This window comes from Dromaius novaehollandiae, chromosome 12, assembly GCF_036370855.1.
Source record: "Dromaius novaehollandiae isolate bDroNov1 chromosome 12, bDroNov1.hap1, whole genome shotgun sequence".
NCBI lineage: Eukaryota > Metazoa > Chordata > Aves > Casuariiformes > Dromaiidae > Dromaius > Dromaius novaehollandiae.
This window is the reverse complement of record NC_088109.1, coordinates 20,998,541-21,070,629: the sequence shown is the minus strand read 5'-3', so window position 1 is coordinate 21,070,629 and position 72,089 is coordinate 20,998,541. Positions and strand designations below refer to the sequence as shown.

Here is a 72,089-nt window from a genome sequence, read left to right as displayed (position 1 = left end):
GCTGACCCCTCGCATGGGGTAGGGTAGGTCTTGTAAATAAAAGGGAGGTTTGGGGTCACCGGCTGCCAGTAGCGCTCTGGTCCATCATCCATCAACATGGTGCTGAGCTGCTGGAGGGATGTGCGGGGACACATTCCTGCAAGAGAAAAAGAATATTAAAAATACAGAATGAAAAGCACTCTCTCGGGCTCTCTCGCTTGCTCTTTTAGCAAACACGCCAAATCCTTCAGTGAACTTTCTTGTTTTCCTCCTTTCTGCCTTCAGGAGGAATCTCATCCAGGTCCCGCGGACAGTCGGTGCTGCTGATTTCGGTGGGCTCTGGATCAGCCCCTCATAGACCAGCGCTGTGTAAACAGCAGGAGCTGGCACTTGCGTGTGTTTTAATGGAATGGGCTAGGTATGTTCATGGAGTTAAAAATAAAGCTTTGGGGCTTTTTTCCTTCTCCTAGTTGCAGGTGGGGCTATAAAACCCTGCTAGCATGAGTCAGAGAACCAGACTTGGCAAAGCTTAGCTTGCCACTTTAAAAACAGAGCACTAATTAAATCAAGTAACAACAAGGAAAAAAAATATCTCTTTTTTTCCAATAACTAATCCAGCCTGAAATGAATTAAAAATATTTTACCTGGACTCTATTCATGCACAGAATAAAGGAAAAAAACATGCCTGAGGAAAAAAAAAATCGTTTGGCAGAAACCTAACGTCAATTGCTCTAGCATGAAAGTACAGACTCTATTTTTTAAATGATTTAGATAGATTTTATCGCGAAGCTGAAAGCCTCCTTCTCTGAGGAGAGGCCAGAAGAAGAGCCTTCGCCCTCGCCCGGGCGCTCTTTGCGGGGTGGCTGGGCTGGCCCGACGTCCCCGCGCAGCCGCGGGTCTCCGCAGGGCTGAGCGAAATGCAAAATGGAACAGGACCTGCCACTGGCCCTGCTGGGCGAAGGACCGATCCAGCCCGGCGTCGTCCCTCGTGCGGTGGTGCTGAGCTGGTCCTTGGGGCAAATCGTACTGCCACGACTGGCCTGAAGGGCTTTAATAGCAGTTACGGCACTTTCATTCCCCCGCGCTCCTGTTTTAGTGCAAACATTTCAGGAAAATGAGATCCATTTTGAACTCGCATCAATGCGGAAAAATGCTTGTATTTCCAGCGCTCCACATTTCCTTGGCACTACGCTTACAGATCATCTTCCAGAATTTTTTTTTTAATCGTATGTTGTTTATAAAAAAAAAAAACTTAAGAAATGTTAGTATCAGTGAGACACTTTCAGCAAATTAGTGCGAAAACCACTCAGTAAAAATACCACTAATGTGACAGGAAGTAATCTATTTTTAAAAAGCAGCTAATTCCTCGTGAACGCTCCCCACACTCGCAGAATTAGCAGCAGTCAAGCTTCATGCAGGAGCCATGGGACAAAGTTATACGGCTCGCGTTGCGCAGGACATCAGCTGGGCTTGCCGCAGTACTCACTTGCCTGTAAAATTACTTTGGGCAAAACGATGCACGAATCCGGCTCACCGTACGCGACGGTCATCCCGTTAGCTTCGACAGAAAGCTGAGCATGTGGCCGAAACAAGAAAGCCTTGCTTGGGAGTGTCTCCCAGCGCAGTGAGCAGTAGCAGATACAAAGCACACAGCCTGCAGTTATTCATTCTCAAGATTTATTTTTATTGAGAGCTGTTTTCAGAAGTATCTGCAGCTGCACATTTGCAAAGAGCTCCCCGGCCAGCCTGAAACGCGGCGTTTCCCCAAGCGTGGACCCAAAGGCAGGAGGAGGCAGACGCATTTGGCTGGAAAATAAATGCAATGGCTGTCCAGTCTGCAGAGTGGGTGGGGTGCAGGCCACGTGCCGTGGCTGGGTCTGGAGGACCCTTGAAGCCTCCACGTAAATCCCATTAATGGTCATTACAGCTCCAGGTGGGTGCTGTAAGGAAAAGCGACGTCGATTGGGACGTGCTGGAGTTCAGGGCCAGGGAGGACGCGCTGAGCAATTACCCAGCTCCTGTCCGTGAAATATCTAGCTCTCTTCTGCAGCAGGTCTCCCCACTCCAGGGCCACTTGCCAGCCCCAGGGCCAAGCTTGAGGAGCACCGCAGCCACCCCCTGCCAGCTCGGCCCCCGGGTTGCCTCTCGCACCTTCACCCCGTCCTGCCATCTCACCCGCGCCCCATGGCACTTCTGCAAGCAACAGATGCACAGAAAACTCAAGGGCTGTGTCCAAAATTACATGGGAAAAGCAGTATCGCCTGAGACTTCCCAAGTCCCATCCCTTGCATCTTTTTACCGAAGGCATCTTTTTTTTTTTTTTTTTTCCAGAGTGCTCATTTAAATTACATTTAATAAGATAGGCATGTCAGATTTTGTTTACAGAAGTTTACTGTTCAAGTCAGTAGGGAAAATAAAAATCTATCGACTGTGGCTTTTAAACAATAAGAATGCAGATTTTTTTTATTAGCTTTTTATTTCAGTGCAGACAGAAACATCACTGACTATCACTGTTGTTTACTGTTAAAGGCACAGCTCCTACTGCCTTTCCACATGAAGAATATTCCCATGGCAATCAATGGAAGTTTAGCATAAAGAGCAAAATATACTCCATCATGTTGTCTCTCTATATAGTAAATGCTAATTTCTTGCCAACTATAAACTTGAAAATTTCTTGCTGTACATTGCAACACAAACCTATTCTCAGTGAGTAATTTAAATTTGCAAGATGTGTACATTCCCAGCAGAGAATGATTTGTGCGTGTGCGTGTGTGTGTGTGGAAGAAATGAAATGTTAACAACCTCTCCATCTATGTTTCTATACTTGTTAGCTTTTCTCGCTAGTTTGCTTCTGCCCTTCAGAGTGCTAATTGTGCCTGTAAAAGTCCAGGAAATTTGTGTCATAAATAGTTTCTGCCTATTATAGCCAATGAAATCCATATTGAGACAAATATATGGGACTGAATCTGAAGTTATTTCTCTGCAGTCAATGGGGTTGCTCTGCATTTTGATCCTGATTTGGCAAAGCATGTGGTCTAAAGTTGGTCTTGGAGACGGGAATAAAATTAAGTACATGCCTACGTGCTTGTCTGGGGCTTTTCTTTTTTTTTTAATTGGTTCCATACAAGGAGTAGAATTTAACTGAACACGTTTAATACAGGTTCATTCTGATTTTCATCACTAGAGATAATAGCTTATAGTAGGAAAAGTGTGCCATAATATCACAGATTTGCCTGAGTACAGACAGGTAGGAAATACTGATGCTGTGTTTGAATCAGCATATATAGCTAGTGGTGCTGATTTCGATGGCCCCTTTATTGCCATCTGGCCATTAATTTTGCTGATAGGCTGAAATATAATATGCTTTTCTACATTAACTAATGAATTCTGTATCCAAGAACAAGAAAAATCCTTTGGTTTCTCAGGTGCTCAGAGGTACTCCCCTTTGCCATTGCCCATCCCCCTGTATTTTGGGTGCATTACTCGTTTTGATGGGTGAATTTGACTCTCAAAACTAGGTTGTTCATTTTCTTTCAAATAGTGAGGAACTCTGTGTGTGTGTGTGTGTGTGTGTGTGTGTGTGCGTGCGTGCATGCGTGTGTGGGGGTGTGTGTGTGTGTTTTTAAACAAGGGCACCTGCATAAAAAAAAATGTCTATCCTCATTAGATCCATTTTCTCAATTAAATTCAAGTTTCTATGTCCAAAAGGCATAAATCTGGGTATCGATTTAGTCATAAAATAATGAAACTCCCAGCAGTCTTCTAAACCCATTTTACTTGGATGAGTGTATAAGCTTTTAAAATATCAAGTTATTCCAGTATTTAATACACATAACTGCTTCCAGAGGTCTTAAGGCAATAAGGCATCTCTCCCCACTCCATTTGAATTGCTACAGTTAGAGCTAGCCAGTACCTTACTACTGTTTTTAAAGCTTTTGGCTATTTTATTCAGTGTGAGTTTGATGCTTTCTGAACAGGGGCTATATACCCCAAAGCCAAAATCAATAATCTATCAAATCAAAGCTCTATAAAGTACCAATGGGCTCTTGCTGTTTTCCTCCCATAAATACAGTTCGGTCTAACTCTAAATTTACTGGCCTGTTCCAATAAGCTAACTGGATAGTCAATGTGTGCTCCCAAAAAACTCTTTTTAGGCAACAAATAATGATCTATTCCTTCTAAAGCAAAGAATCAAAGCCAACTCCACTTGCTTGTTTTCAGGGGACAACTCTGAGCAGTGCAAAGACTAACCTACTTTGCTAACTCAAAACATATACCGTATACACTTCTTTTCTACAGCCTGCAGAGTTTAACAAACAAAGCTGCCCTGCATAATACAACAAACAGGCGTCCCATAACTAGGAGCAACATTGTAAATTCAGGGTTGCAATGCATTTGATCTGCTGGTGCAGGCTTTGGTCCTTGTTCTTTCCTCACTTGCCTTTAGCACCAGAAAGTTCAATTTGCTACCACATTATTCCAAGATTTACACTGCTGCACCACTGGAGCGATGGATCCTTTAGTGCTGGCTCTTTTCAAATGATTTCAAAGGATCTGAGCTATCAGGTTTCACTGCAATTACACACTCCTGAAACTGAAGCAACGTAGTGATGAATCATGCTCCAAATACTTGTATTTTGATTATTAATGAATCTACAGCTAAATCACTCCTGCTAGTTTCTCATACACAGTCTTGACTCCTGTTCAGAGCCTCGTTTCTGAAAATAGTCTTAGGGTCAGCAGGTAAAAAATGTCAAGTGCGGCCCCATTCCAGATTCTGTTGTATATCATAAATCCAAATTAACACCAAAAGCTTTCACTCAAATTAGCGTGCTTTAGTTCTGCCACATCTCTCTGCTGTCCAATTAACTCTCCTCCCATAAATATAGTGAGGCAGTTGAAAGTTGTTTTCAGTGGATGGCATTCAGTTAGCCGCTACGGCAAACATCCCAGGAACTTATTTATATACTGATCTCCAAGAAAACAATTCTCTCAAATTACATTTCTTAAGCAGGGTCCTTACATTCTTGACTCTGTCCTGCAAAATCAGCAAGCTTGATTTCTTTAATTAACTCTTAGAGTGATTCTCCAAAGCCAGTAATATCATCTGTAAAATGTTGCTTCCACCATTAAATTCATCTCTGCAGGTGCCAAACACAATGTCCAGTTTCAAAGGGCTGAACAGCTGCCGAGCAGCAACACAACCTTCGTTTCGCGAAGCCTCCTATTTTCATCCCTGCTTTCTGGTCACCCGAGGGATGGTCGGCGGAGTGCGCAGGGAGGTCCATTTTTAGCACAGTGGACTGGAGCGCCGCATGACAAACGGTGATGTCTGAGCTTCGTGTTATACCATCTGGCCTGCCGTTTCCAGAGCCGCACGTCGGAGTCCTGATGATGTATGTTGAAGCTTGGCACTATCATTTATCTAGTATCTTATGGTTAAACAGATGCAAGCTGAATATAACAGAAAAGGAGACCTTGATGCAGGAGTCGCTGCAGAAAGCGATGCTCTTGAGCTGTCTACAGACTCCAAGATTAAGCGTGAAATCTGACAGGGAGGATATGTATTAAAAAATATGTGTTGACAGAATGATTTAACTAATATTTTAAAGGCAAAACATCAACTGCATTTCCACATCATTTATAATGTTAGTGAACAAGGTACTACAAAGCAGGCTATCCCTCCTGTCACCATCATCTTAGTCGCAACTTCATTTTACACATCAGGAACGTTTCTAATAAAAGGAAGCTCTAGGGCCTGATTTTCTGCTGCTGTAAATCAGCCTCGCTGCACGGATACCACTGGGGTATCCACGTTAATGAAGCGATGTCGATTTACGTCAGCGCAGGATCTGGTTCCTAATTCTGATGCAAGTCCTTCACATGGAGATAACTTAACGCATCGTCAGGAAAACAGGAACAGGTAAAACAAGCCCTCCAAGACGTGTTCATGCTACACGGCTGGAGCCGTGGCACGTTCATCAGCCGAGGAAGAGGAGATGGAAGGAGAAGGGTCTCTCATGCACCAAGAGGCTCTGCAGCGGTGCTGGAGGTGGGATCCCCTCTGTCCTGATCATGCTCAGCTCTCGATCTCTTTTCTTACCTCCTGCATTGCAGCACATGGCTGCTCCTGGGCCTAGCTCACATAAATCAGCAAATCCAATGGAGTATTAACATTTCACACGGGCTTTGGATTCAGCCCCTGACACCTGGATTAAGTTCACCTAACTGTAGAAATTTAACCAATTGCAATGCCTAAATTAGAGGTCCAGGTTCGCACTCCTAATCCATGGATAGAAGTAGGCACAACCAGAGTGGGATACAGCCCTTTTAAGATTTGGAACATCCTCTATGGTCTGCAAACCTCTCTTTGGTGACAGCAAAGGGAGCGTTGAGCAACTGTGTCCTAGCTTAGATACCTGGGACCCGACAGCTGAAAGACAAAATATCTCCAGGGGAACAAGCTAGTTGCAAACAATGCAGCAAATGGGAACTTCTGGGGGGAGTGACTGGAAGTGCAGGAGGGAAGAAGACATCATGGACTGAACTGAATAAATGGATAGTAGAGATGTAAACAGTCCGGGAAGCCTGAACTGAACAGATGTGTCTTTTCTTGCTCTAAGTTCTGCAGTTCAGAACTAGGTACATCTAGCTCTTAGTCTGTCAGCACTGCTGTAAGTGGCAATGGCACTTCAAGTGGTGATGACCATGGGTCATCCTGGTGCCAAAACCGGACCAGGAGCAGCCAGAAGTGTCCAAGGCAGCACCCGCTGCGTGCCATATACCCCACAGCAGCTCCCGAGCTGAAAACTTTCAAACCATATTGAGTCATTAGCACTTTATTTTGTGAATGGAATGATACTTTTATTGCATGCACAATTAGCCTTTCGTATTAACAACTTCCTAGCAACTCTGTTGCTTAAAATAGGGACTTACAGTGCAAGCTTTTATCTTATATAATCCTTTAAAAAAAGATAGCTCAGACACCTTTTGGGGGTTTAAACATCAAACCTTCAGCTTGAGACCTGTCTTTATCAAAGGAACTAGGAGCTCTATCTAGGGTTTATGTTCTTTAGAGGAATTCCAAATTGCCTGTTTTTTATAGACTACCTATATAACAACCTCCTACAGTATTTAAATTTTTGTAATTTTCTACTCCTAATGTGATCTTCACATTTAAATGCACACAGAGTATTTTACATTTATCTATTTAATATCATAGTTATGTCTTCCTTTAAATGCCTGTTATTCAACAACTTATTAATGGTGAACTGTTTTTTGGTACAGAAACTATTTAAATTTTGTTAGTTTATGGTGATTTCCTATATCTTTTCAGCCAGGAAAAAGTCTTAATAGCCTAGAAGACCATAATTAGAAAACCTGTTTGTCTATTTAACCTCAGATGTATCATTGTTATGAGAGAACTCAAGCAGTTTCTTGACTTTTCTTTTCACAGATGTTTCATTTTTAAGCATTCATAAATATGACTTCTGTGTAACAAACTTGCTGTGTATTACCAATGCTTAAAACACGTTGGCATTAAAAAAAAATCTCCCCCATGGATCATTTAAAGTCTTTCCAGGATACCTCCCCAGAGACAAAGTCAATGCGCACACCAGAGGCGTGCTTACCTTTGCTGTCACAGCTGCTCTGGGGTCCCAACACGATGATCACCTCAACCATCTGATCACCTCCACCAGTCCTGACACCATCCACAGGCATCGCGGAGCACCCCAATGCCAGGGTTATGCATGGGCTGAATATGGCTCAAAGGAACATCTTGTTAGCAGAGATTTTCTATCATCTAATAAGCAGGGAAAGATACGGGAGTACAAGCTAGTTTTGGTGTGATTTAGCATCACGCTCAACCCTGCAACGTCAGTCTGCAGGTAATCAGGAGCAAAGCGTTTGCACATGCTTTACTTTAAGAACAGAAATGTTCCCTGCGTTTCAAGGGTGTCCTAGGACACTGCCCAGAGCAGAGCCTCTGGAGGCATGGAGCAGCGAGGAGCGGGCTTTCCCAACGGGCTCTGTCAAGCACAGGGAAAAAGAGGTGCAGGCTGGGGTGGAAATGCCACCAGTCGACGTGCTGCTTCTTACAGCTGCGCAGAACCAGGAAGGGTGGTTCCAAGTTTCTAGTTTCATCTCAGTGTCGTCTCCCACTTTGCCAACTCCGGGCTCCCTGTGGCAGGAGGGATGTGGCCTCCTCAATTCTGATGGGCAGCTGAGCATCATGCCTGTGAAACTGGCTGAGCAGAGGGGGAGAAATGGTAGGGTTTCCCAAGGAAGGGTCAACTCGACTCCCTGCATTTCCTCTCACATCCCGAGACGCACCCCTATTCTGGGCAGCCCTGGGCACTCATGCCTCGAGTCCCCTTCCCAACCACAGCCAGCCGTCTGCTGCATGCGGGGAGGCCGCCAAGGGCTGGCTGCTCTTCCTTGAGCAGTCTGTGCCGAGGCCATGGAAGGCCTACTGAATATTCAGACTATTCCTTCAGCAGCTGGCTCATTCAGTATTTGCTTCTTTTGTAAAGCCCTTCTGCCGAGCACATTTCAGCTTCCACATCCTACCATGGAGGCCACACCTGGATCACAAAATCTTCCTGCCTCACATGCTCTCTGACTTCTCCTTCCCCAAGCGTGCTGTGCAATGCAACACGAATGCGCGTGGCCCTCTCCCTTGCTAGTGTTACCTAACCAAAAAACTGCAGGGAGTCCTTTTCCTCCTTTTTATTTATCCACTAGGCATGCTTTGCAGAGGCTAATTTATATTTGAGCAGCAGTGTGTATGGAGGTCTATGCAAGACAGCTCAGCCTCCAGAAAAGTTGGTATGTGCTTTGCATTTGCTGTCTCTAATTACAGGAGGAAGGAATGCCATGCAGCTATGCCTGCCTGCCTCTGCACGAGCCAGTTTGACTATTGCAAAGCTAATTAAATATGTCTCCTGTATATAAAATATATCATCTCCAGATAACAGCATACTGTTAAATTCTTCATCTTATTAAAAGCTTGCATTAATGCTTTTCCAACATAAATTTTAGCTGTGGACAGGTACTATTTGTGGAGCCTGACAATAGGACTGACCTAGATTAGGCTGACAGTGCCAAAAGATATATCACCTCTAGCTGTCTGAGAGAAAAGAAGGATGAGGAATACATTCTCCATTATTCCCTAATGCTGATGTGCCGGCATTATCTCCAGAAACCCAGTGTTGCTTCGCCTGCTGCTCTCTTGGTACAGTAGGTGACTATCCCATGCCGAGGAGTCATATTCTGTGCTTGCCATCTCTTATTTCCCATCTTATAAGTCAAGCGCATGGGGATTTAATGAGGCATTGGATAACGTTTTTAAAACCATTGATAAGTTCTCCTATAGTTTACGAAATTACAGGAAAGTCAGATAATTCCAGGTGGCTAGGTTTATGCAATGGGTTCTCACTAGCATTTAAGTCGGGGCTGACATCTCTGCAGGAGCAGAATAAAGTCTGGCTATGCCGACCCTCAGCCCTTGTAAATTAAAGCATCTCTAAGGCCTCTTGGACTCTTCTCCTGCTAGGCACTAGCAAGCAAGGAACAGTGGTGGTAGGTTTAGAAACCCCCAGGAAGTTTCACCACATAGGAAACAACTTATTCTTTTAGTTTATCTGCACAGAGCTGATCAGAGACCTTTGCAAGGCATCCTTGATCACAAAAGCACCAGCAAGCAGGTTCATAAAAAACCCTTTACTGTCACACGACTTCTAATGCAGAAAACAAGAAGATTGCTGAAGAGCAGCGATTTTTCTTACATGCATTACTGACTATTCAAAGAATATGAAAATAGCTTTAAGAGTCTAATAAAATAGAAATTCCAAATATTAATAGGAACTCTGCCATTGATTTTAGCACAGAGCTTGCACTGACATTGCGAGATTGCTCAGTCTTAGACACTTGATTGACATGGTGATGGCTCATTCAAAGTGTATGCAAAGTCAGTGCAACTGTATTAGGCTTTTCTCTTGACTTTAGATTTTTTAACTTTTCCCATTAACATCCCAAGGGCCATTGTATTGACGGAATAATACTCTGTTACAATGCTGGTGGATGAAAGACTTTCCTTTTTGGGAAAGAGGGACTCTTCCATTGCTAACCTCCTGGATGAAGAACTCAAGATACAGTGAATGAATCACTGCAGAGGTGCAGCATTGTAAGAGAAATATATTCAGGAACTCAGCCATAGTTGCAGAGTCTCTAGGCTATAAAATTCTCTTTGGTCTAATTTTCTGAGCTGTTGTGCACTCAAAAATTCAGTGAAAGCTAGTGGGAGCTCTGGCTACAAAGCAGCATCTCTGAAAATTAGACTTTATACGTATCCTGCCTTTGGCAGGATAAGGCCAAGGATCTACTCTGAAGCCACGGTTCTCTTTTGAAGAGTTGACGGTGGTATCTCCCAGAGCCTTCTCAGCAGGACAGGAGACAAGGAGCAATGCCACCCGCGAAAAGAAGACAAAAATACTTTCCAGGACATGGTGGTGGTTGGCACATTTCTTCCCTGAACACCCCTGAGTGGTCTCACCTTATCCCGGGCTGGGACCGTTCGAAGATCCCTTCCCGCCGTAGCCCAGACCCTTCCCCTCTCTGGGCAGCGAGTCACCAGACCCCAGCTACTGCCAGAGGATCATCAGCTAAGATACAGATGCAGGCAAAAGTAGTTTGTTCCACCAGTAGTCCGGAGGGGAAAAATTCTCCATTGCCACCTCCTTTTGCCATACAATTGGGTGGAAGACAGAGAAAAGGAAGCAAAACAGACAGAGCAAAGGCCTGCCTAGAGGAGAAGTTATCCCTAAAGCACTAGAAAGAGCAAGTAAAACCTAATGTATCTAGGGATTCTGTCTAATAAGAAGAAAATTCAGCGTCAATTTAAAACTGAGGATTGAAAACCCACTGAGCAGCAGCTGGGAGGGTCTCAGAATCACATCCTCGGCAGGTGTAAACGACTATAACTGCATTGGATTCAATATCAGAGAAGAAAATGTCAGGAATCTGTCAAAAATATCGTACAAATATAGATGTATTCACCTACGCAGAGGAATGGACAAGAGTCTCAGCTGCCCCAAATCCCTTTCACGCTTTTCTAAATTTATACCTATCATATGCCCTTTAACGTATGAGAATGATGTAAGACAGACTTCATGTACATAGAAATCTTATCCTGAATTTTTACAGGGAAAAGCATAATTTATCGCTAAACTTTTATCCAGTAGTTCCACTGGCTGAGGGAATTCACCCTCTCATTTTGGAAGTTATGCACAGAAATGTGTCTAACCCAAGGAAGAAAAATGAAAACTGACAATAAGCCATCATAATCTGCTTGATCAGCTGGAGCACAGAAATAAAAAATGCTACGTCTTAAAAGAGCAGTCTGAATTATCTTGATTTGTACATAGAAATAAGTGACAACAACTTCTAGATAACACCACTTCTTATCCGCATATTTAAACTCAAAGTCAAAGTTGAGTGAGAAAATATTACTGCCTTGAAAGATAAATATATTACTTATATTAGCTATAACAGGAATATGTGCTACTGCATAAATATTTAAATACAGATTGGGAAACTATATATTTTGAAGAAACCAAGGCCAATAAATATTGGATTACAAATCCATATTTACAATTTCTTTTTAAGAAAAACTTACGATTTCTGTTTTACTGAACTGAGGTGGTAATAATTTGTCTATGTTGTACAAATGCTCAATTTGCACTCTATTTTCCAAGCTAACCTTTCTCCATTTTCTTTTAACCATCAGAAAAGTGAAAACATTGCCCTAAAATATTTTCATTCAAATTCTGTAGATTAAATCATATGCTTTTAAACCTCACTCAAGGACCAAGATGGCTTTCCCACAGCACTCCAACCCAGCTAGTCTAGAGGGATGAAAAGCAATAGAGTTGCAGTAATAGAGCAGTACTAGTTTGGAACAGATAAAAAAAGAAATGGTACACTACAGTCAGCCATCAGACCTCACTGCTAAAAGATCTCACTGAAACAACAATCTTCAGAAGTTAAAAAAAAAACTAAAAAAGAAGGAAAAAATAAAAAGAAGGAAAAAATAAAAAGAAGGAAAAAATAAAAAGAAGGGGAAAAAAAGAGAACATTGCACATAATTAGAGCAGATAGGGCTGGAAATGTCTTATATTTTGAGACATGCTCCAGCCTGTAACGAATGCGAGCTAGGAGGAGGCATTTCATCTGTCCTGCCCTTTCATTTTGGCCCACAGTAAAAGTTACTACATTTAGCTCTTACTGGTCATATCTACCTACAAAACTAGGCCTCCATAGCCTGGAGTGTCATATGAGCTGATGATTCCTGTATATTGTATTAATCAATGAAGACCAGGCTCTTCCCTTTTTGCTCCAGTAAACTGCCATGGCGGGGGCGGGGGGGGGGGGGGGGGATGGGGCTATACATCAGGGGATGTATAGCTATGCCTCAGCAAGAGCCTGGAAATGATAAGCCAGGACAGTAAGTAGCAAAGTAAAGATTGAAAATAAGCTTGGCAAGTGCCACAGTACCAACCAGTTAAGGCATGCCAAGGACGTTTTGATTAAGTTCAGGAAGAAAGTGGAACTAAATGCTCAAGTGGAGCTAATAATAAAACAGCCAAGGAAGAAAAGAGTCTAGTCACTCTATCATGCAAACTTACATCCACAATTGTTCATTTGGGGTAAGATACAAGAGGTGATGGAAAACGGCATCAAAAGCTTGTAGACTCGGGTCCCTTTGTGCTGTTTAGCTCATGGAAGGACTCCAGCCCCCCAGGGAGGAAGAGGAGGACGCCTGCCCCTGCAGGAGAAGGGGGCTCCACCACCCCGTAGAGTTGCTCCGTGGCTGGAGCACTCAGCCCGAGTGGACGAACCCAGGCTGGACTGGGGAGATCCCCTCAGCAGCAGCAGGAACGCGAAACTCCATCCTAGCGCAGCTGACGGTACGAATTGCCCGTTGCTCTGAACTTCAGAAAATGATTGCAGGTTTTGGTTGATCTTTTTGGGAGGCTGCCCGAGAGGATTGATTGCCAGAGAGCAAAGGCTTGGGCTCACTGTGAATCAGGAGATAATAAAATGTCCTAAGGGACAAGTGAAGGCATGCCTTTTTTTTTTTTTTTTTTTTTTTTTTAGTGTAGGCTTTTAAGCATGACATGACTAAGAAAAAAAAAAAAAAAAAACAAGTGTTGTTCATAACCAGCACAATAAAAAGATCAGATTTCAGGGGAAAAAGGAAAAGATGGATTTTCTTCCCCATTTCCAATAGATTATCTCATTTTTGACTGTCTATAATGCTGTTTCAAAAATATCAGACTTCATTTTTCCCCCTGAGAAAAACTGGTTACCTTTTACATTCCTCTCCTTTTCATTTTATAATCAGCTGTAGGGAAAACGTAGTGTAACTCTCACACATTACTAGTCCATCAATGATTATACAAAAAAACATACCATGTATAGTAAGTGCCTTGATCCAAAGGGAAACATAAATGACAACAAAGTTTTAAGAGGCCTAAGGATAAATTCAGTTTTCACTCACCTAAGCTACTTAACCACTCACTTGCTCTTTCCAGCAAGCTTACCTCAGCACTGACAGCTTGTTGTGTCCAGATGAAGTGTTGATATCATGTCTGCAGCTGTAAAACCAACTTTGGCAACACGTCTCCCTTTCCAGGACTCAGCAGGCTAACCACAAGGTTGCCAAATTCTCCCTTTCTCAGGGAGTTTTTATACTTGTTCATTAACATTTAGCTTAAAGGGCAATTTGCTGCCCACCACTGTGTGGACAGCATTTTTAATAAATAATGCATATTGTGTAATGAGGACAATAAAGGCCAAGGTAAAAAATGTAAAACATTTTAATGTGATGTCTTGATGAAAGCTTCCCATCACCTTCTCTAAATACTTTACTAATGATCTTCTAGCTTGGAGGGATTTTTTTTTTCTTAGAAACAAGTTCATAATGCACTACTAATATGTTGCTAATTGTCGAAGTAGCAAAGTTCAGATGTGTTATTCCAGTTTTTCTCACTGAGCAAATGAGCTGAGGTCCCACACTAAATGCTTCAGTAGTGTGTAAGTGATACATATATAGGGTCTTCTTCAGGTCTGCCCTGTCTAGGAGAACTTCAGCCTCTCAGTGTAAGGGTGGATTCCAATTTTCAAGGGTGGAATATGAAATAATGAAGTGAAATAATAGCATTAAACAATACCTAATTAACACACAATCTATTTAATTTCTAGCTCCACCATTAGGTTACTATTAAAGTATATTTAGTCAGCCTGTGTAAAACCATGCATTATGGCACCTTTTCAGAGTCAGGCTATTCACAGGCCATTTGCCATTTTCATCTCTCTTCGCTCTTTAATGTCACAGACCTAACGCCATGAAGGTCTAGAGCAGGTTAGTGCAGAAAATTGATGATTACAGCCTAATAGGTTTCTTTCCTTGACCCTGCATGGAGACAGCTGAGGAGTCAGAGCAGCGAAGCTCAGCACTGTGTCATCTGCTGGCCTCCAGGGTAAGTGGGAGCAGCGCTTCAGGTAAGAGGAACTGGGATAGCAGGCAGAGCTACGTGGTTCCCCATGGCACCAAAATATTTAGGCTATTGGGATGTTCAGGCAGGTAAACAGGACCAGTGGACCTAACAGCCATCTGCATGCAAGCTCCCACTGAAGCACAGGGACAGGCACAGGTCATTGCCACAGTCACATCCCTGGAGTGGAGAGCAGCTGGTGATGAAGCAGTGCAAGCAGGTCCAACGCTGCAGTGAACCCGGAGGGGACCAGTCTACAGCCAGCCCTGGATTTCAGATTGGATGGGTGCTGGAGCCAGGGTTCAAGCCAAGCACATTGTGGGTCAACCCATCAGCATGTATTTCCTCTCCTTAAGGTATGGCCACTTGCATTCACAGTTAAACTCTTTCACTCCTACCAAGCCTGACGGCTTGGTTACAAAAATTACAGTCAGCATCTGAGACCTTGGGAAGTCACTGTCCCCTCTGCTTCCCTGCTAAGAGACCCAGCAGCAATGGTCCATATACTCAGCTACCAAGTTTAGTAAATTGCCCAAAGCACTGCCTAGCCCATAATATAAAGGAAAGATGTGATTTAATAAGGCGCTCAGGCTGGGCAGAACAGAGCTGCCTGTGTTACCTCAAGCTAGAAAAGGATGAGATTTCAACAGACCTCCTCAGGATATTTTAATTTGTGTAAGTGCATTCAAAGCATGAAAGCAGACAGACAATATGTGAATTATGAACTAATTGGGGGAAGATGGAAATGAGAAGGTAAATTTCATTTACATTATCTCCCTTTTTACGCTTGCTAAGGTCTAAGGTAAAGGCTTGGTCTCTTTCTGGTCCATAAAATATGGATTGCTATTTTCAAACTACATCAACACTGCTAATAGCCATTCCCATTAGTCAGCCGTATAATAGCATTATGATGCTATGAAATATTGACATGATAAAACAATGTAAGCCAGAGGTTACTGACAGTGCACACTCTGGTATTGACAAATAAATGCAGAATTTTTAATGCACTCCTTTTGCCACCTTTCTACCTGACTGACAGTATATAAAAAACATTTTTTCCAGATTCCTCACTCACTATTGCTCATGCCGGCGAATGGACAGAGGCCCGCTGAACTTAATGGCAGTATTCAAGCTGATGCTTTCCACTGTGGAAAAAGAATTCAAAAATCTAGCTAAAATGGAGCCAGCACTGAAGATTTTACATACTAGCCAGTGCAGCTGAAGGAGGTGAGGCAGAGGCAGAGGTTGCAGAAAGCAAACTTTCTGGAAACATGAGCGCACAGACACTGTCAGAGCAGGAACACATGGACTGAGCGATAGACCTGATTGCTCCAGCATTTCTTTCCTGCACCCACACACCTCCAGTGGAAGGGAGCTGCAAGGGCAACCCTGTGCCAGCTCTTCTTCAACAGCTAGCTGCAAAGTAATCTTTGCACAAAGCGTAAAGTATACATAAACATCTATCCACCTACCCCTACTCTGTTAGACAATTTTAAATGTTAAAATAATTGTTCATAACACCCATGTGATGCTGAACTTTGCATCCCAAATCATGCTCGTTGTACAGTTTATTTTGGTTTAGAAAAATTTCCTATGATACTCAATGATACAGTATAGAACAGAGGAAGAGGCCTATCTTTTTCCAGAAATAATGATTACTGATCACTTAGTAGAATATATTCCAGGAACATTAAGCTAGAAATTATCCCTATAATGGAAACCGTATCCTCTATTCCAGAAGCTTTCATTTATTTACACTATCTTTACCCCTTGTCTTGATTTATAGTCATCTTTACTGCATTACTCTTCCTCTCTAACCAAAATACGTCCCCACAAACTCTCAGACCTGGCCACCTCCATTCCTCCAATGGCACCTCCACATTTACAGCTCTACGTGCCATCATAAACTGGGCGAAAAACACTTGCCATGTGATGGCGGCTTAGTTCACTGGTGTTTGTAGAGCAATTGGACATTTTCAGGTGCTAAGATTAGAGGGCCTGAACTGCATGTGGGTCATGTTTCCTTTTAGCCCAGGAGGACCCCAGCACAGCGTTTCTCCTGGCAAACACATCTGCTGAGCTCAAACTGCAGGTTCCAAGGATCTGCCTTGGGACTGAGCTCCCCTTCCCCTTCCTCCTAGCCAATCTGTTTTAATTATGACTAATTTCCACTGCCCATAAATCACCATTGCATCCTCATCCTCCTGAATGCCACATATCTCCTTATCTGTTTATGTAACCTGTCTCTTCCTTTGATGGTTGCTCCTAGGATTGCTAAACACATTCTCCAAGCTGTATAAAGCCTATCCCATGGATTGCGGTATTTTCGCCACTGGGGTATCCAGCCTGCTCCTGAGATGACAGGACCCTAAGAAGGGTCCATAACAAGCATAGGCTTTGATGTTACCTTCCCACATTGTCTGTCGCCTCGTCTCTGAGGCTGTACATACCGCAGGAGCCTGCAAGGGCGGCCTGAGGAGAGTTGGTCTCGTGAAGGATCATTCCAGGAAGGCGAGTGTTTCTGGTCTACATTATCTGCAGGAGTCAGACAGAGGACGTGTCAGCGGGATCTGATGCGTAGTGCTGAGCTAAGGAGAACACACTCGTGTCTGAACAAATACAACTCCTGTGTGCCTTTAACAACTTAAACTTCACCGACAAGGTCTGGATTGCACGGGAAATTTCATTGCCAGATGCTTTCAACCCTACCTGCAGACATAGATCAAACACGGGAAGGGAACAGCACTGGTGTGAAGAAAGCAAGGAAGGAAGGTGTCACTTTTCACCTCCCTACAGCCTGGCCTTGCTGAGGAGAGCGAGATCTTCCCTTGCTTCCCACCAATCTGTGACAAGTCCTCTTGCTTCAGACATGAATCATAGCTTTTGGCTACAGAGGCACGTGGATGCGCCGAACTGCTGTGCAATTAAAACAAAGAGAAACAGGAGCAATGAAGGGAACGATAAAAAGAGAAAGGAAAATCTGCTGGCGTCCTGGACTAAGGCAGGCAGAGGCTGCGCCTATTCCCCCACTGTGACAAAGCCAAGAAGCAGGTCCCTTGGTCGTGCCCGTGTCACTGCCTGCCAGACCGGGCTCTGCCTCCGAGCTCCGGAGGTGGTGACTCGGTGGTGGGGGAGCTCCAAGCAGTGCTTCCAGTGGAAGAAAGGTGGTGGAGGATGACCCACCACCCAGGCGTGGGCACTTGCTGGAAACAGCAACTGGCCTCCGATGATGCCTACGGATCACAGCCCTGTATCCAAACAGGCTTTCCAGGCTGGTTCAGGCTACCAGAGGGCACAGGTGGCAGTCTGCAAATCCCAGAGTATGTTCCCATCTTTGCTAATCACAACCAATTTTCCTTGACTTTATTCAGGAGATGGCTCTCCAGGAGCGGCACTCGAACATAGGCCTGCCTGTGAGATCTAACCACCGGATTTCAGCACAGGTTTAAATCCTGGCTTGAACTTGGATATGGCATGTGGAATATGCTTTCAGCATCTTGCTGATTTGGCTACTTACCTGAGCAATCCTTTATAGCCGTGAAGTAACAGGAAGCCTTCCAAGCTGTGCGCTACGTTGCTGAGCTGGTGGGCAAAACACAGGCAATTAAAAACACAGTCAGAAGTAAGTTTTCAGTTGTAATAGATGAATGAAGTGATATGCAAAGCAGTTGCTTGTCCTTACTATTTACCTTGGTTTAGAAGCTGATGGCAACCCCCCAAGGAAATGAGTTTAAACTGAACACTGAACTCAATTTAATTAGTTTTAAGGTATTGACACCGCAGTAAGAACCATCAGACAAAACTTCAGCGCTTGATCAAACATATGGCTTTATCTGTGTCCAATGTGAGGCTTTTGCTGCCTAAAACCGAAAACTTCTTATCGCTTAATGGCTTGGCTCGAAAGAAAGCTAATTTGGGATGGTAAGTGGATTGACTGACCAATTTGTGTTTTAAGACTAATCCACATGTGCTGTACTTCACAGTGCTCCTTGGTGAACTCCTCACCTTGTTCTGAAGCTTTCTGTATAAGCTATCTTCTGTGACAAGTGCAGGCAGATGCAGTGAAGAGTTAAAAGTGAATCTCCTGCCTCTTTGAACTGTTTTCTCAGTACTGCGTGTACACAGATACACTTTTGATGTGTTAACTAGAAAATCTGACTGAAAAAGAACAAAGCAGCTGTCACTGAAAGGAAGACACTGACGAAGAACCACACAGCCTTTTATTGAAGAACTGTCAAGATTGATCCTACAGCACTCAGTTTGTCTGTAGTATTTATCAAAGACCTAGATCAGATGAAGGAAATTAAAAAAAATAAAATTCTATCCACTGGACACTTATTAATGGTATCTGAAAATGCATTACATTTAAAACACCTATAAGAATGTTTTTTGAACAGTTCAGGGACTGGAATATAAGCACACTGGCATTTCTCATAAGTCTTGAAAAATAATAATTTGTCATTGCTGAGCAAACCCACTGAATTGCTTGCAAAGTTTTAAGTAGCTAACTTGATTAAAAATTGTTCTGTGCAGATATGTAAATGAATTCATAGAAAGTTCAAAATCCCTTGCCTTTAAAAGCAAAGCATGCAATGTTTCCTTGTAAGTCCTGACATTCACATTACAAATGCACCATGAGAGCTCAACTTGAGATCAGGGCACCAGCGTGCCAGGACCACCCCACACATCTGTGTGGGATACAGATGACCATGTGAGCAGAGAGATTAAGTCATTTGCCCAAGGTCAGACAAAGAGGCCTTTGAATAGTCAAACCTGCAGCCTTAAGAGGTTCAATCCACCACCGCAAGGCCAGCCAGCAATCGAACGTCCTGGCCCCTTAGTGATGGAGCACACGATATGATGATGGGAGCTGGGGTGATGCATATCTCACAGGACTGGCAATGATTGCCATTAAAAGGAGATCATTGGCCAAAAGCTTCTCTAGATTAATATCACAGGTCGCGGTCCTGCTTTGAGCTCCATGGGGGAACTAACGCTCCCTGATGAGCAGCACAGCACAACCTGTGGTTACTGTGTGGTATCTCTTGGCAAACACCGACAGTTTAACGATGAAGACTCTGGAGATATGTCTGACAGAGAGCCAACAAAACAAATCTTTCCCAGCAACGTCTATTTACAAGTAACAAAAATACTGTCCTTTCTTCCAAAGAGGGAATTACTGTGCAAAGTGCTCTGAAGTACTATGCAAATGTTGATTAACATTCAAATCCTCCCACACACATTCCCCCCCCACACAGACACACATACTCACTTTGGGAAGGGAGGGCAGATTAGACTCCCTGTTAGTGAAGGAAATGGACGTTGCAGAAAGGAGATGTGGAAGCCCATGTATAAAACCACTTTGTGCCATTTCCCTTTGTGGAAAAGTACCAGTAAATACTAGAAATGCTGCTGTGCTGTTCTGTAACCCAGACCATTTCAGGTGCTACTTGCATTTTCACTTACGATGGTTAATACTTCTTCTCTACCAAGGCTGCCAACATTTCCACTGCCTTTGCTGGACTCAGACAACCTTGTCTAGAGCCACCTGAGTGTCTCTTTGCATTTGACAGCAGCCTCCTCCCCAGAGCTGCCTTCTAGAGCTCACCTTGCCTGGAGCCAGACTAAACCAGCTCTTTGCCATGCCTGATACCACTGGGCAACATGGAAAGCCCTTCACTGCAGACCCGGACTATCCTGTCAAAAGCAGTTCTTTTTCCAGCACAGTGAAACCACATCCCTGAACAGGCTAGGGCATATGGCCAAGAAAGGCATCTATACAGTACATCAAAGGTCTGTCCATAGGGGGTTCACGTGCACTCTCTTTGCACTGGTAAATAAGATGCTTGCTAACAAGTTAGTAAGGTCTTCATAAGTAATTCATACGCCTACAGCCAAATGCAGCCCTGGCCTGCCACTCGCTTGAGAAACAGCCCTGGAAGACGTGGCAGTCGGCAAGGCAAAGCAGGGGTTAAGGAGTTGGAGCGCGAATAGACGTGTGTCTTAGTTTGACAGTCACATGCTAACTGGGGATGGCTGAACAGATGCTCTCTGAATACTAATGTCAGTCATGGTGTTCTGCTTTGGGCAGGCGTTCTCCACGAGTGAAAGCCATCTGAGAAACAACTGAACTCTGGAGGAAGCTCGTGGCTGCTCTCCTGGGGAACTGGGACTCGGCCCAGCCGAGGCTTACCCCAGCGCACAGGGCCAAGCTCAAACCCTTTGCTGAGAGCTGGTGTAAATGCCGTATGGCAGCGCTGCTTTGTACCACCCCTTGGCGAGGGGTGAATTTCTATAAATCACCTGGGTTTGGGGCCTTAGCTGTTCAGATAGCCTTGGAGGAATCAGGAAAGTGTTTAGGGCTTGGTGTGTATACTGTTAGAGGACATTTATCAAGTCCTTAGCTAGTGTAACTTCATCGATTGAGGCCCCAGTTCTGTACTCAGACCAGCTCCTACTCGCCGTTGTACTTCTGAAGCACCTTTTGAAGCAGAAGGGTTTGTGTTATCAAAACCGGTGCATGGTCAAGACCTCCAGTCACAGGCTTCTTAGATGGAGGATGTATGTGGTGCCAGATGGACCTGTGACACTGTATAGCAGTCTTTAACAAGACTTCCTTAAATTGCACTTGGAGAAAATACATATTTATATAAAATTTGAGCAGAAGACCCTGGCAACTTAGAATCGCATTGGAGCTGTCCATTTTAAACCAAATATCAGCATTTCTATTTAGCTCTTACCCATGTAAACGTTCCCTGAAGTCAGTCAGTAATTGGGCTGGATGAGTACTGAGATATGGGACCCTAGATGTACAGGCAGCAGCTTGCTCGTGTAGGATGCTCTCCATGGAGTAATACTGGTTTACGCCACAGAGAATCTGTCCCAGAGATTTTACTTTTTCTGAAAAACACCTCCCGCTGTGGCAGACATAACGCCATATCAAAGGCATGTGCTGTAATACACAATAAAGATATAGCTTTCATAATTTTCAATTACACTTCCTCTGCAATGATGTTAGTGAATCTCACCCAAAAGTAAATTATTCAGTGCAGATGATATAGAAATCTTTTGATGAGTGTCACTTTTCCATTTAAAGTTTTACCAAGATCTTCTTGGATAAGGGGCACTTTTTTCAAATGACATATTTTATATTTTGTTTCTGTCCCTCGCCTTCATTCAGTATGCTGTTTCTACTTTTTAATATACTTCTCTAACAAAACATTGAGTGGCCATTCAAATAGGACTATTCAGAGGAAGTGCTCATTCATTCAACCAGAAATACTGATATATATATTTTATTTAGTTTTAAGAATACTTTTTTTAAAAAAAATTTTCAGAACATTGAGAGCTGGAGCCAAATATGAAATGGCAACCTTCTTTCAAGGCAGGCTTGGAGGGAGAAGTACCGTGGGCTGCACTGGGAATCCTTTTCTTTCATGTAAATAAATAGTTCATTTACAAAAGCTTTTTAAATGGAAAAACATATCCAATACACCAATACATTAAAACTCAATCATATGGTAAAATACAGCAAACTGAAAAGCTGAATTCCAGAATGTTTTTATCTTTCTTTTCATAAAGTTACAGATACATTGGAATCTAATTCAAAAGAAATTAAATTAAATATCCCTCCAACTTCACAGCTATGTTCTATTTGCTGTATTTCAGATACATACAATAATTTATTGTTTTATTTTTTCCATCTACTCTTTGTTTTCTACTGAGTTACTCAGAACCCTGCCTGTGTGACACAGTCATTAAATGACCATGTCTAGGTCTATTTTTATACTGTGCAAGCCTCTACTTTTGTGTCTGGCTCTTTGATACATTCCTTATTACTTCATACAAACTGGCCAAGAATCACCAGTTAGCAGTGCTGTAAGTGTTGCATTAATTATTCTTGTTTGGAATAAAATTAGGTACCATGTAACTCTAACCATAACCACTTTTGTAAGCATGGAAGCAAAAGAAGGATCTGGAGGAAGAGAATTAGCCTTGCAGGTTGTTATGGAGAGATGCACCCAAACATGGAGAAACCTCTATTCCAATCTAGTAAGTTGGCAAAAATAGTCGTCATTATCAATTGGAGACAGGACAATGAATTTCCAGTAGTGAACATACAGATTGAGCTAGACCAAGAAGAGCCTTGAATAGGAAAATCAGCAGCTTGTGTCTGAGGCAACAGAGAAAGGGAGGCCAGGGAAGGGTGCAGAGTGAGAGAAGGTTGAAAGGATGGCTTAAGAAAATTATTTCTGTTACAGCATCCTGATAGGATACAGGCACAGAAAGTTCAAGTCGGTCAAGGCCAGGCAAAAGGATGTAGCAGAAATGGAGATAAAAGATTATGAAAGTCTGAGAGAGAGAGATTTAGAATGTGCTGATGTACAGGAAAGGCCACATCTTAGCCATAATATGAGGAAAGACAATATTCTTCATTTTTTTCCTTCTTTGGCCTTAGAAAAAATACTGTACATGCCCATATTTCCCTAATTCTTTAAAAGTGGACTGAATCTATCTGCAACTCATGGCATGTGATAGATACCCACGCAAAAGCCCAGGCTCCAGCATCTACCACCGAACGTCTCAAAAATGTAGCAAAGTATCCCTGTTTGTGCTGGCATTTATCCAATATTTTCCTTCTTGTTTTTGGCACAGCTTAGGCAGTGCAATGGCTTATTGTAAATAACCCAAAATCACAGGTCAAAGGCAACCTTTGTCCTGTGCATCTTTTATACTAAAGACATTTTTCTTGACACTCTAGAAGACCTTCTCGCAGATTTTTTTTCTCAGCCTGAGTAAGACTTCCCACTATTGCACAGACACGCATAAATTCTCGTCCTCTGCTAGCAATAATCTAACGACAGAAATATGTGACACTATCTGAACAAATGCCATCAGGAGCTTTCCAGTGGGAAAATACACAGCTGCATTACACTGCTGGGGTCCCATAAGCCTGACTGAAGTTCTACATCTGCAATTGATGCTCAGTCTTTAGGATGAGAAGCCACAAAACTTAGTGAATTATAAATCCAACGTATGGACTGGAACTGCTGGGTTCCAGGGTAACAAACCAGTATGAAAATTAAATAAAATGTCTGATGTAACACAGCCCTTTAGAGGTAGTTCATAGAAGAGTGATAGGATAATCAAAGCTGTGGAAAAACCTTTATGTGAAGAGACAGGGATGGTTTACCTCAAATAGAAGAGCATATGAAAGAAGCAGATAATAGAATCGACTGGACCTTCTGGTCTCCTTGACTCAAAACACAGGGGGAACATTAAAAGATGGGAAATCAAGAACTCATACTTGTTTGTATTTTCCTTATTTGTTTAAATGCAGCAGAAAGTCCTTGAAGCCTACAACCTTGCAAGGTTCCAAAAGCGGCTGGTCGTTTATACAAATATGAATAACCAGAGATGTTATAACTCTGCTCAACAGCCATCTGTTAAACACAGTACGTCATGATCTTAGCCAGTCTTTGATCTTGAGATAGGAGACCAGTGTGGAAAGCAAAAAGCTTATATCTGCTTTTTGTTGTGTTTTGCATTATAAATTTTGGTGTTCCCAATCTTTTTTGGCTTGTGGGCCACCATCAAGCTGCAGACTTTCCTATTGATTTCCACCCTAGCAATGGAGAACTGATACACTCATTACTGTTACCAAAAATCGTGGCTCCAGAGATCAGCTGCAGACCATTTACCCTTGCCATATGCCCAGATTCATGGTGCATACTGGGAAAACTGGTATGAACTTTGATTACTGGCCATGTGCTCCCTGTACAGACTGCAAGTGTGCACAGTATTTGAAGGAACACCACCACAGTTCAAAAGACAACAGGACACCCCTCTTCGCAAGCCAGTCTCTCTCCGTAAGCCAGCGATCAATCAGAAACGCTATTCCTCACTACCAGAACCACTCAACTCTGAAAGAAAATTTGTGATTCTCGTTCTTGATTTCCTTTCAACCTGTTTCTCTAAAACAATCTTCCCCTCAGGCAACGTGAGTCTCCAGCCTTTGTTTGGCTGAAGATGTAAATATTTGGGCACTCACAGATTTGATATATATATACATATTTGTTGGAACATTTACCACCTGCTATTCAAAGTTAAATCCATAGATTACAGAAAACAAGTTCTTTATCACTTTTTGTCTAATGTAAAATTAAAGACAGCTGAAAGCCTACAAGCTTTTTCTTGCTTGTGAGTCAATTCTAGCATAATTACCCCCCTTCAGGCTTGAATAGCAGCAAAATACCAGACCTCTGCAAAGGCCCGTTGTCCCAGCTGGAACTCTGGAAGCTTCTGTGCTCTTCAAGACATGCAAACAGAGGCAGCAGACTAATGAAAGCTCCTCAATTGCTTTCTCTCATCCACTGGTGATGAAGGCCCATGTGGTTCCTGGAAGCGAGGAGACCCAGGCTACCCAGAGAGCACTGTATGGCTCCTCCTGAGACAAGTGCAGATAAGGCTGTAGCAGTGCATGTCACAGGGTCTTCCTAGCCCCTCTCCCAGAGATAAAATGGGTCTTTGCAGGTTTGTAAGATCTTTACACAGCCAAATGCTTAATATGAATAAGCTCAGGTCTACCAAACCTACCTTGCATTCCCAGCATGGCTTTTCCTCCATTAGGCATGGAAGCTCTACCTGGAACAAGGTCTGCCTTGGCTATGGGAAAGATCTCCCCTCTCGAGAGGCAACTTAGGTCACTCAAACTCCTTCAGAGTAATCTAATATCAAACTGGGCTTGATTCTCAGTATTACATACAGACTTCTTTTGGTTATTTCACTTCTGTGAGCTTCTAAAATATACTTGATTAAAAAAATGTCCTCCTTAAAAGACACTGGATTTACTTCAGACATTTCAGAGTTTTCCACCCCCCTCGTGACCACTTTCAGCAAAGGAGTATCAGCACGGTCTCAAAGCCAGCATCCACTGCTGGCATTTGTGCTGCAAGCAGCAAACCAAATTGTTTAGTGACAGCTCTTTGCACTTGTATACATGTACATTTCTGTGTATATCCAGGTATATATATGGTACCTAAATGATGTACACATAATGGATTACACAACAAGATAATCAACATCCTCCAACCAAGAAGGTCTGGAAATCTGAGAAGCAGAAGCACTGCTAGCTGGTCGTTAAACTGACTGTTTTGTTCTGACTGTTATAGGAAAGGAAAGGTATGTCTCCACTCCCTAATGAAAAGGATAGACAGATATTGAAGAAGAGTAAGTTGGACTTCAATTACTGTTTTTGATGTCTGATCTATAACTCCCTAAAAGTTTTGTACAGGAGTAATATGGAAGCATCATAAAATTCCACTGGGATATAGATGAGGTCCAGTTTGCAAAAATATCCTCTTCATAAAGAAGCTCAGTGGCCTCCTTTGCTTGGCAAGTCATCGTGAATTTATGATGCATTGCATTTGGAAGGCATCACGGTGCACAGCTGAGGCAAGTTACTGAAATGCAGGGAGAGTAAAAGCAAAATGTTCTGAGAGTGAGGGTGCATATGGGGATGTATTTGAAAAAAATTATATATATATAAATATACACACACATTTGCTAGAGAAAATGTATATGTATTTATAAAAAAAATTCTAAACTTCTCACCAGTCAAAAGTTAGAAATGATGCAAAACGCATCTGCTTTGATAAGCCTGTTATAAATCTCACAGCCTGAAGCTTTTAACTGACCCTCTCCAGTTCATGAATATTTTAAGCGAACCCAGTTTAATTTAAAACAACCCTGGATCAATATATGCATTTATTTTGGCACCATCCAAATTTCAGTTCTTTGCATTGTCAAAAGTTGTATCATGCATCTCCTATTTGCCTTCAAATCTAGGGTTCATTCAAAGCCGGAGCCCAAATTAGAGATAAACCTAGATGAAGTGAAACCCAAAAAAGATCTGTGTGGAACCTGGCCAAGCAAGACAATTCAGTAAACTATATTTAGAGCAACCACATGACACAAAATATTTGCTACTGCCCCAATCTGATGCTCAGAGAAGCACACACACACACACACCTGGGGAATAGGTAATTTCCACTTTGTAAGGGTGTTCAGCGTGGGGTATCAGCAAAGAGAGGCTTTGGCATGCCAGGGAAGTCCAAACTACCTAGCTTCAAAAAACACCCCCACTTGTTCCCCCGAGCACCAATGGTGAGAAGGGGTGGCCACCCCCTGGACACCCAGCACCCCTGACCTACCTGCCTGCCCCTTCCCCAGGGAAACGGAGTTTAACTGACCCCAGACCGCTACGGTCCTGAACATCCTCTGGGGTAAGTCCTCTTGTCTGTATGACACTTTCCTTCCTCCAGGTATGCAAAGAGAACCAGAGGCTGAGAACTGCAAGCCTGGCAAATTATTCTTTGGAGACTTTTAAGCTTTTGGACCACTCTCATGACTTTGCAAGACTTCCATAGGTCTTGGGGGAAAAAAGAAAAAAAAAAAAGCTGTTTATTAAAATAACTCCAAACATATTATCCAGTTTAAAACTTAATGGAATTAACAACTGTCCACTGTCCCACAAATCAGCATTCTTAACCTCTCATCCTCATGCCAATGATACGTATTTCTTAATAACTGCAGTGAAAATTAAATCCTGCCTCTCCTTAACGTTGAAATTAAATCCTGCCTCCCCTTAAAGTTGATGAGTCATGATAAAGTTTTGCTCTGAGTCCTAATTTGTTAAGTACTTACGTTTTTTCTTCCTAGCGCTGTTCATTTTTTTCAAAAGTTTTCTTGAAAGACAGTAACATATACTCTATTGTACTAAATATGTTCTTCTTTTTTAAAAAAATCTCTCTTTCAATAGCTCTCCATCTACTGCAAAATTCATTTGGTACCACTAACATAATGCAGATCCTGTATTAATCCAAGCAGCATATTTCTGAATGCCATTAACATTCAGAGCAGTGAAGGTGGGCTGAAGTTGTCATCTTGCCTGGTGTTCCCTGGCAGCAGCTGGCTCCCTGGCGTGCTGGGAGACCCTTGTGAGCGCAGCATGTCTCAGAGCCGCCCCACGAGCACTGACACGGATTTACAGGTGTCCACCGCGAGGGCTGCGGAGGGTCCCACTTCCCGGGAGTAATTTTTGTGCCCAAGGAACATCCGTTCCGTTAGCAAGGTCAACTTATGTCAGATTCCAGGTGCTTTGATAAAGAGAAAAACTGCTAGTCATTTTAAGTGCAATGAATAACAGATACTAAGAGAAGCCTGCATCGCAACACCAACTTTTGTTGGTGTTGCAATGCATAAAAAGACAAAAACACCAACAAGTTTTACACTGGAGATATATTTGGAGGGCTTATTCAAAGTATAGATTGCCTGTATAGCCAACCTCTAAGGAAATACCCACATAAACATCCAGCCTGTGACTTCATTAAGATGCTCTCTGACTCTATGGGAAGTCCATAACAATCTCTATAGAAAGAATGCAATCAATATGTTATCGAGAAGATAAGTCAGTGTCAACTGTAACCTTTAAATATTCATCTACTTGTACCAACATCTTGTCTGTTACTGAAACAACAGAAATATTCAAAGATTAACTCTACATAAAAGACTCAGTAATTTTTTTCTCCAATTCCTTGTTTTTCTCTCGTCAGTTCCACGAACAGTTGTTAAGTAGAACAGGTTGGCATTTTTTCATCAAAACGTTACTTATTTGAAAAATGGGTCTTGGAACAAACCAAGTCTTTTGCAGAAAATTTTCATTTTGGGGAAATTTTTCAGCTTGTTGTCAAGAAAAGTGAAAACTGAAAAGAACTCATTTTCCAGGATACACAATAGTTCTGAATATATAATCAAAAGAGCTAAAAGAACCAGACGGTATTTGTTTTAATCCAAAGAATTTGAAGGGAGAGAATATAAAAGGACTCATATTAACTGCAAGCACATTTATGAGGAGCTTCAGAAGAGAGAAGATTTGCCTCTTGATTCAGGACCACAAGACTAACTCCAGAAAGTACCAGAAGAGAGAAGGAGAAAGGACAACTTCCTGCCATTTGTGACCCACTGAAGCCATTTGTATCAGTCAGAAGAAACTTCCCAACATTTCTGCAGTGAAGAGATTTGGTTAAAATTAGAAACAAAGGAAAACTTGATGTAAAAGACTAAGGAGCACGTGAAATTCTTGGACAGAAAGATGTTGAAGGTCTCTGAAGCGTGTGTTCTGCATGGTGCTCCTTGGAGGCTCCAAGTGTAAAGAACATTTTTGCCACAAGAGACAAAAGTAAAATTGATGAAACCACTATAAAAGGGGAGAAAACTGATCTCCCATACCAGCGCATCCCCCTGGGAAATCCTGCTGAAGAGCACTGATGTAGTTTCTTGCAAGTTGGTGAGCAATTTTACGCAAGATTTGGAAAAAAAAAAACTTATGCTAGTGAACTTAGTCCCAGAACTAGTCCATTTATTACAACATAGGCATTATGCAGCATATCAAAAGTAATTCAACACTTCAAACACCTTATTTTGCAGGTAACCATTGAAGTAAAGCTGGCAACCATTTCTGAGGTGGCATCTGAACATCAGAATTGGATGAGTGATATGACAGTAAGAGAAGCAACACAGACAAACCATGCTGTCATCAGGAGAGGTTTGTAATGAAATAGCATTGTATTTGCCATTTTGCTATTTACCAAAAGCCTTGTTTTAATCAGGGCTGTAATTAAAGCCCTTAATCATTCTGAACAGTTTCAAATGAACGGTTTCTCTCATGCATTAACATATTATTTATGCAAGAACTGTATATGCGTGGAAGTGTCCACAGTCTGTCTGGACATAGGAAGCAGCCTATTGAAATACAAATCTATTTGCTGGGTATTTTAACACAAATCTGAAAGTACCACTTTACACATTTAAGAAGCTGTTACAAACTGTCAAGCAAAAAAATATGCGTCTTGTGAATTAATGAGGCTTCCTGAAGACACAAACTGTGTCTTCACACAGCACACTATGCTTGTGAATGGGGAGCAAATAGAGCACGGCAAAAAGCATTTGCAGCTGTATCATGGGACGTTGTCCTGAAGGGCATCCTCCAGTGGAGGGTATGTTGTCCCCATGCTAAAGCCAGCGTGGGCTGAATCAGTCTTCACCAAGTACAGGGAAGAGCTGGAGCAGAGGTGGGACCAGGGGCCGTACCCTTCCCTTTTTCCTGGATACATTTCCAGGCCATCCCTAGATTTAAGGATGGAGCATATTTTCAGGCAAAAAAGGGACTGAGGCAGAAAGTATTCGTACTCACTTATGAGCCAGAGTCTTCCCGTGTTTGCTACCACCACGTTGCCCCAGTAAATTCATGACACCACAAACTTCGTGGGCTGCAACTGAGCACGCGACTGGGAGCCCCGCGTGGTCCTCAATTGAAAGTCACTGGGGTGACAAGTAAACGAAGGCTAAATTTGGGTCTCAGGATTGAGAGAGATTTCTGTCTAGTCCGCGTGCCCCCTCCCTAAGCTCGGCGGGATCCCTCTCCGCTCCTCTCCGTTTGTCTTCATGCCATGGGGCCATAGCAGGAGGCAGCAGCATGGAGTAGGTCAGCTGGGGCAGAAAGGGAAAGGAAGGGCTCTGGAGTAAGAGAAAAGAGATGTTGAGTGGAGAAAAGAGACAAGATGAGTAAAGATCTACTGGTAAATGCTCACTATGTTTCGAGAGTTTTGAAGAATTTCCACCCATTCTGGTGAAAATGTGTATGCTCTCAGACTCTGCATTGTGGTTCTCTAAGGAACAACTGCTTTAAGGAGTTAAAACAGTGTGTGAATTAATACATAATCAGATTTATACTCACAGTGTAAAACGCATATGGTATTAGGCAAGGCTGAGAAAGGTATCTCATTTTTAGTCCTCAGTTCCTTGCATTTTCCCTCCCTACAACTGTTTAACTTGCTTTCTTGAAGATCGAAAACTTCTTGTTCCCAGGTGCTAACTCTCCCTTCTGTTTCTCCATTTGCTGGCTGGAAAGGCAGCAAGACCCTTCTAGATCTTCTCACTCGCTATAAGAATGGGAAAGGTGGTCCCTTTCCACCTCGCTAGCCAAAGGTGAGCTGGAATTTGTCACAAAACCTTTTCCCCCAGTGAAATTGCTGATTTCTCTAAGAAAATGTTCAGAAAGGGGGTTGGTGAACTTCCAGCAAAACATTGGCATGTTTCCTGTGAAGAACTGGCAGACTCGTAGCACCAAACGGGCAGTGTGCTGGAGAGGGGAGCGAAGGGGTCTGCACAGGGAAGCCCTGGCAGACGGGCAGACATCCTTAGCTGGGGGTCTGGGCCTCCCAGAAAGTGGGAATCCATGAGGATGTGTCCCTCACGGGATCTGGAAGGTCCGGTTTCCTCGATGTGCAGCAGAGCGCCCCAAGAGCCACCTCTCACGATGCACAGTTCTCTCTCCCGCTCTGCACTGGGAATTTGAATGATCCCCGCTGCATTCGCCCCAGTTATATGTTGAAACAGATTAGCGAAACACACCTGTATGAAACGCTTTACCGACCTGCTACTGCTCAGCTTTGCACGTACCCACGTGCTCGAGGCACCCGTCACCCAGATGTCCTCGGCATAAAACATGCGTGTGCACTGCAGGGCCAGGGCGCAGGCTGCATCGGACATGTACGCGAGGTCACCGGCCGTGGGTCACCAGATGTCACCTGCGGCACCTGCGCCTTCGGAGGTGTCGGCTCAACACGCTTCATTCAGGGTGACCAACGATGGACGAAGGAGCTAAAGGTATAAAGTCCCCCTTTGTCATCGGCTCCTACAATAAAGTTCAGTCCTACTTCCATGTCAAGCTTAAGTCTGCATTTTAACACATACATCGAGGAGACTGTGTTAAAAAAATCTAATATTATGCTTTTGAATAGAGAATTTACCTAAGTAAATAATTATTTTTAAACCCAAGATTTAGGCGGCTTTAGTATTCCACATTATGCTAATGTTTGACAATTACTAAGTGTGGGTATCAGCCAGTATTTTTTTTTAAGTTTAATTTAAAGCAATTTGACATGGAAAGGTTATTACTTTAGTTGCCAATAAAAGCTGTACTTTTAACATAAGTGTACACCAAGCCCTAGGGTATGTGACTATTATCTTTTCTGCAATTATGTGGTGTTCTACATAAATGTTAAAAAAAAAACTTAGAAATATCAAAAGTACTAACTTAGATACAATATAAAAGTTGAACAGATAAAATGGGAAACCCAGCTCCTGCAGACACAACACAGGTTGAGGTTTCCTCCTAGAGGTAATCCTGGGAACGACGTCTCCTGGCTTTGCCGGAAAAACAGCGATTCTGGCACTACCTTCCCCGCACAAACGCTGGGGAGGCTGAATATTGATTTCTTTTCTAAATATTCCAACTAAATACAGATGTTCCCATTTTGCAACTTCACTGTCACTCCCCAGAAAGGCATCTTCTTTTAAAAGATTTCTTTTCTTTTTTTTTAAACTGTGAAAATAATTTACAAGGAATAATTTATGGGGAAAAGATTTTTTTTTTTTAACCATCCCTCTTCAGTTTCAGATTTTATATGAAGGGAAATAGCCACTCACCACCCACCTGATGGCTGTGCCACCGAGGAGACCCCATGCACGTAGCAGCGAGCGAGATACGAAACCCGGGGGAGCACCAAAATCCCAGCCCAAACTCAAAGTTTGTGCCTGTAAGGCCGAAGCACCCAGCACAATCTCCAATGCCTTTGAGGAGAAACCAACCTCTTTCCCGAGGAAACAGTCCCTGCAGGGCGGCAATGCTGTTCGCAGCTTCCCCGAACCACAGAAGTCCCGAACACACTTGTACGGAGGTCCCAGACGACCAGGCAGCACAAAGTCACCCTCTCTCCGTAAAGCCAACGGAGGTGGCTGTGGTCCACCAGGCCCGTCTGGGAGGAGACGAGGATGATGCTGGCTGCTGCCTCCACCGGGGAGACGAGGGGCAGTGCCAGGGTCCGCGGGGCTGCAGGGAGCACCAGCATCTCCAAGGGTCCCGTGAAGCTCCAGCCCCGAGCTCCAGCCCTTGATTGTGTGAACTTGCCGCTCTCCTCCACCCTCCAGCGGCAGAGCCCAAGGGGTAGATAGCTCGGAGCGAGACAAACTCTGTTCCAAACACTTAAGGCTGCTTGGTTAAGAGACAGTCTGATTTTTTGTTGTTGTTTTTAAGTCAGTCTGTCTTTTTTTTCTGTCCGGGTTTTGTTTATAAAGTTAATTTGGAGTGTGTGAAAGTCACAGTATGACCCTTGTCGACTGAAAAAATCTTCTTCCCAAAAACACCCAACGCCGAGGCAATGAAAGCTCGGCCTCTTGCAATGCCCTGCCAGCACGTTTTGGTGTTAACGTGCAGCAACGGTCTCCAGACAGGAGAAGTGAGTTCAGCCTCAGCAGCCTGTTCAGCCCTTCATCTTTCTACCGAGAAAGTGAGAACATTGGTTGTAGCTCCAGTGCCAGTCGCAGTTCATGTTTCAAATTAGCGCAAGTTTGTTATTTTACACTTTAGGTAGGAGCTGCAATGAACTGTTCACCAGCGACTGTATACAAGCCCCTCTAGGATGCCTTGGAAGAGCTCCTGATGAGTTCACCAATGTTTGCACATTAACCTCGGGAGGCGAAGCCAGCCAGAGGGATATGAGAGCTGCACCGAGCCCTCCAGAGCATGACACAGAATGATGCAAGTGTGGGAGCTAAGGGAGAGAAGAGGTTGTGCGAGCCCAGAAAAATAATAAAACATTTAAATCCTTAATTGTTTTTCTTGAAGATTTATCCAAAATTGAGCTCTCCGTAAGCTTGTGAGCTTGCAGAGCATTGTCAATAAATTAGATCATGCACACAAGGCAGCGATTTCAAGCCAAAAAGCTCCAGCCATGAGTCGCTTAACAGCAACACTCCCCAGAAAAACGGCTCGAGATGAAACATGAGATTTGTATTAATTATCAATGGTCTAACAGAAAATTTAATGAAGACAAGTATCTTCTTGCACTTTATCCATGATAACGATGATAGTACGTCAGTGAGATGCATACCTTACAACGTGGCGGTGAATGTCAAGTCTGAAGCCATTATAGCAATTCACCACAATAATGGCTAGCCAATGCATGGACTTGTAGCACTTAATCAAAGTAACGACATTCATCCACAATTATTTATGTTATGGTAACAAAGAGCTGCCAAATGCAAAACAAATGACCTGAGGATTTGCAAGTGGATTCCTTCCCGTAAATTCTCTTTAGGTTATGCTTAAGGGCCCTCAGGATGGAAGACTGTATAAATTCAGAGTTATCAACAGTGTTGTTATTGTGCCACGTTTTACTGCCTATAAGCAATGAACCCTATGGCTGAAATGAGCTCTTTAGCTGGTGTAATCGTACTGAGATCATCGGAGTTGGTCCTGATATGCACCTGAGAATGCTCTTCAGAATTTTACAGAGGAAAAAAAAAAATAAAAGAAGATTTTTGCTTGCATCTGCCTATGCATCTGCCTGAAAACAAAGACCCAGTTGTACCAACACTTATACATGTATTTAACTTAAAGTATGTGAGTAGTCCCCATTCATTTCAATGGGCTTTGAATTAGAGCCATTATAATTACTAAACATGATTCTCTGTTAAATGCAGTACTTTTCTTTTAGGGGCATTTACGTGGGTGTTTGTATAAAAACACTGTCAAAAACTCGGAGCAGCAGTAAATATAAAATGGCAACATTCAGGTTCAAATGCAATGAACTAATTTATTTTTTTTAACACTACATTCAACTGTTTTTCACCACTCACAGATGTCACTGAAACAACTTGAATTAAAAAAATAGCCTAAGAACAATACACTACGCAGACCGGCTAATATTCATTGCTTTAAAATGCCCCCCATTAAACTAAATAATAGCCAAATCTTACTGCAGCAAATGTGCCTTTATATCATTAAATAGTAATTTAATAGAAATCTGAATGCCTAGTGAAAAACATCAAAATGTTTTAAATGAAGGATTGCCTTTTTTTTTTTCTGCCTTATATGAGTCTCCAAAGCAACATCTGAAAGAAGAAAACAACCATTTCATATTAGCCGGCCGTTTATCCACATGGGCCCAAATTGGTATATAGAAACTCATAGAAACTCTATTATATACTTTATGAAGTGAATTATGCAATGGTACCTTTTTATATATATGGCAGATAGAAGTCGCCATGCCGTGAAATGCCGGACATTTTGGGGAGAAGCTAAAGCAATTCGGGTTGGGGACTGAGAGCTTTTCCTACCTACCCCCTAAAGCCTCAAAGGTTTCAGAGACGCCCCGGAGGAGAAAAGCGTGGAGATGGCTCTCACCACAGGCTCTGCCCACCCTCGATGACCAGGTTGTGGCCCGTCATGTAGTCGGAGGCTTCGGCGGCCAGGTAGACGACGGCAGCCTGCAGGTCGGTGGCCTGGGCCAGGCGCCCAGCGGGGATGTCCGCCAGCCAGCGCCGCACCAGCGGCTCCAGGTCCTTGGACCGGATGAGCGGCGTGTCTACGATCCCCCTAGAAAGAGCACACACGCTGTTATTTTATCGCTGGGTTTCATCAGAAGGGAAGCCAGTGCTTAAAGGAGTGCTAATTAGGAAAGAAAACCCCAAAATAACTCGGGGAGAGCCCCAAGTTGGAGCTCCTCTACATCTACTAAAAGCAGAACTACAAACTCCGGTAGTGATTTTCTTTCTCGTTGCCTTACACCACTGCTGGACAGACTTAGAAGTTTTCTTTTAAGGTGAATACCCACATATTGTGTCCTTGGCTAACAGACGTGCCGCTGTACTCAGGTAATGCCCAATTTCCCTTTTCCTGCGGAAACGAGCACGTCACGGGAATCGAGAGCGACTGGAACCGCTCCTGTCACTGCGCTTGGGAACCCTCTTCCTCTTCCCAATTTTTTCTTTCAGCGCTTCACAGCATAACGTTACGCAGCATGTTTGCACGCAGCCGAGCACGGAAAACAGCCCAACTTTCCATATGTCAAAAAAACAGCGCAAACAAAAGCCAGCACCTTTCCCAGCCCTAGATCCTCTGCACAAAAAAAGAGGAGGCAAAGACAGGCGCAGCACACTAGGCGCAATTCCCCGTAAACGACTACCTTGACAAATCACAACACATTTACCTGTCTTGCTGGGTTTACACTAATGAGTGACTACCCCATTTATTGAAACTCTGCTAAGTTCATTTTCTTCACGTGCCCTAAAAATGAGTGATGCTACAGAAAGCTCCGTACAGGACTAACATTTGGCTGGCTTTTATGACTTTAACTGCGACTGATTTGTCATACTCCTCCCTAACAACATATTTGTATTTTGAGAAATGTATGATTTTTTCAGCCCCTGAACAAATATATTTACATAACTGTGTCTAACGAGAAATTACATTTAACTTCTCAGAAATGACAATAACTAAAACCTGAACTGCCAATTCCACTTCATTAGTGTGGTAGAAATGCATTCCAAATGTTAATAAAAATTCCAACATGCTGATAAATTAGCGCTTCTAAGGAGCATGTGACACCTTGGTTAACATATTCAACCTCAATTATATTTCTCTTCAGCACCCTGTTATCTGGAACCTTTGCTGGCAATCAGAGGTGCTGTTTTTCAGCGGCCAATTTTCTAGATAATGTAGCTTATCAACACTGTGGGTAAACTTGCCAATGAAATCAGGCTGCACTGAACCACACACACGCTAATTGCATCTCTTTTTTATGCATATTTACAGACTGTCACTTCAAAGAAATCAGTGGCCCATTGAGGCAGCCAGTTAGCTGGAAGAATTGCCTCTTGCAAATGAAAATTAGCAAACAAGCTAGTGATAAATATGAAATGAACAAAGTATAAAAATACCCGTTTTGTTCTGAAACTTCGTCGGCATCCCAATTTGTACTTCCAAGGAAATCGTTTTTTGAGACACACTGGATTCTGGGTATGAGATTTACCTTTTGTTTTAGATGGAGTCTGAAACCTTCTATTTACTCTGGTGCAAAGTGGAACTAATTCAGACTTTCCCCCAAACATCTCTGTTTTCACTAATTAGGCAGGATTTAAATATCAGCTTTATTTTTTTATTGTAATCTTCAGTAAAAACCAGAGCAATTCAGGAACACTGAGCAATGCAGCTTGGTTAAGCTCTGGCAATATAATAAAATCAAACACATTCCAGGACAGGACTGCAGACAGTTCACTGGTTTCCTCTAAGCACAGTCTCCCGCTCTCTTCCTCACTCGACCAAACTCCTTGAGAACTGTTTTTTCTTTTATTTTCAGGGATAAACATGCTTTGAGCAGCAGAAGTGAAACACGTTGGACTCCCTTCTCTTCATTGTCTTTCTCCATGCTTACAAAATCATTGGCAGAATCATTCTGGCTTTACAGTATCAGAGGTCAGAATAAGACCCATAATATGCTCTTTTTAATTTACATATATGCTTTAATCCAAGAGGTAACATGGATTGGAAATATGACACATGTTCTTCCAGCATAGCAAGTATAAATAATACAGATTTTGCTAGAAAGAGGATTCTTTTTCATCTGTTTGGAAAACTTATCCTTGGTCTAATCGCTGTCACCGATAAATCACAGGACTATATCTCTTGATGGAGCTTTCTTTAATTTTGCTTCAAGTAGGAAAAATTTTGATGCATAACAATAAATTTCCTCCCAAATTTTTGTTATACAAATGAGGAGAAAAATGTAGCACAAAACTTAAAGTTGCAAACACACATACTGATGGCACTATAAATATTAGGCATGTCATTGATACTACACATCTTCTGGGAAAGCTTTGGTGCCAAGTTGGGCAATTTAGTGTTGTCGAACCCTTTTAGGCAGATTTTAGTTGGCTTCTAACCAGTTCCAGCAAAGACAACTGCCAATGCATTAATTCCCTACCTCATCTCGTATGCAGTGCTGAGCCTATCAGTACTTTCTGTTGCATGTCAATGTAATATCAAACTGCTGGTTCCTTAACATTAGATACGAGCATCAATATTTCATTATTGATACACAGGACAATTTGAGGCATTAGGAAAAAAAAACAATTGCCTAAAACATTTCCACTTCGAGAGACACATTAGGAAAAATATCACTTACCAGATACTTAACTGGAATTGTTACGTGCGTTCAATCCCCAAATGAGAGCAAAAAAAGATTCCATCTGCGTGTAACTTGATTTCTTTCAGATGAGTTATTAATTTGAATGAGTTAAGTACACTCCACTTAATCAGGAAGTGTTTAATCAAGAGATCCACTTAATTGGGACATCTCCCAAGGAATTAGATTTAAGTCCAAAGACACTCGCCAGCAACGACTGCTGCTTAATGGGGATAGCAGTGTTGCTTAATTGGGACACCTTCAGGTGCACCCACGTCCCTCGGGGAAGGCTCCACCACCTTTTTTATTTTGCACGGTATCAGCTGCATGACACAGTTACGGGGACAGCGGGAGAGGTGGCCAGCAACGGTGGCCCGCGATCCAGCCGAGAGTTGAAAGAAATCTCATTAGCAAGTGTCATGTTATTAATAACCCCGAGCCAGGACAGTACTTCGCCCTCAGAAAAATGCTAAACCAAAACCAAAACCGGGCTGTATCGGAGAATTGTCTAAAGCACGAGGCTTACCTGATCAGCGAGAGAAGCCTGCAGGTTCAATTTCATAAATGCAATAAATCATGCTAAGGACTCTGCCATAACATTTTACGCATTCGTAACTTTTATGCATCGCTCTGCATAAGTTTTATGCACTCATTAAAAAATTAAGTTGATAAAAAGTGACCAGATAGGAAGAGGGAAAAAAGGCCAGAAGGTTTGCATGGTGAAATAATGTCTGAGGCCAGACTGGAGTATCTGGAGCTGGAGAGAGAAGTACGCCGAGAGTGCCATAAAGCACCGAAGCAGCGGCGTGTGGGGAAAGCGAAGGACTTAAGGGCAAATTGATGTATTTTACTTATCCAGGGCTAATCTTAGCTACCATTATGCCCTGTATCTACTTCTGTGCTCCCCATACCCCCCAAAATCCCTTCCTGTTATAAAATGGCTACGTGCTGGTTTGAAGGCCTGTGCTCAGAAGGACTTGTGCATTTGGGACAAACCCTCATTTTTTGACCCTGCGAGGTGCTCCGATGACAGCCACAGCCGCCCCGACGCACTAAGGCCGTGGCCAGGCCTTAAGCACTAAGCCCAAGCGAGCCCCTGTGCCTGGACAAGCCCGGTCTAGCGACATGACGCAAGACTTCAAGGCCTGGTGGGGTCCTGAGGGTGGGTCCAAACCCGCACTTTTTTGTTTAATTCGGGGTGAGACCGACACGCACGTTCACATCGCACGTAGGCGGCAGGGTAAATATTTAATCGGTGCAAGGAATAAGCGGCGTGTGCTTTTGGTGCGGAGCCGCCGGAGAATGCACAAGCAGCGGCGCAAACCGCCGCACGGCTCCTCGCTTTGAAACCCTGCCCCGAGCTCCCTGGGCAGTCCTCGGCCAAAGCTTTGAACTGACGGGAGGAAAAAGCTGCCTGGTTTCCACAGCCCCTCGCTCCATGTCCCAGCTGCATCAGTCAGAAGCGCCATCGCGAGAACAGGTGCCCTTGAAAACAGCAAAACCATTCGTCCTCTGTGCGCCCTTTCCGGCTATTCCTCCACGCACAAAAATCCCACCGCCTATGACAGGATTTTGAGCTCAGAGCTGGAGTTTGAGACAGGCAAGGACGATTAAAATGCAACCCATTTTGGCTTAAAAAGTAGGAAAAGAGAAGCACGAGTATCTTTTCTCCATGCTCTGACTCCAAAAACGTAACTTCTTCAAATATATGTTTATAATTTATACAGAACAATGAGTTTTGATAATTCATTGGATATTTTTAAAATTCATTTAAACCCCTAAAAATGAGTAATTTCTCACCTAAGTGCCTTCTAACCATGACTGCTGCGAATGCAGCACTGCTATCCCATCCCTGTTAGTAGAGATCACTGGTATGCTTCCAGGCACAGCTCCTGCCCGGTCCTGCTGACCTTCACTAATTCCCTCCAATTCCCCGGGCTCCTAAAAGCCGGGGTGAATTCACCAGCCCCACTTGTGAGAACGCTATTGCGGCGCTGTTAGCGTTAGCATTGGGAAAATCCTATTAAGAAGTAAGATGCTGCTTAAGGAACCTGTGGATCACATAGAGCAGAGGCGGGAGTCACTGTTATAATTAGCAATAAATAATCATAAGGAAGACGGCTAGCACGAGGAAGCGGAGAGCAGACCGACAGCAAAAACAGGCACTTGCCGTTGAGCTTTGTGATTTTTCTTTTTTTTTTTTTTGTTCCATTTTGTGGATTAAAATATGTAATTTGTTTTTCCTAATTTGCTGTACATTATACCTTCATTATTACAGTTCAACTCCTAGGTTAAAATCCTGCTCTTTTTGCTTACTCTGATTGACTTCAGCCGTTTACAGAATCTGACCGCTTCCAATTAGCACCGTCCACCTGGGCTTCTGCTCAGCACTGCCATGCGCTGTTAATTGTTTAATAAAATGACTGTGTTGTGCATGTGAGAGAGAAACGGGGAGAGAAACAGTGTATGTGGCAAAAAACTTTGCTTTGTGAATTGATACCACAAAATAAAACGTACAGCTTTAAGTCTCCAAAAATAAGGAAAATGTAATTTGTAACAAATATATATATATATTTACAAAATTACACCTGGTCTCCTGTGATTGTCAGAGCTGAACAGTATCTCAATTACAGCAGTACAATGTGGCTTTTAAAGTGCCTATATATTTGTCTCAAGTAAAAAGGGGAAAGAAGTATTGTCTATTAAGTGTCAAAAGCCTTTTCTTTAACCGCAGAAGGCTTGGACAGACTAAGGAAATATTTCATCTGGAAGAGAAATGCTAAAAACTACCCTTCACGTTATTGGAAAACCTATTATCAAATGCTAAAACCTCTTCTTAAATCCCTGAGTATACACAGCAACAGAGCAGACTCAGTTCTAAGTATTTAAACCTTTGTTAAGGAAAAGACAACGTAAAAAGGGATGCAATCCACCTGCTAATTAGAAACTTTATTTTCCAAGATACTGTTCATTTGAGCTTTTTAGAACATTTCATTTTCTTTGTACTTTCAAAAGGAGACTGCGTTTTACTTACGGGGAAATGCAGTTGACTTTTACTCCTCTGTCAATCCATTCGGTTCCTAACGTCTGTGTTAATTTTACGACCCCGGCTTTGGAGGCGTTGTACGCTAACTGCTTCTGTGGGTGCGGAACTAGGAGGGATTCAGAAATAGAGAGTTATTTATCTCTGCAAATGAATATGTGCCTGGAAGCTTAAGCACGACATGGTCAGTCCCCCTATTAAGATGAGATTTTTGGCATTTACCCTGATACTCGGCAGGAAAAAACAAGAATTTAGCCACCCAGCACATCGCAAAACTCTAGATCTGTATTTTCCCATCTAATATTTTTGCCCCAGCAACTGAACAGCTGAAAAGAAAATGGAGGAAAAAAAAGAAAAAATAAATTAAAAAGCTCTAGATTTGGGAAAAGCCAAAACTAATGCATTAAACACACACAGGCAAATATTTTTTTACAAGATAAATAAACGTATATGTCTGTATACATGCGTATATTCTACACATAATATATGCACATTTATATATGACACTTATGTATATTATAATGCTAATATAATATAATGTAATAGAATATAATATGCATGCATAACAGATTTTATATAACATATTATATTATATATAGCTCCCTGGAACAAATTATCCTGCTTTATTTTTAAATTAGCCACAGTCTGAAGCAAACACATCCCATTATCTCCGCAGCGTTTGTGTGGATGTGAGCAAACGTGTGTCCCAAGGATTCGGAACACCCACCACTTCCAGCATCTGCAGCTTTCGCGGATGTCTCAGGGCTGTCACGCGTCAGTCACGCAGGAAAGTGAGGGACTTTGCTCGCGCCGGCGCCGTGCGCTCGGGGCTCTGCCCTCCACCGTGCTCACGTCCCTGCAGCCTTCCCGGGAAGCCACCTGGGGACTCGTCCCCAGTGGGTGCAAACTGTTAGGTCACGCTGTACCCTAAAAGCACGCGAATCGTTTGTGCAAGGTGTGGCAGGCAAAACCCACAGCATGCTGGTAAGAGATAGCATGTAAGCGGAAATGGCAATTGGCATTAAATCCATCTGAATTTCTGCTGGTAAGCTGGTCCAGATCACCGCTACCCATGTTACCCCAGCACACCACAGGAATAGATTTTTATTTTATACTTTTTATTACCTAAAACACTTGCTTTCTAGTGTGCCATTAGAAAGGGTGAAAAGTGGAAAGCAACAACCAGCAATGTCATCGAGGTAGCCAAAAGCCCAAGAGCGAAGAGCCTTCCTGTGCGTGGCTGAGCGCGCCAGTAAGGACCTTTGCCTTGCACGTAGATGTTCGCGAGTACATTCAAAGAGCATGCAGGACTGGGGGCACAACTAGTATTTCTTTTTCTCGGCGTGTGCTGAAGGTGTCACCAGAACAGGAAGACCTTTCGCCTGCTGCAAAAGGAGCACTTCACGCCGTGGACCCTCCGCCAGCCTTTCCTTGGCACTGCTTTTTTGTTCAAGACCCGATGATCCTCATTTCTACCGGCAAAACTGTTTTGCCCTTTGTGCGTGTCTGTCACCCCACAGATGCAGCACTCCGTGTGGGCTCTCAAAAAGGAGGGGAACGTAATTTCTTGATTAATTGCTATGCATCGGCTCCAAGTTACCTACAACTTCGGTAGTTAACCCCGTAACCTCCCAAAAGCAGTTCTTTGCGAAACTTTCCAAACATGTCTGTCTGTGATAAATCATTTGGCATTTGCTAAGAGAATAAGAGTTTTGGCACCGTCCTTGCCCTTCTAGCACGTGTGGGTGAAAGCAGCAAGTCATTGCAAGCTATCAGAGCCAGCTTTCCGATTTGGGGTGGATGCTCAGGCAGCGTTTGCAAGAGCCCCTCCATGCAAGTGCTTTGGTCTTCATAGAGATGGTCAAGCAAGGTAACTCTGAAGATGAAATGTCCCCCTTCTGAGACACATGGCCCCGTAAAGGCTCAAGAACGAGCTGGAGGGTGTTAGGAAGCACCGGAGCTGGGGAGTCCGTTGCTGCTGAGCACCCAGAGCCGCGTCCTCCTCCCTGGCCACAGCGTCCTTCCAGCTGCGCTCTCATGGATGAGAAAAATCCTCCAAATTTGCAGAAAAAGAGACCAGAGCTTCTGAGTAGAGCCATGTCTCCACAAGTGTTACAAAAAATAAAGGAATCTGTAAGGGTTCTGGAAAGGGAGGACACTCACTTCCACTACAGAGAGAAGATGGGAGGAGAGCAGATAAAAATGCTGCCATCAGCTGCATTACATTTTAAACACCTGACACTATGTTTTTGCTACCCTGTTCGGTGCATAAGGCTCCTAGCCTGACCTTGAAGCAGCCATGTAATGTTAATGAGAGGTGCACACAGATATAGGAGAGCAGACCACTTACGGCTAAAGATATTCACTGTAAAAATTACAGATCCGAGTTACACCTGTACAAATCGCGCAGAGCAGCAGCCGTCTCGTCTCCGCTGCTGTAGCGTATGTCTGGAATAATTCCAGCCAAATATCAGAATCAAAATGCACATATGCAAAATACATGCAGCTTATCTTCAATTAATTAAAGCTGATTCGGAGCAGCGTATCTGAGAAATCACAAACAAATCTCCCTATCCTGCTAAGAGTCTCCTCATTTTCCTGCATCTCTCAGGAAGGACTCAACCTACAAAAAAAAAAAAAAATATCCCCTAACTATTTCTAGAAACATTTCATGCTATGCCAGTTGGCCAACATACTTAAATAACCAACCAACCAACATATTTATTTAACATTCAGCAGATGGACATGATATGAACATCGTGGTTTGCAGTTGTAGTTTTATAACTACTAGAGTTTTCCCATGCCAAGTTTGAAACAGGTTCAGAAGGTAAACGCGTCCCCGCCTGTGCTAGCTCCCGGCCTGACCCCGCCAAGGGCGTTAACTTTCGGTGACATTTTGGTGCTCCTCGTGGTGTCCCTGCCCACGTGCCACCACGGGGGATGCTGCCCAGGCAGCAGCGTGACGGAGGGACCAAACCCGGTCCAAGCCCGTGGGGATGCTCGGGAAATGCCTCTCCTCCCCGGGGCCGTGAGCAGCAGGCGCTCAGCTGGGGCAAATTTCCAGCGCCCCGTAGCTTTCTCCAGCACAGAATACCTCCTCATAAATTTCCCCGTATTATTATGGCGTGGCCCGGAGCAGAGCCCCGCTGCGCAGAGCACAGCACCAGGCACGTGAAGTTGAAAGCTTCACGTTCTTTTCTCAAGTTATTTTTGTTTGGGCAATTCTGTAATTCTGCAAAGCCGGGCGGAGGGATGGCGCCCGGGTTTAACCATAAGTGAAACAGCTGGTAAAGACACTTGAAAAAAGATTAACAACAACATTATAAATGCATTTTTTGAAGAAACATTTAAAGTTACTGGGTAATAAACTGCACAGAATGTCATAGAATGTCAAACTGGGCACAGTAAAAATAAATGTTATTCCCAAGGAAAATAAAAGACCGCATATTTATGTAACATTCAGCAGATGGACATGATATTAATACAGGGGTTTTCAGTTGTACTTTTATAGCTACTAGATTTTCTTGCCTAACTTGGCAACCCAAGGCACCATTTGATTTTTGGATTTGGACAATACTGCAACAGATGTCCAGACCAATAAAATAAATTCCTAAAGGGCTATGCTTAATTTGTGTAATTGATCAATTTTTGTTACATGGGCCTCAGTTCACCAGCACGTAACTGCCTTCCAGATTAGCTCAGCAGCAGGGATTTCGTTCCATATGCTGCAATGGTTTATTGGCGCTTTCGACGACACTGCTGATTCAGCAGCGTCGGCGGAGACACCTGCGGGCAGCGATGCTGAAATATAACCGCGGGCACCGGGGCAAAGACCAGCGCCGAAGCTTTTGGGCGGCTCGTAAACATCGCAAGGGCAGAGCTTCCCGCCACGGAGCGCGTTTGCCCAAAATTAAGAGAAAGCGCACCAACACGTCGCCCAGGCGGTCAGGGCCACAGACGCCGCCGAGGTGACTCCACCTATTCTATAAAAAGTAGTAAGTGCTCTAAAACATAGAGGACGGATAAATGTTGAAAAATGATATCAATAAAAATTTTGTAGTACATTTCCTCTAATACAAAATGGCAGTGATTTACTCCTTCCCAATACAGGTTTAATTGATTCAAATGGCATCGGTAGTAATTAAAATATGGATTCTGAAGCACAACTGTTAGCTCTCATCACTCACCTATTAAACTTGCCATAGATGCTGTGTTAATTATCTTCCCATATCCTTGATTCAGCATAATGCGGCCTGCAGCCTGTGACAGAAATTAAAGGAAAGACCAGTGACCCTTTTTGTGATTGTGCTAATAATGACATGGTAATAAATTAGTCTTCACTTTTCAGAAGAGTTTATGTGCGAACACATTTTTTTTAAGTACTTGATATAAAAACTTGGTATAAAAATGGCTGATGCAGGAAAAAATCCCGTTGCCATTTCAGTCCTTCTTTGTGGTTAGAAATATTTTTCAAAAAATGCTAATGTTGGGAATGGCCCCCTAAAGATTTCTGCTTCACAAGAAGCACTGAATATCCATCCTTTAAAAATCAGGCCATTCCTGAATGTCTGAGTTTGGGCAGCCAATATTTACCAGTTACTTTTGAAAATATTGAGCAAAATCTGTAGTTGACAAAGAGCTAACCTCTCCTTAACTCCACCAAAACTAGGATCAATTTTATTGTGATCATTAGTAACAAAATATTATTAAATGTTGGTAAATGCTTAGAAAATGGTTGCCTGTCTGCAGAAACAAATTTCACACTTACTTGGCAGCACAAAAATAATCCTCGTAAATTAACATTGAAAGTTTTGTCCCATTCCTCTAGTGAAGTATCTTCGCTTGCAGAATTCATATTGATTCCCGCGTTGTTGCACGCGATGTGGATTGTGCCCCAGCGAGCTACGATCGTATCTACAACCCTCTGCACATCCTCAGGTTTGCTTACATCTGCTGCAAGGGCAATGCTTTTAATGCCTGCATTAAAATAAGATTGATGAAGTGAGTACAGGAATTCACAGAGAAAAGAAATCATGATCTATTTTATAATTCTTTATTGATTCACATACATATACACATTTATATATATATGCATATATATTTATTTATGTCACCTTAATTCACAGCTCCACAAACAGTAGCAAATTGTGTGTTTCTTGTTCTAATACTTTTCTTTTCTTTTCTTTTTTTAAAAGTTACTAACTGGTGTGAGGTTTGCCTGTTGGAGGCTAACATAAGACCAGCACCTGAAAGCGGAGTTTGACAGTGCACGAGGACGAAGCTTTGAACACTGCACCATCTTCTGTCCAAAGATTCAACTGCAGCTTCCCAGCTACGGCGAGTAATTCCAGCGGTTGGCCGGGCGCTGAGGACCGTAAAGACTATCACTTGCAGATGGCTGGTATCAGCTCAAAAACCAGATAAAGGAAAGGATTCTTGCATTTGCTCAAGTGCAGATGTTTCTGTGCTAACTCCCCTGTCAATACTGCAGAAATCAAACCAGTTTGTCCAAAAAATGCTCTCTGCGTGAACTACAGCATCTGTATGGCTTTGAGCGTCGGACAAAACCAAGCCAGTTTTAGCTAGGAGCTAACCAGGAAGACCTGAAGGTTCACAAGGATGGTGCTCACAGTCTTAGTTCCTGGAAAGCACACTGCCAGAATAATGCAAACATACAGAAGCAAAAAGACTTACTGGAACCAAAATATGCAAAAGTTGCTATTTCTCCCCCCCGCCAGAAAAATCCAGACTTTGACTTTTGCTCATGTGGTGTCAGAATCCCAATGCTGATTTGTAAATCGCCTGATTTAGTTTATAATCAAAATCAGCTTTAAATACCCTTATTAGTAAATAAAATAAGCAGCCTACCAAGGCATCTGAAGCCAATGGGATTATCCACATCCAGAAAGTCAAACCAAGCTACACAAGTAAGTGCTCCGGTAAACCGGGTCTTAATTCAGAGGAAGGCAGGCAGCTGTTAGGCTTACTTCACAGACCAGCAGCCTACAGGCAAACAGTGGGAAGTTCTAGCTGATAAAGCAAGCTTATTCCAGACCACTGGGCTGGGGAAAGGCTGGATGTTGTGAGAAGGGCTGTAACACGGGTTCTCCATTTCATGTTTGCTGCTTTACTAACAAAGAAGGAATTGGTCAACAACTTAAAAATATATATAGCCTGTCAGGAAGCAAGCTGTGTTTTCCAAGCAGAACTATGTTTTCAAGGCAAGGACGTGCGCCGCCAGCTAGAGCCATGCTGCTCCAAGGCCCAGTGCCACACAGAGCTCCAAGAAGGGACTCTGGTTTCCAGGGCTTGGGGCCGTAGGGGTGGGTTCCCACGCAGCTTGCAGGTGCAAGCTCTGCTGCAGGCTCTGTGGTCACATCATCTCCTCCCCAGGTCTATTAAGAGCATTGGCCGGGTCTCTTTTCCTTATGCAGCTGCCTATTTTCGCTTAACTAGCAGGAGCTAAATACCTGTGAAAGTTTTCCTCTCCTTCAGAGCTGCGTGGAGTTACCTGAAAGTTCAGGAGTTACTGGCAGGAGTTGGACAGGCCAACACGGTGAAGTCTTGTAAGTCTCTAGACTTACAGGGAGAGAGGAACGGCTGGTTCACCATATAAATAGGGCTGGCTGCTCATGGACACACACGGCTGCCTGATCGATACCATACCCATACATCAGCATTCGAGGTGCTTTTGAACTCCTGAACTATGCCGCAGACCTCGTGAGAAAGCTGAGAAACTTATTTCCAAATGACTATGGGTGCTGCTATCCCATCCACAACCACACATGTGGGGAGCAGCGATGTCTCCTTGTGCAAGGTGAGGGATTATCTGCACAGGGTCCCATTTCATTCTCTTAAATACGTCATAGGACTGGCCGTTCAGGTGGTGCTCAGCTCTTGCTTCATTCCAGATGTCACTCCTGTGGGTAAGCTAATGTGGAGTCTGCCAGCATTTAGGAATCGACAGGAACTGAAGCAATTCCACCACCAGCTGGAAGTCTAAAGACTTACTCAGTTTTGGTACTCAGAGCAATTTAAGATTTTGGACTTCTATTTAAATTGCAAATTTATTCTCTATTTAGCCCTCTTTCAGGTTATTCTAATTAAAGAGAGGGGGGGAAAAAAAAAGGAAAAAATAGCCTGGAACCTTTCTTAGGAGGAGAATGTCTCCCAAACTGAAGCTTTTGAGATGGAGGCTTCCGTGGAAGCAATGCAGAACAATAAAAGCCCAGTGATACTTGGAGAAAATGACAGGAAAGAGGCTTCCAGATGGAGAAGCTCCTCTTGATCTCCAGTGCCACCAGGAGCACATCAGAACGTAGGACACAAGGTGCTGCTGGTCTGGTGTGCTGCCCACGCCAGGCCGCAGGAGCTAATGGTCCCTTCTGGCCTTCAGCTACATAGGTGCTTCCGTGCTTCCCATGGCAGAGAAAAGGGCAGAAGAACAACGCAGCAACCTATAAAAACGAATGCACATTCTGCTGCAAAGCAAGGCCTCTTATTTTATCACAGGCTATGTTAAAAATATTCTGGAACAATAAGAAAAGCCAGACAGCCCTGGTTGCTCCTCCTAATTGTTATCAAGACATGTAATGCACAGGGAGCTGCTGCAATTTTTCTTATTCAGTTTACAGAGAAAATGGTGCAAGCTTGTAACTAATGGTAACTGAATGAGGCTCTTCACCTGCCCTCCAACTCTCACCCCATTTGTGGCTTCATCTTATGCAATAGTTCATGAAAACAAGACAAAAGGTGCTACGTGTGAGTATCTAGCAAAGAAACAGTGACGGCACTCTCTCTTCAAAAACAGAGCCGCACACTTGACCTTAATCAATTCAACTGATATCCCTGCACTCTGAAAGAGAGGGGAAAAAAAGTCTCTACCTCTCCACAGTCCCCCCTCCCAGACCATATGTTAAAAAGAAATACAAACTTTGGAAAAATAGCTTTAAAACTGTAGTGCCAATCAGCAGTAACAAACCCAAGGTAACGCCCCACTGCTACACACGTGGCAGTATCCAGTGCACCTTTTCAGCCTTCAGGGCAGTTTTGCAATGCTCATGGAAGCAGTTTGGGAAGAAAAAGGGGCAGGAGAGGGGCCCGGTAGCTTCATGCAGGAGAGGAACCCATCTGCCGGGTCTGCCCTTCTGCAGCAGACGTGTGCGCAGCCCCCCGCCATGGGGTCCCTCTCTGGGCATGGTTCTCTGAATGGCCCCTCAATATAAATTAATAAATGGCACGTAGACAAGAAGATCTCAGGTGACCTTGTGGGGAAGGCATGCATAGTTTACAGTGAAAATGCTCATTTTAAAAATCCCACCGGACTAATTCTCCCCTCCAGGTAAAGGCAGTAACTCCCCCTGAAGACAAAGGGGGACATGTAGTGGAAGGTAACCCTTAGGATTTTTTGGTTATGTTTCATCATTTTTGGTTCTTCTGTCAGGATTTATTAGCAGCTGTTGAAAAAGGTATTATTCACTTAGGATTCTAAAAACAAAGACCCGTGTGGTCAAGGGAGATATCCCCGAGCTGTCTAACAAAGATAAAACGGAGATCACAGGGTTTCTGATCTTTAGAACTCATCATGAAATGATGGCACTATCTCAAAGGACAATAAAGGGCTCTTTGGTATAGGAAGCAAAGTGGGTTTAAGAAAGCTACCTAAAATGTTTTGAAAAAAGTATCAGTATGGGAATGATTTGGAGCACTGTGTTTCCAACTTTGAGTAAGAGATCCACAACCAAAGAGGGGGAAAAAATCGCAGCTCCTTTGTACCTACTATAGGTGGAAAAATATGTATTAATAACACAACGATTGCTTTAATTTACTCGTGAATTTTTCTAGAGTGAAGCTAGCTGAGCCTTTTCATCAAAATGTATTTCCAACAGACTACATTACTACTTTGAAGCCAAAATATTCATGGAAACATATTGACTTCAACAAAAGTTTTCAAGGGAAAGCTTCTGAGGTCCAAGCTAGACACTCTGGTTACCTCTGAAGAGAAAGGGATTGAAAACCTGACCTTTACAGATCCTTTCCAAAAAATGGGCGTTTGGCTATAATTCCCTTTCACAAAAGCATTACAAAGTTTGGGTTTTGTTCCAATGAGGAATGACAATAAATTTGAAGCCTCAAAAAAACTTGTCATGAGATGGAATAGATGTGCCCCGACCAGCTGCACTGGTCAGGCTGACAAAGAATATTTGACCTTGAAGGATAAAGATGTGGAAAGACTGAGAAGTGAGATTTTCTTTGCTTTAGACTGCAATAATATTTGCAATGCCTCATGACCCTTCTGACTGCATTTTGTAACCTCCCCCCACCTTCTCAGGGTTTGCAGCCCATCAGCAAAGAAGCAGAGATATAGGACATCCATTGAAAAATGGATGATCAAACTCCTACGGAAAATGCCCTGGAGAGAAGTTAAGTTAGCTTTCTGATAGACTGCCAGCATCCAATGTCTCATGGCTCTTTCAAGTATCCCATTTCTTTCTGAACAGCTCTACTTGATATGCAGGATCTAACTGAAAAAATGTCCAAAAGGCAAGTTAACTTGTAGGGCACAGCTATTGTGTGCCGAGACCATGTGGCTTCAGTGCATAAAAAAAATGAAAAGCTTCAGGGAAGGAGGAACTAGATGACTCAAGAATTTGCAATAAGAGCTGGAGACTCTCTGTTCTTGGTCGTTATTGGGGATCAGCCCAGCAATCAAAACTTTAACTGATTAGACTAATATTCAGTGTAAAGTGTCTCAGTGTTTACTGGAGCTGGGATTGTACAGTCTGGGACTTTTTTTTTTTTCTTCTCCAGTGTTCTCTGGGGAGGCTCAGGATGGTATCAAAACCAGAAGTGACCCATTCCTCACCCCTTAGCCTGGAAATCGATTGAGGCAATAGAAACAAGTCTGCAGGGGATGGCTTGGCTGGAGAACATGGCTTCCAATAGCACAAACACGCCTCTCGTGAGCATGTTTCAGTTTAGCAGGAGAAGTTTTACCCTGGCTAAGGCAGGGTGGAAACTCCAGGTTTGAACCAGCAGATCACTACTCCCCCCGTCATGAACGATCCCTTTCTGAAGCCATGGTGGACACAAATACTGGTGTCTGCATCCAAATGGGAGCTTGAAAACTTCCTGGATAAAGATCTGTCTTTAGTGGCAACAAAGTATCTCACTTAGAAGAAGGGTTGCTTGTAATCTCACAAGAGGAATTATAAAATGAGTAACACTTCCTCTCTTTCCTCATTAAAATTATATTTCCAGTTTTCTTTTTTCCCTTTACAGTTGCAGTTTAGCATGACTCTAGGGGGAAATTCAATTTTATGTGACATTTTGTGTTTTTACTGCTAAAATTGAAGTGGCTTGTAGAGGATTTTACCTCTTATCTGGGATTTTCATTTTGTCTATTAGTATTTTGTTCCTATATCTGACCTTGCATGCATGCTTGAAAGAGCTAAGGGGAAGGTTTTCAAAAATGACTTTCTCTGCCTCAGTTCGGGGGCACAGTGTTTAAATGCTCCTGATTCCCAGAAAGGCTGAGGAACCCTCCCCATAAAATGGTAGCTCCTTTAGGATCTAGAGCAGGGACCTTCACTGGTTCTCCCCCACCAGAACTGGCAGTGGTAAGTTACTGTGGCAAGAAGTCTCAGGCGCCCTGGCTGCTGCATGGTCTGCTCTGAGGGACACCTCTTTTTCCATCTCTCTGATGTGGGTTATACAGGACGTATTTACAAGAGATGGCCCTCTTCCATCCCTGTCAGTCATGGCAAGGAATTCGCAAGGAATTTTATTTGGATTGATTTGCCTCTCTGGTTGAGTCCATATGCTACGTAACACAAGCAGATGATGCAGTATCAGTGACTGTTTGCTGAGGCAACACTGACATCCAGCCTGGGCAGAAGAAGCTCTGTGATCACCGCATATATTTGCTATTTGGAAATCCTTTGCTCTGACTTATTCTCCATCAGGCCTTGCTGAAAGATAATTACAGCAAGGAGAAAGGATCGAGCTTTGAACAAGGAAAGCAGCCAAACAGTTACAGCACTTATCACGGATTCGTGCACAGCAGCAACCTGCAGATAAATGCATTGCTTACCTTTAAGGCTCAGCTCATATGCGACCGCTTCTGCCTTTGCAAGGACCAGATCCACGACGACTACTTTAGCACCAGCTTCCCCCAATGCATGTGCAAAGGCTCTTCCAATTCCTTGACCTCCACCTGTTACGTAGGCCACCTTCCCATCCAGCCGCAGCCGATCGAGGATGCGACGCCTGTTATAACCCCAGAAGACATCATCCTTCACCACTTTCTAAAACAAAAACATATATATATAGACTAAGATGCAAATCTCAATAATGCAATACCTGTTAAGGGTTCTGCCTATGAGGAAGAGGGGGTGGCATGCACAGAGAGCCATGTCTTCTTGACCCATTATTTAATGCAAAAGACAAGATTAATTCAGGCTGAAAAGCACCCTTATCTCCACAAATTAGTCTCAACGGGTGTAATGTGGAAGGCAGTGGAGCAGAATGGCTACAATTTGGGGACAGTCACTGACTACTCCACTTAAATGAGAGTAGGGGAAGGTACTCCTGACCTAGCTTCCACTGACTGCTCTGGGACACAGGCCAGGTATGTCCTCTCAAGAAATGACCGATACAGTCTTTCATATCCTGAACAATTTAGAAACAATCAGCTATTTCACCCCCCAGGCCAAATCCTGCCCTCAGGTTCGGCTGGCTCCAGGAAGACACGGAGGCTAAGAACAAGTTTCCAAAGGCAGGATTTGGCTCGAGCAGAGTGCAATCAAAATATCTTCACAAGGCTGGTGCACAAATAAAGATATCAGCCAATAACTTAAACCAAGCTGTCATCTGATCAGCTGCCATACATCATTTCCCCCTGACTGAAATCAAAATGGAAAATACAAGATGTCTAGAATATTGGTTTTGAAATGCCAGGAATTACCAGTGGGTGCAGCTTTGGGAGCACTCAGAAACAGCCAAACACTCAAAAAGTTTGGGTCTGGCTTTACAGACTTGGACCATTAAATTTCCATGCAGGAATTTCCCTCTGGCTGGTGCAGGTGCATCACAGGAAACAGAGTTCCTATCAAAAGAGATAAAAGCACCACCTTTCCCCATGACAGGTGAAATCTAAGGCCTTGGGTAGACTATACCCACAGCAACCAAGCTATTGACTCTTACATGCTGACATAAGCAGGGACTTCCACTGTTTAAGAATTTGGCTTCCACTGCTTAGGTAAGGCCAAAATATACATTTTTAAAAAGATAAAGCTATCCAGAGAAGTTTGGTGCTTTCTGTGGCTAGTCTGTAACCCTGTACTCTATTTCCCAAGCTCAGCTTGTCTTTCTCTCAACTGTGTGGTCTCATCTGTAAGGAGAGAAACAGTATATTATATACCTCTACCATAAAGCTGCCCAGAGCAAGCAAAAGAAAGTATTCATGATAATGAAAGCATTTTTCCAATGTTAGCACTGATAAGCAATTGCTGCAGCAGCCTCTCTGGATATGGCAATATTCAGCTCAGCAAGAACAGAAGGGCACCATGTGCTGACTTTGGACAAAAGCAGCATTACTTTGAAAAGATCATTTTGGCTTGGTGCAGACGGACCCGGATTCTGTCAACTGCACTACCCTGAAACAGGAGATCCCGGAGAGCACCAGGCAGAGATCCCCAGCTAGCACCGTGCCAGCTGGCTCCACAAACTTAGTGCAGCTGGATTAGCACAGCACCAGCAAAATCTGGTCCAAAGGCTTTGCAAGGAGTCAGTATTTATTAGCCTGGACTAATGAGGCTAATTTGTGTCAATCTGAAGCTGGTAAGTACGTGCTGCATCAGACCACACCACAAGAGAGGGTGAGTTTGGGCCCTCCCCACCAAGCCAAGGAATCAGTTTTTTTCACTGTCCTCAGCAGAGTCAATATTTTAGAAGCGCTCACAGACGGGAAATACAGACCTTTGATTCAATCACTGCATCTGGAGGTGCAGGGCTCCTTCGAATGATGCTCAGTCCACTTTGCACAGGTAAAATAACCTGCAAACATAATGCATACACACAGCTCTTCAACTGATATTTACTTGGTGGCCCATCCAAATTCCATGGATGCTAAGTGGAGTCCTTCCTTAGACCATGGTAGTTTTTCTCTCACTCCTATTCTTTAGCTGAAATTCCTTCCAACCCCAAAATGTCAGACATCTATATTTGCTCACATTCCTATTTCAAACTCACTGCTCCCACTAATGCCAGGAAAAATGCAATTTTGTCTCTCGGTTTTCTAAATAAGTGCCAGCTTCTAGGATTTCTGGTGCATTGGGTTTCCACTGTCTGGCTAATGCTGTCATGAAGATATTCTGGTCTCATTCTTGGAGCTTAGCAAACAATAATAGCAACACTTCTGTCTTCTTCAGCATGTGCTAGAACATTTTTCCTGCACCTGCCTGTGAATTTCAGTGGGTTGTATCACCTCCCTTCTATGATGCCATTGTCACGCTATAGTGAAAGCTGCACCCAGTGTTGGGGATTCGACACCACTATCAAACTAATTCAAAATTAGATTTGAAAAAAAACCATACTATTTGCATGTGTTAAGTGCCTAACGGTAAGATTCAGGCCACAGAAAGTTATGTCATGAGTCCTTCCCTCTTCTACAGATAAAAGATGCTGTTCCTGATACTTTAGCTTATAATTGTATTGGTTACACGTAGAATAAACACAGACTCGCAGGAGGCACCCCTAGAGGCCATGCAAGCTGGAAAGGAAAAGGTCCTTGACCCTATGAGGCACATACAAAAATCTTCTGGGCATGAGCCTCGCACCCCCATGCTTCGGGGAGTTTTGGCAAGAGAAAGCATGGGAAAGGGAGGTGACAGACGTCAGCAGTCCCCCGTGGGAAAGCCTGACAGCTCTAGAGCGTGAGCAGGGGCTGCGGCCTCTGGCTGTCCTTGCCGTCCCTCCACCACACCAGGTGAAACCATGGGCTGGAGGCCCAAAGAGGAAGCATGAAGGCGAGAACTGCAGGCTGATGCCTTCTGCCCCAGGGCAGGATCAGCTATGCCTGCATTTAAAGCCCTGGCAGGTATTTGTCTGGTGTTATCTCTAAAACAATATATATACACATCCTATCACAAGAACTTTTTCTCCTGATAGAGTAGACTCATTGACTCATATGCTCTTGGAGATGCCCTACAACCTCCAGAGCCTTTAAAGCAGAGCATCTCTTCCTCGTTTGTACCGTAAAGCTGATTATTCCTTCCTCAGTGCTGTACTTTTACCTTGCCTTTAACATTGCAGATGGTGTAGATGGAAATTAGGGACCTTTTCTGAATATAGGAAGTCATACTTAGAGCTCAAGTAAGGTGAATTATAATAATATTTTATTTCATTTTAGGTCCCCTGGATAATGGCACCAACAAAAGAAACATTTTAAAGGGTACTTTGCAAAATCCGTAGATACTTAGAGTACCACTGGCACCTTAACCAATTGCATTGCACTAACCTGCTGAACACGAGGATCTGAATTAATCACTGTATTTAATTTTCTGATAGCCAGTACATTTTCATCAGATGTGTTCTCCAGGTAGACTTGTCCTTTCATGAGTGTATTCTCTACACAGATCACTCCATCCATTCGCAGCAAGTGGTTATCCATGACAAAGCTGTAGTAGTTAACAGCGTTCCTTTGATCAGCATCAATAAAAACTATATCAAAGTGCTCATCCTCAGCATGTAATGCCTGGAAAAAAAAGATGTTGGAGAAAATATTAATTACTTACCTGTAATTTGAATGTCTTGGCCATTAAACTGTCCTTTTTACAAAAAATCAAGTCAGAAGGAACCCCATTTTTTTAAAGTGAGGTTGCTAGAATTACTTCTTGAGATCTTGGGAGTCTGCTGTGCTTTAGGAAGAGTTCTTCAGCAATGCTCTTGCCCAAACCTCCAAGTCTCTCAAAGATCATCACAGGTGTAAAAGAGGATCATCCACCCCAATTGGTGTTCAGAGGCACAGAGGAGACACCTGCGCATCTAGAGCCAAAGGGAACTGAATCATCAAGGTAAGGGGGAGGACACGCATCCAATTCTGCAGCAGCTGAACTGCTGCAAGAAGCTCTCTCTTTTGAAAAGAGTAACTATCAACAAATTCAAGAGTGGCAATTGTTGCATCAGTCTCTAGGAAAAAGAGGCATAAGGCTGATCCTGGGAATTGCACACTAGTGAGTCCCGCTTCAGTAGCGGGAGAATGGTTGAAATCCCAATTAATAATAGAATTATAAAGCACATAAAAGAACAGGTCACGATAGAGATAAAGCAGCACAGCTCCTGTGAAAGAAAATGATGTTTCTTTAATCTAAAAAAATGCTTTGGATGGCTCAGCAACAGAGAGGATAAAAGAGAACTGGCTGCTATCATCTAATTGGATTTTCAGAAATGTGGCACACCTTCCCTCCAAGCAGGCTGCTGATGATAATGTATAAAAGTGTTGATGGATGACCAGATGGGAGCCTTTACAGCCTTCTCCTGTGGCAGTTAATGCACTCGCTGCCCAAGAGGCTGCTATGGAATATTTCAGATTCCATCTGGGACTATTTAACTGCATCTGTGTGTGTTTCAATGAAACAACAGTTCATCCACCTATCTCAGGCAAGCATAAATGCTTTAAAGTCTTGGCATTTCGAGTGAAAAGAGAAACAATTACATTTTCCAGAACTCACTGTTTCTACCACAACTTTTAACAACACTTCTTGTGTCCAGATTTCCCTTTTGTGTTTGGAGACATTTTGCACAATGAGTGATGAGCGATCCCCTGAGATGTGTGAGAGAAAGTATCAGTAACAAATGGCAGCAGAATATGAAAAAATAATTTGTTTTCAAGAGTGAGGTTCATGCCTCCCAAACAGAGATTTCAGAAGCCTTTCTGAAGCAGGGAGCATGTCTTTAAGAGGAGGGAGGAGAGGGGAGTTCAAGTTCTGCTCTATTGTGAAAACTGGCATCACTGTGAGCTTGCTAGTGGTTAGGAAATTAAGCCTGCCTGAGTGCTTGCACAAACATGCTTAACTACAGATGACAGCACACAAGCTCTGCATTCATGAGTCCATATTTAGGACACTTTTTGAGACTACAGTATAATGAAAGGAGACATTAAGGCCAAATCTATGCTGGTTTGCAACAAACGTAGCAAAAAGTGGGACACCTCGTTTCCTGGGGTTCATCTTTTCATTTCATGACCAGTAAAAAAATTTTGCCCTGGCTCTTTCTTGGGCTATACTGGTGGAAGGCAGCAGGAACATTTCTGCTACTGTGGAAGAGCATCTTACACCAGGTTGCCACTCAGCCAGTCCGTCCAATTCAGATAGTTCATGAAGGGACAGAAGAGGAAAGCTAGGAGAAGGAGTCTGTGGGAAAGTGAGATTAGAGGTCTCATGCTCCAGAGCTAAGAGCCAGAGGCAATTTCAACTAATTATCATGACTTATCACTACTTTCTGACTTATAACCTTCCCTGGTGGAGGAGGTGAGGGGTAGATGTTCAGAAGCAGATGTGGCCATCTCTGAACATATGTTACTACTGCCTCATGGTATGGCTCCCTAATGAAAAAGAATCTCACTTTACGCATTGACTTCATTAGGTCCATATGGGGTTGTGTAGCTCTTTGGATATTAGCTGGACTTCTCCTTTCAGCCCTCTCTATGGATTGTCTACCTGTTGACAGCTCCTCTGATTCTTACCTATCTCCTGGTGTAGATAAACCACCTGTTAGTTAAATGACATTCAACCCAGGAGAGCACCTGCATTGTATGCGTATCCAGCACAAGCCTTTTTTGTCTTTCCACCACGTGTGTGTGCAAGACTGCTTTTTTGAAGGCATTTCTCTTCAACCAATTTATCAAGTCCTGAACGGCCAGCCATGAAGGTCACTTGGGCACCTTTCATTTCCTCTATGTCAAGAGCTTTGAAGTCTCCCACTCTGATTACTTTCCTTGTGTTTTGTAGGGTTTCATGAGACATTGACAGCTGCCATGAGACTCCAGGGGTGGGATTCAGGTGCCTGAATGGCCTATAGGGTCATTTTAAATACCATAAGGTATACCACCTGGCTTACACACGCAGCTCCATGGGTCCTATTTCATATCCACCAGCTGCATATAGAAATCTCAAATACCTTAAGGGTAACTAAAACAGCACTAGACATCTACCTATATAGAGAGGTCTGAATCACTCCCTTGCAACTCGTATTGGGATTCTGCCATCATACAAGGTTTTGTTTCCACAGCTTCGGGATTGCTATTGCTTTGTGCATGTTTAGTTGGAAACAGCATCTGACCAGTAAGAGGAAACCTGAAATTCCTCAAAGCCAATATTGCCAGAAGCTGCCCTACCAGTAACTCTGGCTGCAAAGCTAAGCACTGGCAATATTGGCTCATTGATGGAGAGAACAGGGAAGGACAGCTCACTGCTGTCCCTCTCCAAATGGACAATAGGGGTTTAGAGGAGGGCCCGATCACTCTTCTGCTCCCAGTGTGATTGAATAGACTGGACCTGGCCCAACCTGGGACCTCACAGCATATTAAAAATGGCTTTGTCCTTTGCTAGGAGAGGGACAGAGCCCAAATGTCTCCAACTGTGAGGAAAGCTGAGATCCAAAAGGAAATAATCTGCCTGCAAAATATCCTGCTGAAACTAATTTCCTGAATGTTTACAGTGCAGTCCCTGCTCCTTGCTACAGAGGCATCATAGACGGTAACAGATGGCAACAAGAAGTGTCTTAATTCAGAGCAAACTTGGCTAAAATTAATGCTTTTGCTTACAGTGAGTCATTAACTTCCTTTTGGATTTTTTAAAAAATAGCACTGTATTTTACAGAGGAGATGCACCAAAAAAGAGCTTGAGAAAGAGCACAGCAACACTGTTGGCGGTTACAGCAAAAGATCAGGGAGAGGACATCCTGAATAAAAACATGAATGAATCTTCTGCCAAAGCTCGAAGAAAACCTGACTGTAGTCCTGATCAGCAACAACACTCTCTCAAAAGGGACATACAAACTCAAGCAGAAAAGCTGACTGTCCACTTGCTTTGAAATGGATCATACAGTCAGCATATTTGTAATAAAGATGTACTCAAAACTTATTACCTTCCTTATGTCTTGTTCTTGACCTAAATGTAATAGCAATCCATCCTTAAGGTGCACAGAATACATGAAAAAGTACAGCTTCCTTTTAAACACCATTAGAATATTTTACTGTATGTGGACATACACTCTTGTTACTCCTAAATGCTATTCTGTTGAGTACAGTTTATATTCACCGGCAAAGCTAAATCTCTAGGGAAGCTAGAGAGGGAATGCAATTTCTAGTAATAACAGCTCACAACAGTGAATACTATCCACTTATCCCCACAATTTCCAGCTATTTTGGACTCCTTTCTGAATTAACCTTTCATATCAAAAGGAGCAATTCTGCACACTAGAGACTCCAACACAATTTCATGCATAATTTATTCACTCAGTTCAACATTAAACGCAGAGTCCTTGACTTTGTCAAGGTGGATTCTGTTGGCAGACTTCACAAGCAGCAAAACAGGAGAAATGAGATCTGCAACTCAACCTCTTCACCTATTCTGTCTGGTAAAAGGAGGGAAAAAAAGAAAAAAGAAAACCCCTACATGCTTATACAATGCCCTGCAATCAGCCGAATCTGCTGCAAACACATTGGGTTTTTGTGTTGCATTTTCGATTTTAAAATGGAAGGATCAAAATCACGAATATGAATAATTTCCTGGCAGTTTGCATCCCCGCTGGGCTCAATCCTGCATCCATTGTTCGACCAAAAGTCCACTGGGAATTAAAGGAAGGACTTTGTGCAGGATCAGGCCTATTGTCAGCAGCTGAGGCATAGCAAAGCACGTTATTCAGGCAGAACACGACAGAGAGGCGTTTATACGCAAGGAGCTTGTTAGGAAACGATTTTAAACGCTGTGGCCCGGCACAGATTTGAAAGGTAGCTAATTCCCACCGAAATCAACTGGCTTAAGCTCTGAAGGGTATCCTGAACTCAAGGAAAGGCTGCCTCCACTCTGTATTTCAAAAGGTTATGTGAAAAATTACTGAAGTCATTGGGCACAGAGGCGTGTGCCAGACTGCATGCGAGCAACGTGCTTTGGTCAGGAAGTGGGGACCCAACTCAGCTTGGCAGCTCCTGTCCCTCAAGCCTGGGAAAAGTCACATCCTGCAGCACCTGGCAGGTAGCGGCTACACGAGGACAGCTTTACATCCGTAGTGTGACTACCTCTCATATCTTCTGGCAGTTTGTGCTCTCTGAATGACTGTCTCATGAAGTAGAAAAGGCCTTCCCCTGCCAAGTAGTGTTATAGATTATACAATGTTTTTGTGCTTTAAAGGAGTCAGTGTGCCAAGGCAAATCCCCTGCTCCCATGAGCTCACACTGCTGCCAAGATTTGAGGAGGGGCGGGTAGGCAGAAACTCTTCCCTATTCCCCTTGGTTTGGGAGCAAAATTTAGCTGTGGTCACACAGCAGGAAAACTGCGACAGCCATCTCAAAAGAGCAATACATTTAATAAGTACTTATGAATTGGTGGGAGACCTTCTCTGCCTTCTGCCTGCTCTAGTGGGACAGGAAAGAAAACCAGGACTGCAGATACCCTAGACGGTACAGACAGCCCTTGTCAAGGCTTCTTCCAGCTCTCCCCACATCTCATCACGCTCTTCAGCAACTCCCTGACCCAGCTCTGCCCTGGACCAGTTGTCCTGTGAACGACAGGCACCAAAATGTTCTTGTTCTCCATCTCCTCTGCGAGGCTGAGCTGTGAGACCTCAACTGTGCTGGCCCTGGCCCATTGCCCACCCCTAGAGCAGCTTGCTCACAGCAACCGCCCAGTCCTCTTGCCTTTCAGGGTGCCCACATGCCAATGGATGACACGTTTTGTTCCAATCTAACTTTTTTTTTTTCCCTAAGAGGGAAAAGGTAGCTCACTGTTAACACCCTGAGCCTCTTCCACACACCCTGGCAGGCACCAGCCCAGCTCCAGTGCTGCAAACCCCAGTAATCCTGACATGCCAGGGAATAGCAAATGACTTTAAACAAGACTCACCAAAGAGGCCACCCCAAATGTGTTCATAAGCAGTCATCCAAAGCCATTGCCTGTTATTGCAGCCTTCCTTAGAGCACCAGTGACCATGACACTTCTGCATTTGCTTAGTTTTAAGCACCTAAATGGGCTCATTGACCTGGCAATATCTGAGCTTTTGAGCAAAGCACAAAGTTAACCAGCTAGACAGTGCAGAGCCTTGTTAAACTCCAGAATGTTGCACAATCCAGTGACGCATATCACATGGTGGGTAGACATAAAAAGATGACTCTGATAGACCTGCTGTCTCTTCCTAGTGTGGTGGCATGCCAAATTTCCTTCATTACAGTGGACCTAAAACTTACCTCCTATTCTCACAGAATGCATTCTCTCCCCTCTGAAGGAAAAAAACGATGCTACAATATCCCATAGCCCCTTCTCCACTTCAGAGTCATTGTGGATAAAGGTCTGGAGTCCTTTGTCTCTAGGACAATCCTGATTCTGATGCCAATGACAAAATATCTAGCATATTTAGCAGTGCAGGCTCAGAGACCAGTACAAAAATCCTGCCATCCTTTTATAGGGAGAAGTCCCTGTCTGTAGGGATCTCTGCTGCCAGACACAAGCATCTCAACTCCCATCAGCTCCAGGAAACATTGGAAGCCCCGAGTACCTGCAGAAGCGGGGTCAGGATGTGCCCTTGCTTTGCAGTCAGAGGATATAAAATCAATTGCAACATTCTGTTTTAAGGATTTGGTTTTCATGTCTTTGCTCCCTTCTTTAATCTCTACACAGCATGTACTCTGCCTGCCTCTAGATATTTTAATTCAGTCACAGTAAGTCAGTTGCACAGAATGGGCACTAGAGAGCAACAGCAATTCAATTAATTTCACACTCACTGCAGGGAGCTGGGGTTTTAAATGCTGCACATTGCAGGTGATCTGTAACATTTCGTTTATTCATATACTTGCCAAAGCTCTTTGTTTCTTTCTTATCAAACTTGGAGGTCATGAAAGCCAGAGGTCAGAAAGCTCCTGGTCATTTCATTTTAGAAGCAAATATGGTACCCGTTAATGCAAATAAAGTCACAATCAAGCTCGCACTGACACTTCCAGATTGAAAATGGAATCGGATCAAATTGGTTTGCATTAATAATGGAATGGCTATGCATTTAATGAACCTATCATGGATATCAGCTGTTAGAGTGCTGGACCTGCAGCAACATCATGGAGATCCATAAACTGGAATTGAAAGTGCAACTCCTCCAGCTGCTGGCAGTCATAAGCTTTTCCCTTCCTTGGAACAAAGTCACTAGTCAGAACAAAACAAATCTGGCTAGTGCATTTGCACATGTGAGGCTCAGCACATTACTTTGAAAGAGGGAAACCTATGGTCTAACTCCCTGTGGTGATACCAGTGGGGAAAACGGTGACAGGCTGCCATTAAATTGCAAACTTTGTGCATTAAATTGCAAGGCTTCCCCAAATCTTGTCAATAGTGGGAACAAGCTGTCCTTTGCAGGGGCAGGACCATCAGCGCATAGATACAGTCTTCCAGTTTGCTATATTTGGCATTAGATGCCCTGACCCAATGTCCACCCAACTCAAGTGAAACTCTTCCATTAAATCTATGGCCCTACATTTATGGCTTGTGATTCCTGCTGTCTAAAAGCTTTTGTATTTTAGTCAGGAAGGAATAAAACTATCTTGTGTGACAAAGCTGTCCCATCATATATTACCTTGAATAAGAACTAACCCTAGTGCAAGAGCGTGTTCACTTTTGCAAGCAAACGAGGATCATCATCCAGCGTTTTGTGGGCAGGAAGTAGGACAAATCATACCTGCCAGAAACACATTGATCTGCTCTGAACAAGAGCTCCCAAATCCCCCTTCCGAATGACTTTACCTCCAAAGCGTCTGCTATTGGTCCCACTCGCATGCTAATCTTTTTACCATCTGAAGAATAATCAAATGCTTCTTGGCTGTTCACTCCAAGATAGGGCACTTCTGCACATGCAAAGATTTTGCCATCATCTGGCAATTCTTCTGCAATAGCAAGGATACTGTAACCTTTAAGCTTGCCAATTAATAAAATCTTCCTGGCTCTGATCATATGAACAAACATCCTAAAAACTTGGCCTGTTGAAAGACAAGAATGAAGTTTTAAAAATAAAACCATAGGAAAGACTGTACATCATTCACAATGAAAATTAAATGTACCTTTTAAGTGATCATGTAAAAAAAAATCACATCTTAAAACACTTTAAAATAGGCGTTTAACAACAGAATCTGACAAAATTTCATCTAAAATGCAGCTAAAAGACAACAGAATAAAGGGACTGGTATTAAATGTAGAACCTTTATCATCAATGCTGCTATTGTTCAAATGCTTGTTAAATAGTGCTTAAAATATTGCATATTTTAACATTCCCTCCATATGAAAATGGCTTTAAGATGTCTCCATATTCTTTCTGGAACCAGGGTAAAAAAAAAAAAAAAATCACTACATTACCTTGCATTTGCTCTTAGAGTCATTATCCCTAGACAGCACCATCATTTAAGAAATTTATCATCAGTGGTGTCCTTCGAACAATGTATTAGTGTAATACATTATAAGAGTACTTCACCGTGATGATTTATTACTCAAAAGATGGGAACATCTGGGAAGAATGAATCTAGGAATAGATTTAGTATAATAGGCTTTATATGCGAAGACAAGCCTGAGCATTGCTGCTCTAAAAAAGTTCAGTACTTGGCCACAGGCCACCTCCACTGCACAAACATGTAAACCTCTAATAGACAGCCACTAAACCAAAACAACACAATTTTCCCCTTCTTCCAGTGAGGATGATGTTGTCTTTGTTGCTTACTAAATGGATAGGGCTGGCACTATGAATTAAAGAGAGGAGCGAGTGAGCACTTGTGAGCATGTGTGTGAGTGGTCATGAAGGCACGGGAGGTGGGAGGACAGGGAAAATTCATACAAAAGGAAGATCCATGCCTACAGTAAGAGCCTTTCTTTCATTTTACATTATTTTCCAGACTCCCTGGGCCTTTCCATGACATTCATCCTATCCGCACTCAAGATAGAGTAGAGGATGATGAACTTCATTGACACCCTTTACTCCCATCTGGTGCAATTTCATCGTTTTGGTTGACCAACTTGCCATTCATATTGCCAGAGATGAGTTCTTGCTGCAGCTGAACTCTGGCTTCGGTTCCTCCAGCATCCCCTGGCCCTTGTTCAGGTGAGGTTATTCTGAAATAGGAAACAAAGTTTAACATTATGGTCATGACCAAAATCTGGATATTCCGCAAAGAAACTGGCATAAAAGGTTTTATGGCAGAATGACATAAAAACAGAAACTTTGAAAGTTTTTGCAGGACCAAAAAAAAAAAAAAATCTTTTCTTCCCAAACTGCTGAGAAAAGCAGTGTATCTCCAGATGTTATTTCACAGAAACCAAGCATGTGACAATGAGTTTGGATGAAATAGGAGACTACTTATTAGGAAGAGAAGAGAATAGATCACTGGAAGAGGTCCATAGCCTCCAGACAGGTTAGATTACCGTGTCTGAAGAAAGTAACCACGAGAAATGGCTGGTGATGCTTCTGCAGGCCAGAATTTAGAGCCATTTGAGCTTTTTTTCCCCCTCTCTGCTCCCCCCACCAGTCTTCAGTAAAATGAGAAAGAATTCATAACCCGTATCAGACACACTCAGATAATCCAAGACTTAAAGACTAGAACATTTCATATAACCTCTTTTCTGCCCCTCACAAATGCTTTAATAACTTTAATAAGATAATGTATAGCTATTATCATACAGCTAGCTTAAGTCAAACAACTATCAGCTATTATTTCAGCAACAGAACTAACACTCAGCACTCCCATAATCCACAGCCTGGAACAGTTTACACATTGTCAATTTTAGACAGAACTGGCTTTTTCCACATATCAAAATTTGCACTGATAAATGGGAATTGTTTAGCAGACCCCACATGGCTGGGTAATATACTGTAGCTGAGAAAAGAATAATGAGGGTATCAGTTGGACTTCTGAATTAATGATACCTTAAATTAGTTTAATTAATTAGTTTAGTTACTAGAGTAATTTAGTTAGCAGATTAATTAATGTTTGTTGAGCACTTGGAGATAAAAGCTGCATATAAAGGCTGTTATTATAGGGTGGATCCAGAAGTCTTTATGCAGGTTTTTTCATTCATTATTTATACCAGCACCAACTTAATCTAGGGGTTCATTCTCCGAGATCTTGGAAGGGAACTGCGTGGAGGCTGGCTTACTTATTCTAAGCAGGATATGGTCCAACACAGAACATAGTACTGAAAAACGTTGTCAGTAGCCATCAGGAAGGAAGTCTTCCATAATTTAGGGTTTGGACTTTTTGGTCTTTCCTCCTCAACTTAAGGCCATGCAAGCACATGGACACACAGACATACATGTCTGTGCACACATCGCTGTATGCTGCTGAGAAAGAAAACAAGGTCAGGCAACAGGCCTAGTTTCTGGATGTAGGTAACGCTAATTCTTCCTCATTCCACTGGTCTCCATGTTTGAGACGTACTCTGAACAGAAAATCTAAGAACATATTCACACCATCACAAGAAAAAAACAACGCAGTTACAAAGGAGAATCCGTACCTCTTTGAAGTTGCCATTGCGTCCAGGTAAGGGTCTAGTCCAAGAGCAACATCAAGAGCTTTTTGTAAGTAATTCTTCAGCCGTTCAGGAACACGTGAGTCGTTGAGGGCTATTTCTTTGGCTTTAAGAAGGTTCTCAGCAATGAGTCCAGCTGGGGTTTCTGAAATGGAAAATGAAAGGAAGAATGGTGATTTCGTAACTGCTCGAGTCTGCAAAAGTCCAAGTTAGAAGAATTCAGACCAAAAAAAGTGCCTTTTTTTTCATCAGGCTTGTGATGGAAACCTTTTAAAACTGAAAAATACTGTATTTCTTTTGTGTGTGTGTGTCAATCTCCTATACCTTCTTCCCTTCCCCCCCCCCCCCACTGCTGATCCTTTTCTGAAAGGAAAGTGATTAGATTATCTCAAAAAAAAAAAAAAATCCATTTTCAAGCTCTAAGACAAATACTGAACACTCAGAATAACTGCAAATGAAACCAGCTTCTTTAGATTGTTTCAACTTTTCTTAAGGAAACACAGAACATGTCTCAAACCGCTCTTGCAAAAATGGGCAGGTCGTCTCAGCATGGGACACGTAGGCACCTCTAGTTTGGCCAAAAGGAGGTTCTCCACTAACCAGATGCAAACTGGGTGCAGGTCACCTCCACGTGTGTTTGCACCACAGAGGCTGCTGTGCACGTAATCCGCAGAGGGAACCAACAATGCTCATGCCCCAAAAATCAATTACACCTGTCCTAATGCAGCCAACCTAACAAATGCTCAAATAAGAGATTTTTTGGTGTCTAATCCATGATGGCATAAAATCAAAGAAACTCAACAACAAATGTTTTTAAGCAGCTGACACAGAAGGAGCCCTGGCAGCGACGCAACCTCCTGACCCTTTTTCTGACTTGAACCGGAATGAGGCACAAACAACTAATGACATTCGAACCAGCTGGCCCCGCATAGCAGATCTCAAACTTTGGATCCCCATCAGGGCGAAGGACTCGCCCGTGGTGTGTACTCCCAGAGCCTTCTCACAAACCAGATGCTGCCAAAAGCCAATTTTGTTAGGTGGAGAGAAACAGTTATGCACACCACATTAGCACTTCAGAGGCTGTAGAAACATCTCAGAGATCAGCCTGGAAAGGTGGAAGCAATGCCACCCACTGTGCTGTTCCCAGTGACATTATATCTCAAGACCACAGAAAACCTTGAGGCCTCCAGTGACACATGGTAGAAATGAAATGATGGACCCAGGCAAGGGGGAGACCCCGGCCCCTGAAGTGAGGAATTACAGCCTCGCAGAGCAGGACACGTTTCAGAAAAGCTCTCCCGGTCTTCAAGTGTTAAAATGTGTGCTGTGTTATGAAAGCACTGCATGGGAGCAGATTTCAAGTACGCAAGACAAGCAATTTGTACACATAACAGGGTGGAGCAGATTGCCCGCAGCAATGTTTTATTCCCTGTGATAGAAAAGCTGCAGAAGACTGACAGGGGCAAGAAGAGTGACAGTCAAGGGCATGTTTTCTCTGGCGGACCAGCCTGGACTAGCCCAGGGCCCGTGGGGCAAAGCACTGTCCGTGCTGGGCAGCTGCTCCTGTGGGCACCAAGCCCCCCGGGACGGGTTTCTAGCGGGGTCTCAGCTGTGGTACAGCACAGTCGGCTGCTCCACAGCCTCCTGGCAGAGCAGCTCCTTGCACAGACAGCTCCCTTGCAGCCCACTATTGAGAAAGCCTGTACGGAAGACAAATGCAACAGCATTTTTCAGCAATAACTTCTAATCAGAAGATCATTAAAGGATCAATCTGCAAACCAGAGATGCACACATGCCTCTGTCTGACTTCTCCAATTCTCCGTTTCTTTCCTGTCTAAAATAAAATGCCAGCTTGAGCATATTCTCCAAACACTGGGTCTTGCTGCTGTCCTAGCACCGTCTTGACAATGGTCTGGCACCAGCTTCTAGCCAGGCAATAGCATGACAGAAGGGGTTTTTTACATCTTCTCTGACTGAACATTTTGAGGAGTAGATCTGAGATGGGTATGTAAAGCCAGCATAGCTGGCTGGGGATGGGGAAGTGGACAACACATAGCCATGGGGGACTGGGGCACTGACGCAACTACTTTGAGTGTCTCCTCTTACAAAAGCCCTCTTACAAAAGCCCTCAGCACACAAAGGTGAAGTGAGGTTGAGCAGATGACTTGGTCATAGAGTGAGCACCACAGTTTCCAGTTGCTGAGGGCCACTTCTCCCCCCGTCACGAAGAGGTGCCACATGAATAAACTCATTTCTTTGGGAACTGGGAAAGGTCTGTTCTTCAGAGCACAATATCTGAACTTTCTGTAGCTACTAAGATGAATTCCCACTGCTGTCTTTTGGTCAACCTCACTGATTTTCACTATCCAAACCACAAAAAAAAAAAAAAAGAAAAAAAGAAGGCAGACAGGAACATAAAATATATGTATATTTTACGTGGGAACTGCAAGTTGAGACCAGACTTGGAGGTCATCTAGACAGCATCATGTCTGTGGCAGGAGCCCAACCAGACATATGAGGTAGGCAGATTTAGGATAGATATAGCAGCCCCTCATTTACATCTCATGCTGATATCTCACCGTCAGGGGCGGCTTAAATCTCTTTCAGCGTTTTTATAATTAATTGCAAGTACAGAAATAACTAACCCTTTCCTGGATCTTGCTAGTTTGTTAACATCAGCAAATTCCTCAGTCCAGCTATGTGTTGTGCAACAACACGTTGCCTTTTTGCAGCTGAGTCTTCACCGCTTCCTGGCTGAGTGTCTCCTTACGGCAGGAGAGTGTGGACAGTTGCAGTCTGCCTCTCCAAGAGCCTGCGCTCACCCTTGCTGCCAAGCACATTAAGCCTTTGTTACTAATGAGGAAATGGGGAAAAACAAATTTATAATCCATGTCTGATTTTAGTGATCGGCATGTTTCACTCCTGTGTGAGTAACAGACAAGGTTCCCCAGCCAATCAAGGAAGGGAAAAAAAAAAAAAAAAAAGACAGAGATTTAGCTCCAGCTGTTTTCACAGAATCAGAGAACGGTTGAGGTTGGAAGGGACCTCTGGAGATCACCTAGTCCAACTCCCCTGCTCAAGCAGGGTTACCTAAAGCACATTGCCAAGGACCCTGTCCAGATGGCTTTTGAATATCTTCAAGGATGGAGACTTCACAACTTCTCTAGGCAATCTGTTCCAGTGCCTCACAGTAAAGAATTTTTTCCTTCTGTTCAGATGGAGCTTCCTGTGTTTCAGTTTGAGCCCATTGCCTCTCATTCTATCGCTAGGCACCACTGAGAAGAGCCTGGCCCCATCCTCTCTACACGCTCCCTTCAGATGCTTATATGCGTTGATAAGATCCCCCTTCAGTCTTCTCTTCTCCAGACTATACAGACCAGCTCTCTCAGCCTTTCATCATAAGAGAGATGCTCCAGTCCCTTAGTCATCTTTGTAGCCCTCCACTGGACTCACTCCAGTAGGTCTATGTCTCTTTTGTACTGGGGAGCCCAGAACTGGACACAGTACTCCAGAAGTGGCCTCACCAAGGCTGAGTAGAGGGGGAGGATTACCTCCCTTGGCCTGCTGGTAATGCCCTTCCTAATGCACCCCAGGACACCACTGGCCTTCTTGGCCAAGAGGGCACATTGCTGGCTCATGGTCAACTTATTGTTCACCAGGACTCCCAGGTCCTTCTCTGCAGAGCTGCTTTCCAGCAGGTCAGCCCCCAGCTTGTACTGGTGCATAGGGTTATTCCCTGCTAGGTGCAGGACCCTGCACTTCATTGAACTTCATGAGGTTCCTCTCTGCCCATCTCTGCAGCCTGTTGAGGTCCCTCTGAAAGGCAGCACAGCCCTCTGGAGCATCAGCCACTCCTCCCAGTTTTGTATCCTCAGCAAACTTGCTGCAGGTGCACTCTGTCCCTTCGTCGAGGTCACTGATGAATTAGTTGAACAATACCGGAGCCGGTATTGACTCCTGGGGGACACGCTAGCTACAGGCCTCCAACTAGACTTTGCACCACTGATCACAACCCTCTGAGCTCTGCCATTCAGCCAGTTCTCAGTCCACCCCACTGTCTGCTCATCTAGCCCTCACCTCCTCAGCTTGTCCACGAGGATGTTATGGGAGACTGTCAAAAGCTTTTCTAAAGTCAAGGCAGACAACATCCGTTTTTGTAACCTGTGTTATAACACCAGCCGCAGGTGCCAAGCACCGTGACTGCGGGGAGGTAGCATGCAGCACACGCCAAGAACAACTCTACATCAAAGCTTATACAATCCTTTCAGGAAGCGCTGCATTTTTAACAGCCCTGATGATGCAGTGGGCCAACAGCAGAGGTCAGAATTGCCTTTGTTTGTGCAGGCGCCTGACGAGCCAGCACAGCTCTGGTGGTGGGCTGCCAGGCCGGGCGGGCTTTCCTCAAGGATGCAGGGCTCTGCACAGCCCTAGCAAAGTGGCTCCCCTGGCTGGCTGGACCTTCCTAAGCACTAAACTGATTGCATTGCCTGGTTGCCTCCCCACGTCTCTCTTGATAACAGCAGGTCACTCCCCAGACATATCTACGCATGGATCTTCCCTGAAGATTTCTCTTATTTCCTGCTCCCATCTAATCTTGCATCATTTTTTTTCATGCATACGGCACAAAAGAGAGCTCACTCAGAGCAGGAAAGTGCTGTCAGGTCCAAAGCAGAGAAAGACTTCAAGCCTCACTGTTAAAGAGCAGAAAAGGGCTGCCTTAAGCCTCCAGCAGCTTCGTATAAAAGATAACATGGCAGTTCTTCAAATGGGCCCTGGCTGTCAGCGGGATGGTCCCCAGCACCTTGATATCAGCGTGCTGATGCTGAGGGCACAGGCTGCCTGCTTCACAAGGAAGCTGAATAGGAGGAGGTTACAGCTTCTGCTTTGTCCAGAATCAGGCATTTCTAGTGCATAATAAAATCAGAGAGTCTAGGTGGAGGGGGGCTGGAGGGCTAGAGTTCAGCTGCATTTGGAGCTGAGAGCATCTGACAGCAGGACACACAGCTCCAAAAGTAGAATTAAATCTTTGCAGCCTAGGTTTATATGGCATTTTGTACCTTCAGACTGAAAAACAAACTCATCTTCTCTAAAAAAGTGGAAGATTTAATCCCCCTGCCGCTAAAGCAGTGCAGGTCAGATAAGCGCAGGAGGAAAGAGGAGGTCACCCATTGCACTGCAGAGGTAGCACCCTGAGCACGTGTTCACCTTCTAGCATCTACACCTACTTTGCAACCACAGAAATAACTCAGAGAAGAGGTCCCCTCTCCCAGCCAGGGCCAGAGCATCGATGCCCTCACGTGGGTTCCTGACACTGCACTGTCAGGCTGCTCGGCCGTTGAGCACCAAACCTTTCGGTGGGAACTGCTAGGTGCTAAACACTTGTAAACCCAGTCTGATCAAATCTTCCCAAACTGCCAGACTTACCCAGGCACCTCAGGCACTGACAAGAGCTTATCACAGCGCTCACCACTTTGTCTCAGTGTGTGAATATACCTCAGCCCTTGCATTTCGCCTAGCAAGCCTCCACAGAAACCACAGAGCAATGCACGAGCTCTTCCCTGACCCTACCAGCACTCTGCAAATGCAACTGCAGCTTATGAGGAGATGCTATATATTACTGCTTGATCCCACATGCATTAAACCCCAGCCATGTCACACCCAGAGCACATGGCTCCAGCTAAAAAAGAGGGAAGCAGCAGTGTGGTTTGCACACACCTGTGCCACTCAGCAGCTCCAAACCTGCCACCGAGAGGTGGGAAAAGCATCTGATCCAGATTCCTCTAAAGGCAATAAAAGACTCGAATTGGCTCCGTCAAACCGAGTTTGTGAGTGTGCCGTTCCTGCTGCTGGACCTGCCAAGGGGTGACCACTGTGGAACGGGGTTGGGGCACAGACATGCCATAACGCCCAAGGGGCTGCGATTGGGTGGCAGCACAGACCGGAGGTGATCCTCTCTGCCCTGGGAATGCCATCTCAGCATTAAACATGGCCCTGAACAAAACCAGCCAGAGGCAGCTGGATTTATGAGCTTGGGCTCAGCCATGATAGTGCCAAAACTAGCAGCAAAATTGGCAGCGACGGCAGGAGTAGAGGCAGCAGCAGCTTTGGGGTGGAGCAGGAGCGAAAAGAGGAGGGAGGAAAGCAGCAGGGTGAAGGGAGCGTGGGGAAGCTGGCACAGAGAGAGGGACCCAAGACGCTAAACTCTGCCTGAACTTCAGGAAAAGGCAAGGAAAGCCAGCACCAGCTGGTGCGTTTTCCATGTGCTCCAACACTGCAAAGGACGTAGGAAAGCTGAATGCTCCCAGGGGCTCCTCGGCTTGCAGCGGGGAGGCTCTGCTATCGCTGGCAGAAGGTATGGGAAGCATACATTTATTTCCTTCCATAATAAAGGATGTTGTGTGTGGCAGCAGTAAATGGTGCATGCTGACAATCTGATCCAAAGCCCAATGCAATCTCAGGGAGTCTTTCAATGGGCTTCAATGGGCTTGAGAGCAGGCTGCGCAAGAACAAAGTCTTCTACATTCAATTAGAGCAGCCCCGATTCCCACATGCAGTTGTTTATCTTAGAAAACAGCCAAAAGAACCAGCAAACATCTCACTGTGTGTGTCACATCAGGCACGCTGGGCTATCACAGAGAGCATGGAGACAAGG

At 43.6% G+C, this 72,089-nt stretch overlaps 1 protein-coding gene across 1 annotated transcript; it reads right to left on the bottom strand.

Moving 5' to 3' along the window:
* Positions 1–34,235: 34,235 nt before the first annotated feature.
* On the bottom strand, positions 34,236–63,939 carry LOC112989755 (D-threitol dehydrogenase-like). The gene is made up of 9 exons (XM_064518562.1): positions 63,891–63,939; positions 62,672–62,904; positions 55,186–55,422; positions 53,646–53,723; positions 51,760–51,973; positions 45,436–45,644; positions 44,855–44,927; positions 40,659–40,776; positions 34,236–35,037 (listed from the first exon to the last, which is right to left on the bottom strand). The coding sequence occupies exons 1-9, from the start codon at positions 63,937–63,939 to the stop codon at positions 34,842–34,844; spliced, it is 1,407 nt and encodes a 468-aa protein (XP_064374632.1). The 3' UTR covers positions 34,236–34,841.
* Between the last annotated feature and the right edge of the window lie 8,150 nt (positions 63,940–72,089).

What these genes read in the sequence shown, in the direction of transcription:
- LOC112989755 (XM_064518562.1), bottom strand. Translation starts at nt 63,939, where the DNA reads ATGAATGGCAAGTTGGTCAACCAAAACGATGAAATTGCACCAGATGGG. An exon ending in CAATAGCAGACGCTTTGGAG is followed by an intron (nt 55,423 to 62,671) that starts GTAAAGTCATTC and finishes TTTTTTTTCCAG; the next exon opens with GCATTACATGCTGAGGATGA. An exon ending in ATGCAGTGATTGAATCAAAG is followed by an intron (nt 51,974 to 53,645) that starts GTCTGTATTTCC and finishes TTTTTGTTTTAG; the next exon opens with AAAGTGGTGAAGGATGATGT.